The sequence below is a fragment of the Hordeum vulgare genome, chromosome 3H (genome assembly GCF_904849725.1).
Source record: "Hordeum vulgare subsp. vulgare chromosome 3H, MorexV3_pseudomolecules_assembly, whole genome shotgun sequence".
In the NCBI taxonomy this organism is placed as follows: Eukaryota; Viridiplantae; Streptophyta; class Magnoliopsida; order Poales; family Poaceae; genus Hordeum; species Hordeum vulgare.
In genome coordinates, this window is record NC_058520.1 from 551,845,767 (window position 1) to 551,917,855 (window position 72,089).

Below are 72,089 nucleotides of genomic sequence, written 5' to 3' on the forward strand. Positions count from 1 at the left end.
GATGACCTAAGGTTTATCGAACTCAGGGAAGTAGAGGTTGAAGATGGTCTCTCTCAAGCAACCCTGCAATTAAGAAACAAGAAGTCTCTTGTGTCCCCAACACACCTAATACAATGGTAAATTGTATAGGTGCACTAGTTCAGCGAAGAGATGGTAAAATATGGGTGATAGGTGTGGCAAAGCAAGGTAATATAAATCTATAATAAAAATTACAACAAGGTAGCAAGTGACAAAAGTGAGCATAAATGGTGTAACAATGGTGAGAAACAAGGCATAGGCTTCATACTTTCACTAGTGGCAACTCCCAACAACATTAACATAGTCTAATCACATGATATTTCCACTAAAACATGCAATGGAGACGTACTGGCAGGTCATTCGTTTGTGATCAAGAGAGGACGAGAATTGTGTAGGGCTACAAAAGCACACCTCGGAGTTCGTAGTTCTCATCTATGGATTTCCCAATGTCACCGCGGCCATCCAAATAGAGTACCACAATCACCAGAACGTATCTCAAGTATAGTCAAAGACAAGCACCAAGAGACTCTCAATATTCAATCAATTCACAAAAGAGGAAATCACTCATGAAAATATTCTTCTAATCCATGTCCAATAGACTGCTGTCACCATGGTCTCGGGGATTATACTAGATAAGATCAAGTGAGTACATCAATCCAATACATAGAAGAAGGGGAAACATCATGGGATCACCCTAGGTTAACATAGCCTATGATCACAATCAAGATCACATCATGGGAGAGGGAATTAACCACATAGCTACTGTCGAAGACCTCGGCCCCGAGGAGGAACTACTCCCGCTTCATGAAGGGAGGAAGCAACGTCGATGGAGATGAATCCGGGGGCACTTCCCTGTCCCGGCAGGGTGCCGACACAAGAATTCTTGTCCCCCAAAACTTGTTGGCGATGGCGGCGGAGATCGGAATTGCTGCTGGAGAAAAGGGTTCCCGAATAAGGGTTTCCTCCACGGGGGTAAAAATAGGAGCCAAGGTAGGGCACCAAAGGGGGTGGGGCCCACCCAGACAGCCTCCCTGCGCGGCCAGGGGGCAGGCCGCGCCACCAGGGCGCCTGGGGTCCTGGTGACCCCCCTCTAGCCCTCCTTCGGTCGTATGGAGTCTTCTGGAACGCTGATTTTTTATATATTTTTGTGGAATTTTTCGGGCACTGTAAGTATGGGTATAAACCAGCAATTCACAAACATCAGCACACAGTAACTGGCACTGGGTGCACTGAGTTAGTAGGTTAGTCCGAATATGTTGAAAAAGGTATTAAAGTATACAAAACACATAGCAATTGTTGGAAATATGCCCAAGAGGCAATAATAAATTAGTTATTATTATATTTCCTTGTTCATAATAATCGTTTATTATCCATGCTAAAATTGTATTGATTGGAAACTCAAATACATGTGTGGATACATAGACAACACACTGTCCCTAGTGAGCCTCTAGTTGACTAGTTCGTTGATAAAAAATGGTCAAGGTTTCCTGACCATAGGCAAGTGTTGTCACTTGATAACGGAATCACATCATTAGGAGAATCATGTCATGGACAAGATCCAAACTATGAATGTAGCATATTGATCATGTCCTTTTATTGCTGTTGTTTTCTGCGTGTCAAGTATTTGTTCCTATGACCATGAGATCATATAACTCACTGGCACCGGAGGAATACCTTGTGTGCATCAAACGTCGCAATGTAATTGGGTGACTATAAAGGTGCTCTACAAGTATCTCCGAAGGTGTCCGTTGAGTTAGTATGGATCAAGACTGGGATTTGTCACTCAGTGTGACGGAGAGGTATCTCGGGGCCCACTCGGTAATACAACAACACACACAAAGCCTTGCAAGCAATGTGACTAAGTGTAAGTCACGACATCTTGTATTACAGAACGAGTAAAGAGACTTGCCGGTAACGAGATTGAAATAGGTATGCGGATACCGACGATCAAATCTCGGGCAAGTAACATACCGAAGGACAAAGGGAATGACATACAGGATTATATGAATCCTTGATACTGAGGTTCAACCGATAAGATCTTCAGAGAATATGTAGGATCCAATATGGGCATCCAGGTCCCGCTATTGGATATTGACCGAGGAGTACCTCGGGGTATGTCTACATAGTTCTTGAACCCGCAGGGTCTGCACACTTAAGGTTCGGCGATGTTTTAGTATAGTTGAGTTATATATGGTTGGTAACTGAAAGTTGTTCGGGGTCCTGGATGAGATCCAGGACGTCACGAGGAGCTCCGGAATGGTCCGTAGGTAAAGATTAATATATAGGAAGTCCTCTTTTGGTCACCTGAAAAGTTTCGGGCTCATCGGTAGTGTACCGGGAGTGCCGGGAGGGGTGTCGGGGACCATCGGGAGGGGTCTCATGGGCTATGAGAAGAGATAAACCAGCCCCTATTGGATTGGAATAAGTTCCCACTAAGGCCCATAAGGTTTGAGAAGGAAAAAACACAAGGTGGAAAGAGTTTCCAAGTGGGAAGGTGGAATCCTACTCCAAGTAGGATTGGAGTAGGACTCCTCCACCCTCCAATTTCGGCCAAACCTTGAGGTTTTGAGGCTGCCTCCTCCCCTCCCTCCCTCCTATATATAGTGGTGATTTAGGGCTGATTTGAGACAACTTTTTGCCATGTGCAACTCAGATCTAGACACCATAGTTCTTCCTCTAGATCGTATTTCTACGGAGCTCGGGCGGAGCCCTACAGGAGTAGATCCTCACCACCATCGGAGCACCGTCACGCTGCCGGAGAACTCATCTACTTCCCCGTCTTTCTTGCTGGATCAAGAAGGCCGAGATCATCGTCGAGCTGTACGTGTGCTGAACGCGGAGGTGTCGTCCGTTCGGCACTAGATCGGAACGGATCGTGAGACGGATCGCAAGACAGTTTGTGCAACAGATCGCAAGACGGTTTGTGGGACGGATCGCGGGACGGTTCATGGGACGGATCGTGGGATGGTTCGTGGGGTTGATCGAGGGACATGAAGACGTTCCACTACATCAACCGCGTTTCTTAACGCTTCCTTCTGTGCGATCTACAAGGGTACGTAGATCCAAATCTCCTCTCATAGATGGACATCACCATGATAGGTCTTCGTGTGCGTAGGAAATTTTTTGTTTCCCATGCAACGTTCCCCAACAGCAATACCACCCAAAACTTGCATGGAGCAAGCAGAAATTATAGATACGTTTGGGACGTATCAAAGAGCCACCGTCGGAGATGGACTTGTGCATGTGCGAGAAGTTTCTGCTCCAGGATTCATCCTCTTCGGATGACTTGGATGTTGAGAGGATGCTTCTCACATTTCCCCAGTAGAGCTTGTTGGGGAACGTTGCATGGGAAACAAAAAAAATTCCTACGCACACGCAAGACCTATCCATGGTTATGATCATCTATGAGAGGGGAGATCGGATCCACATACCCTTGTAGATCGCTAAGCGGGAAGCATTAAGAAATGCGGTTGATGTAGTCGAACGTCTTTGCGATCCAAATCGCAAGCCGTCCCATGAACTCCGCCCGATCTAGCGCCGACCGGACGACACCTACGCATTCAGCACACGTGCAACTCGATGACGATCTCCGCCTTCTTGATCCAGCAAGAGAGACGAAGAGGTAGCTGAATTCTCCTACAACATGAGGCGTGGCGGTGATAGTGATGGAGCTACTCCGGCAGGGCTTCTTCGTACCATACCGAACTAGCTACGAGGTGTCACGAAGTGGTGGAGGGAGAGAGGGCTGCACCTTGGCTTGAGGTGCCAAAAGCCTATCTCACCTCCACCATATATAGGTGGGAGGGAGGGGTGGCACCCTAGGGACAAAGCCCTAGGGTTCGGTCGGCGCAAGAAAGGAGGAGGAGTCGTCCTCCAATATGATTTGGAAGGAAGACTCCCTTCCCCAATTTGGTTTGCCCCTCCTCTCCTTTCCTTTCTTCTCTTGGTCAAATAGGCCTCCTTGGGTTGTCCACTAGCCCACTAGGGGATGGTGCACCACCCTTGGGCCTCTTTGGTTCCCTCCCGGGTGGGTGGCCCCTCCCGGTGGAACTCCGGAATCCATTCGTCACTTCCGGTACTTTACTCGTAATGCCCGAAAATCTTCCGGAAGCCAAATGGATACTTCCTATATATCAATATTTGTCCCTGGACCATTCCGAAAACCCTCGTGACGTCCCGGATCTTATCCGGGACTCCGAACAACATTCGGTTACCAACATCAATAATTCAACTATACCGAAACGTCATTGAACCTTAAGTGTGCAGACCCTGCGGGTTCAAGAACTATGTAGACATGACCGAGACACTCTCCGTTCAATATCCAATAGCGGGACCTTGACGTCCATATTGGATCCTACATATCCTACGAAGATCTTATAGGTTGAACCTCTATGTCAAGGATTCAGTTAATCCCGTATGACATTCCCTTTGTCCTTCAATATGTTACTTGCCCGAGATTTGATCGTAGGCATCTCTATACCTATTTCAATCTCGTTACCGGCAAGTCTCTTTACTCATTCCGTAATATAAAATCTCATGGCTAACTCTTTAGTCACATTGCTTGCAAGGCATTGTTTGTGATGTTGTATTACCGAGTGGGCCTCGAGATACCTCTCTGTCATACGGAGTGACAAATCCCAGTCTTGATCCATGCTAACTCAATGGACACCTTTGGAGATACGTGCAGAGCACCTTTATAGTCACCCAGTTATGCTGCGACATTTGATACACACATGGCATTCCTCCGATGTCAGTGAGTTACATGATCTCATGGTCATAGGAATGTATACTTGAGATGCAAAAAACAATAGCAATAAAATAACACGATCAGATGCTACGTTCATAGTTTGGGTCTTGTCCATCACATCATTCTCCTAATGATGTGATCCTATTATCAAGTGAAAACACTTGTCTATGGCTAGGAAACCTTAACCATCTTTGATCAACGAGCTAGTCAACTAGAGGCTTACTAGGGACAATGTTTTGTCTATGTATACACACATGGATTTGTGTTTCCATTCAATACAATTATAGCATGGATAATAAACGATTATCTTGAAACAGGAAATATAAGAATAACTATTTTATTATTGCCTCTAGGGCATGTTTCGAGCAGTCTCCCACTTGCATTAGAGTCAATAATCTAGCTTCACATCACTATGTGATTTACAACGTAACGAATCTAATACCCATTGGGTTGTTGTGTTGATCATGTTTTGCTCGTGGAAGAGGCTTAGTCAATGGGTGTGCAACATTCAGATCCGTGTGTACTTTGCAAATATTTATGTCCTCCTCCTTGATGTAATCGCGGATGGCATTGAAGCATCGCTTTATGTGTATGGTCCTCTTGTGAAACCTTGGTTCCTTGGCTAGAGCAATGGCACCACTGTTGTCACAGAACAGATTTATTGGATCCAGTGCACTCGGCATAACCCCAAGATCTGTCATGAACTGCTTCATCTAGATACCCTCTTTAGCCACCTCCGAGGCAGTTATGTACTCCGCTTTGCATGTAGAATCAGCTACGACGCTTTTCTTGGAACTGCACCAGCTTCCGCACCTCCATTAAGAATAAATACGTATCCGGTTTGTGACTTAGTGTCATCCAGTTCAGTGTCGAAGATTGCATCAATGTAACCCTTTACAATGAGCTCTTCGTCACCTCCATAAACGAGAAACATTTCCTTAGTCCTTTTCAAGTACTTCAGAATATTCTTGACCGCTCTCGAGTGCTCCATTCCTGGATTATTTTGAAACCTTTCCACCATACTGATGGCAAGGCTGACATTAGGTCTTGTGCATAGCATTGCATACATGATAGACCCTATGGCTGAAGCATAGGGGACGACACTCATCTTTTCTCTATCTTCTGCACTCACTGGGCATTGAGTCTTACTCAACTTTATATCTTGTAACACAGGCAAGAACCCTTTCTTGGATTTTTCCATTTTGAACTTCTTCAAAATCTTATCAAGGTATGTACTCTGTGAAAGTCCTATCAAGCGTCTTGATCTATCTCTGTAGATCTTGACGCCTAATATGTAAGCAGCTTCTCCCAGGTCCTTCATTGAAAAACTTTTATTCAAGTCATCCTTCACGCTTCCCAAAAGTTCTATATTGTTTCCAATCAGCAATATGTCATCCACATATAATATTGGAAACACAATAGAGCTCCCACTCACTTTCTTGTAAATACAAGCTTCTCCAAAAACTTGTATAAACCCAAACGCCTTGATCACCTCATCAAAGTGTTGATTCCAACTCCGAGATGCTTGCACCAGTACATAAATGGATCGCTGGACTTTGCATACTTTGTCAGCATTTTCTGGATCGACAAAACCTTGTGGTTGCATCATATACAAATCTTCCTTAAGAAACCCGTTAAGGAACGCTTTTTTGACATCCATCTCCCAAATTTCATGATCGAAAAATGCATCTATTGCTAACATGATTCTGACAGACTTAAGAATCCCTACGGGTGAGGAAGTCTCATCATAGTCAACTCCTTGAACTTGTGAAAAACCCTTTGCCACAACTTGAGCTTTATAGATGGTCACATTATCGTCCGCGTCCATCTTCTTATTAAAGATCCATTTGTTCTAGATGGCCTTTCGCCCTTCCCGTAATACTTCCAAAGTCCATACTTTGTTTTCATACATAGATCCTATCTCAGATTTCATGGTGTCTAACCATTTGTTGGAATCTGGGACCACCATTGCTTCTCCATAGCTCTTAGATTCATTGTTGTCTAACAACATGATTGATAAGACAGGATTCCTGTACCACTCAGGAGCAGTACGTGCCCTTGTGAACCTACGAGGTTCGATAACAACTTGATTTTAAGTTTCATGATCATCATCATTAGCTTCCTCTTCAACTGGTGTAGCTTTGACATAAACTTCTTTTTGTCCTGCGCCACCATCTAGTTGAAGCAAAGGTTCTACAACCTCATCAAGTTCTATCTTCCTCCCACTCAATTATTTCGAGATCAACTCTTTCTCAAGAAATGCTCCGCTTTTAGCGACAAACACTTTGCCTTCGGATCTGAGATAGAAGGTGTACCCAACTGTATCTTTTGGGTATCCTATGAAGACGCACTTTTTTGCTACGGGTTCCAACTTTTCACGCAGAAGCTTTTTGACATAAGTATCACATCCCCAAACTTTAAGAAACAACACTTTGGCTTCTTGCCATACCACAGTTCATATGATGTCGTCTCAACAGATTTTGATGGTGCCCTATTTAAAGTGAATGCAGTTGTCTCCAATGCATAGCCCCAAAACGATAACGACAAATCGGTAAGAGACATCATAGAACGCACCATATCTAATAAAGTACGATTACGACGTTCGTACACACCATTACGCTGTGGTGTTCCAGGCGGTGTCAACTGTGAAAAAATTCCACATTGTCTTAAGTGAGCACCAAACTCGTAACTCAAATACTCACCTCCTCGATCAGATCGTAGGAATTTGATCTTCTTGTTACGATGATTTTCAACTTCACTCTGAAATTGCTTGAACTTTTCAAACATTTCAGACTTGTGCTTCATCAAGTAAATACAACCATATCTACTCAAATCATCAGTGAATGTGAGAAAATAACAATATCCACCGCGCGCCTCTATGCTCATTTGTCCGCACACATTGATACGTCACAAACGTATCTATAATTTCTACTTGTTCCATGATCTTTTGGGTGACATTGTTATATGTTTTGCTACACTTTTATATCATTTTACACCTATTTGGACTAACCTACTAACTCAGTGCACCAAGTGTTAGTTTCTGTCTGCTAATGTCTATTTTGCAAGGGCTTTTACCCAATTTTCTGAAGCCCGAAAAATTCCAGGAAAAATATATAAAAAATTAGTGAAACAGAATCTTTCGGATCACCGAAGATGGGCCAGAGGGGGCCAGGGGCTGCCTAGGCGACCTGCTGGCGCGACAAGGCCCTAGGCCGCGCTAGGAGGCCGCCTGGGTGGGCCCCACCTCCGGTGCCCTCCTTTGGCCTATATTTAGAGTCCCAAGAGGAAACCCTTGGAAAACTTCCAAAATCGCGAATTTCTCCATTGTTCCGCCGCTGCAGCGCTTCTGAGATCGGGAGCGTCACAAGACCTTTTCCCGGCACCCTGCCGGAGGGAGGGTTGACCTCCGGGAGCTTCTCCACCGCCATGGACGCTTCTCGGACGTGTCGTGAGTAGTCCTTCTTGGACCATGGGTCCATGACCAGTAGCTATGTGATGTCTTCTCTTCAATCTTGGGCTTCAATGGTTAGTCTTTGTGAGCTGCCATACATGATCAATGCATCTATGTAATTCTCTTGCTATTGCTATGCTCGGTTTGTTGGGATCCGATGGATTATGATATTATGTTCAAATTTTTATGAGTTATATATTTTATTATCCTTTTATATTATGTTCCTTAGTGATTCATGCATGTTCTTCGTTGCTAGTTATTGCTTTGGTCGAGTAGTAGATTGTAACTCCAAGTGGGAGCATTATGCATGATTGTGGGTTCATGCCCCTCGATGTCTAGCTTGAGTGACAGAAACATGAGACTAGGGGATGTGTTGTTGCCACCAGGGAGAAAACAACGGTGCTTGTGACCATGGTTGCAAGGATTGTTTACCTTACGTATAGTTCGTTAATGCAGTTGTCTGTTGCTTTGAGTTTACACTTTGGATGGGGCTCGCAACTTTAATACCGGAGATATGTTCTTGATAGATATATCAAGGTGGATGATTAGTAAGTAGATGCTGATAAATAAACGGTCTACTTGTCTTGGCGTACTGCCCATTACTATTGAACCTCTAACTATCAAGTAGCATAATTAGCATTGCGGTGCGTTCATAATTCTGTCAATTGCCCAACTGTGATTTGTTTACCCACGCATAGTTGTTTATCGTCTTTTTGGAGAGAGACGTCACTAGTGAACATCATGTGACTCCAGTCCATATCATCATCATTGTTTACACCTCCATCATTTACCACTTTCACTTACTTTTTCGTTGCAATCACTATTACCTTCCCGCTTGTGTTTTGATCCTTTGCAAACTACAAGGATGGAGAGATTGACAACCTCTCTGTACTCATTTGGAGCAAAGTTATTTGTTGTGTGTGCAGGTCCACGTTTTCTGCTAGCGCCAGGGTGGGATACACCTACTTGTTGATCCTAGGAGTCCTCCTGGTTCGATAAACCTTACAGTTCCCGTATGAGGGAAAACTTGCTGCTGACTACATCTCAACCTTCCACTTGGGGTAACCAACGGGGTGCGAGAAGTATATACATCATCTCATCATCACACATCAGTATGTATGATCTCCAACAAGTCACTTGCATGCTCCATTGTTCCGGAGAACGTAGTCTTAGTCATCTTGCCCATGAGGCATGGTTCACATGTGTCAAGTGATTCAAAATCAAGTGACTCCAAAAGTCCATCAACATGGAGTTTCTTCATGCGTTTTATACCAATATGACCTAAGCGGCAGTGCCACAAAAAGTGGCGCTATCATTATTAACTCTACATCTTTTGGCCTCAATGTTATGTATATGAATGTCAACACTATCGAGATTCAACATGAACAAACCCCTCACATTGGGTGCACGACGATAAAAGATATTACTCATATAAATAGAACAACCATTATTCTTTGACTTAAATGAGTAACTGTCTCGCAATAAACAAGATCCAGATATAATGTTCATGCTTAACGACACTTATTTAGGTTCATCACTAATATCGACGGTAATTGAAGTGAGAGCATGCCGACGGCGATCGCATCAACCTTGGAAACATTTTCCATGCACATTGTCACTTCGTCCTTCGCCAGCCTTCGTTTATTCCGCAGTTCCTGTTTCAAGTTGCAAATGTGAGCAACAGAACCGGTATCAAATACCGAGGCATTGCTATGAGAGCTGGTGAGGTACACATCAATAACATGTATATCAAATATACCTTATTTTGCGTTGGTCGCATTCTTACCGGACAGATACTTGGGGCAGTTCCGCTTCCAGTGACCAGTCCCCTTGCAATGATAACACTCAGTCTCCGGCTTGGGTCCAGCCTTGGGTTTCTTCATCGGAGGGGCAACAGCTTTGCCACTCTCATTGGAGTTACCCTTCTTTCCCTTGCCTTTTTTCTTCAAACTAGTGGTCTTATGACCATCAACACTTGATGTTCTTTCTGGATTTCTGAGTGAGCGACTTTCAACATCGCAAACAGCTCGACGAGTGACATATTCATCCCTTTCATGTTATAGTTCAACACAAAGCTCTTATAGCTAGGTGGCAGTGAGTGAAGAACTCTGTCAGTGATAGCCTCTTGTGGGATATCAATCCCCAGCTCAGCTAGACGGTTGGAGTACCCAGACATTCTGAGCACATGTTCAGTGACAGACCCGTTCTCGTCCATTTTGTAAGCATAGAATTTATCGGAGGTCTCATACCTCTCGATCCGGGCATTCTTATCAAAGATAAACTTCAACTCCTGGAACATCTCATATGGTCCATGGCGTTCAAAACATTTTGAAGTCCCGGTTCTAAGCCATACAAAACTGCACATTGAACTAATGAGTAATCATCCTTGCGCGTCTGCCACACGTTCATAACTTCTCGCAACGCCGGTTGGGGTAGTTCATCACCTAGCGGTGCATCAAGGACATATTGCTTTTGGGCAGCCGTGGGGATAAGCCGCAGATTAAGGGCCCAATCAACAAAGTTGCTTCCATCATCTTTCAACTTAGCTTTCTCTAGGAACGCATTAAAATTTAGGGTTGCTACTACGCGAGCCAATGATCTACAACATAAAATTTTGCAAAGATTACTTGGACTATGTTCAAGATAATTGAGTTTAGTTAAACATATTACCAGTAAACTCCCTCTCAAATTGATATCCCTCTAGTCATTCGACTGACACATGATCCAAATTCACTAACTCAAGTCCGATCATCACGTTAGTTGAGTTAGCTTCAATGGTGAACATCTCCATGTTGATCATATCCACTATATGATTCATGTTTGACCTTTCGGTCTCTTGTGTTCTGAGGTCATATCTTTACATGCTAGGCTCGTCAAGTTTAACCCGATTTCTCTGCGTGTGCCACTATTTTTCACCTGTTGTATGTGAATGTAGAGTCTATCACACCCGATAATCACGTGGTGTCTCAAAACGACAAACTGCCGCAACGTTGCACACTCGGGGAGAACACAACTTTATCTTGAAATTTTAGTGAGGGATCACCTTATAATGCTACCGTCGTCCTAAGCAAAACAAGGTGCATAAAAAGGATTAACATCACATGCAAATCATAAGTGACATGATATGGCCATGAACTTGTGCTTCTTGATCTCCATCACCAAAGCACCGACATGATCTCCATTGTCACTGGCGCCACACCATGATCTCCATCATCATGATCTCCATCATTGTGCTGCCATAGAGGTTGCCGCACCATGTATGTTGTTACTACTAAAGATACTAACTAGCAATAAAACAAAGCATCACCAAGCACAAAATAATTAAAGACAACCCTATGGCTCCTACCGGTTGTCGTAGCATCGGCGTGCAAGTCGATATTTAACTATTACAACATGATCATCTCATACATCAAATATATCATATCATGTCTTTGGCCATATCACATCACATGCATACCCCGCAAAAAAAAGTTAGACGTCCTCTATTTTTTTTGCATGTTTTACATTGAACGTCTTTGCGATCCAAATCGCAAGCCGTCCCACGAACTCCGTCCCGATCTAGCACCGAACGGACGACACCTCCACGTTCAGCACACGTGCAGCTCGATGACGATCTTTGCCTTCTTTATCCAGCAAGAGAGACGAAGAGGTACCTGAATTCTCCGACAACACGATGACGTGGCGGTGATGCTGGTGGAGCTACTTCAGCAGAGCTTCGCCATACCATACAAAACTAGCTTCGGGGTGTCACGAAGTGGTGGAGGGAGAGAGCGGTGCGCCTTGGCTTGAGGTGCCAAAAGTGTCTCTCACCTCCACTATATATAGGTGGGAGGGAGGGTGGCACCCTAGGGACAAAGCCCTAGGGTTCGGTCGGTGCAAGAGAGGAGGAGGAGTCCTCCAATACGATTTGGAAGAAGGACTCCCTTCCCTAATTCGGTTTGGCCCACCTCTCCTTTCCTTTCTCCTCTTTTCCGAATAGGCCTCCTTTGGCTGGCCACCAGCCCACCACGGGATGGTGCGCCACCCTTGGGCCTCTTTGATTCCCTCTCGGGTGGGTGGCCCCTCCCGGTTGAACTCTGGAACTCATTCGTCACTCCCGGTACTTTACCGATAATGCCCAAAAATCTCCTGGAAGCCAAATGGATACTTCCTATAAACCTGTAATAGCCCAAGTGCTTTTCTTTCCCCTTCTCTAATCCTTTCCTTGTTGGGCAACTATGTTGAGGCAATGTTATGGGTGTGGGGTGATAACCCACAAGTATAGGGTATCAATTGTAGCCTTTCTCGATAAGTAAGAGTGTCGAACCCAACGAAGAGCTAAAGGTAGGACAAATATTCCCTCAAGTTCTATCGACCACCGATACAACTCTACACACACTTTACGTTCGCTTTACCTAGAACAAGTATGAAACTAGAAATACTTTGTAGGAGTGATAGGATAGGCTTGCAAGAAAGTAAAGAACACGTAAATAAAACTAGGGGCTGGTTAGATAAAGAAACAACTACGAGTGTCTAACGAGTGTGGAAAAGTGGTGGTAGGAGTTGCGGAATTGTCCCTAAGCAATTTACTACGTTACTAGATCGATAGCAAGTATCATGTGGGAGAGGCTCTGCTAGCATGTCATCCCTTACTTGGAATTCTATGCACTTATGATTGGAACTATTAGCAAGCGTCCGCAACTACTAACGTTCATTAAGGTAATTAAAACCCAACCATAGCAATAAGATATATTGGTCCCCCTTCAATCCCATATGCATCAATTTCTATGCTAGGTTTGAAGCTTCTGTCACTCTAGCCTGCCAATACATAGTCCTAGCAACATACAACTAACCCTATGGTGTGATCAGCGCGCGCGATCATATGATGGGCACCAAAGGACAGCAACATAACCACAAGCAAATTAAACCAATCATAGCAATTCATCAATCACCGATAGGACAACGATAATCTACTCAGACATCATAGGATAGCAACACATCATTGGATAATAATATGTAGCATAAAGCACCATGTTCAAGTAGGGGGTACAACGGGTTGCCGGAGAGTGAACCACTGAATATAGATGAGGGAAGATGATGGAGATGTTGGTGAAGATGACGGAGGTGTTGGTATAGATCGCCGTCACACGATGATGTCCTGGGTGGCGTTCCGGCGCCGCCGGGAGAGAGGGGGAGAGAGCCCCCCTCCTTCTTCTTCTTCCTTGACCTCTTCCCTAGATGGGAGAAGGGTTTCCCCTCTGGTCCATGTTCTCCATGGCGGCGGAGGGGCGAGAGCCCCTTCGAGATTGGATCTCTCTCTTTGTGTCCTTCTGTTTCTGCGCTCCCAGAATCTGCATTTCACCGTTTCTTAATTTCTCGGAGATTCGTAACTCCGATTGGGCTGAAATTTTAACACGATTTTCTTCCGGATATTATCTTTCTTGCGGCGAAAGAATGGCTCCAACCGCCTTAATGAGTGGCCAAAAGCCTGCCTGCCGCGGGCCCACCCCCTGGCCGCGGCGACAGGGCTTGTGGGAACTCTGTGCATCGCCTCACATTGATTCTTCTTCCCAAAAATCATAAATATTCCTAAAAAAATTCCCGTAAGTTTTTATTACGTTTGGACTTCGTTTGGTATGGATATTCTGCGAAACAAAAAACATGCAACAAACAGGAACTGACAGTGGGCACTGGATCAATATGTTAGTCCCAAAAACAGTATAAAAAGTTGCCAAAATTATATGAAAGTTGTAGAATATTGGCATGAAACAATCAAGAACTATAGATACGACGGAGACGTATCAACATCCCCAAGGTTAATTCCTGCTCGTCCTCGAGTAGGTAAATGATAAAAAAGATAATTTTTGATGTGGAATGCTACCTAGCATAATCTTGATCATATAATCTAATCTTGGCATGAATACTAAAACACGAGTGATTCAAAACAATAGTCTATCATTTGACATAAAGACAATAATATTTCAAGCATACTAACAAAGCAAACATGTCTTCTCAAAATATCATGGCCAAAGTGTGACATCCTCGACTTTTGCTACAGTAGTGATTGTAATTAAGCTACTGTGATCAACCGCTAATGATGCCACGTCATCGAATTCCCATCTCTGACCCGCGTGGATTCGCGTCTGTCCGGATCGATGATTTGAAAGCAAAGGAAAGCACTTTATCGGTTCATTACAAGTATTAAAAGGATATATATATAAGGGGGGGGAAGTATTAAAGAAATAATAATGATAAAAGAAAGAAAAGAAAACTGAAAGAAAGGATTAATAAAAAGAAAAGGGAAAAGAGAAAACAAAATAAAACAAATCAAAAAAAAAGAAGGGAAACAACCCCCCCGTGGCCCAACTGGGCTCAAGGCCCAGCCGGCCACCTCCCGCGCCCCCTCCCGCCAAACCCTAATCGCCCTCCTGGGCGCCACCCCCCCCCACTCGCTACTCCCTCCCTTTCCCACGCCGCCGCCGCCAGCCCCCCCCCCCTCGTGGGGGGCCCCACCCCACGCGCCATCTCCTCCCCCTCTCTCGGCCCCCCACCTCACGAGAGCCCCCCCACCCCCGAGATCCCGTCGCCCCCCTCTGCCCCTCTCGCCTCTCCCTCCCACGTCACCTCCACCTCGCCCCTCTCGCCTCTCCCTCTCACGTCGCCTCCACCTAGCCCCTCTCCCTCCCGCAGATCCCCGGCGGCCACCTCCTCCCGCCGGCGGCCTCCCCCCCGGCGGCCACTCCTCCTCCCACCGGCGGCCCCCCTCGGTCCCCCTCATCACGCCGGCGGCCTCCTCTCCCCACGGCCGCCTCCCTCCACCGACCATCCTCTCCCGGCGCCCCCCCACCTCTCGGCCTCCACCCCGCCGGCAGGGGCGCCGGCCACCTCGGCCCCCCCATCTCGGCGGCCGGCCCCTTCCGGGAGGTCCATCTCCGGCGGCCCTCTCTACGGTGGCCGCCCCTCACCGTCGGCGGCTCCATCTCCGGGGGGCCCTCCTCACCGGCTCCCCCTCGTCGGCACATCACCACCATCGGCACCGTCACCGCCTCCACGTCCGTCTCCACCGTCAACTACGTGCGAACTCCGGCTTCACCGGGCCGTCACGTCACCGTCGGTGAGCCCCTCCTCGGGCTCCTCCCACCGTGTCGATCTCCTCGCCGCCCCGGTTCCGTTCCGGCAAACGGGGATGAAAAAGAATAAATGGTGTATTAGATGCGTATGTATGTATGTATGTATGTATGAGATGTGATGTATGTATTTGTGTATTTGGATATTTAGAGGAATAAGGTATTTGCACGGATAGGTATCTAATAAAAATAAATGAGAAAATAACCTTAGGCCACTTACCGGTGGGGCCAATGCACCGCTGTCAATGACAGGGAGGCCCCACGCGATGATTAAAAATAATGTTTTTCTTAAATAAATAAATAAATAGATATATTAGTTAAAATAATTAATTAACATAATTAGAGTATGACACGTGGGTCCCTCGTTGAATTAATCTGATTAATAAATAATTAATCTTAATAAAAACTTGTGCCTATAACGTTCGGGACCCGCTGGTCAGTTGACCGGTCAAATGTGATGTCAGCCTGACATCGCGATGATGTCATAATAGGATTTTACTAAATCTTTTAAATCTGTTTTTAATTCTTAAATAATTAATAAAACTTTAAAAATTAATATTAAATAATCCGTAAGTCAGATCGAAATAATTTCAACATGAAAGTTGATCAGCAAAGCGAGACGAACCCGGATACACGGTCCGTTCGTCTGTCACGCGTCCCTAGCATAGCAAACATGGGACTTTTCCATCGTATCCATGTAACCGGTAGTAGCCCGAGACCCGGAAAATATCGTCAGATATTCTTCCGACCCGTCTATGACGGATGTTCCTGCGTTAGCTCATGTCTAGCCTGCATATTTCCATGTCATGCTTTGTGTTGCATCGGTGCTATTATTTATTGTTTCTTCCCCCTCTTCTTACCGGTAGACCCCGAGACTGACGCTGCTGCCGGGTACATCTACGACCCTGCCGATCAGTCCTTTGCCGCAGAGCAGCAAGGCAAGCAAACCCCCTCTTGATCATTCCTATATCGCCTATGTCTTTCTTCCTACTGCTTGCATTAGTATTTTGCTACTGTTGTAGTTAGCTCCTATATCTGATGCATATCCTGTTTTTGATGAACTGCTACTTTCAGTCCTGTACCTTTAACCTGCTTAGTATAGGTGGAGCAGTCATCCCCTCTGACCCCGTAGATCAGTTGCCCCGCTTGTTTCCAAATCTCGATCTCTGATCGACGAGCCAGACCCGACACAGCACGTTCACCCTCCTTCGTTGTACGACGCTACAGGGATACTATCGGGTACCGAGGGTGACACCTCGCTAAGTACTCCTGATGATATCTCTGTAGTATAGCTAGTCGGTCGTGGTTATCGAGGGTGATTCCTCTTTCACCATTCCCGATGACGTCTCTGTCGTGCCACCCCGCGAGTGTGGGACCCCCGAGGGTGATTCCTCTAAGCCCACCTTGACGGGTACATCGTTCGGAATCCAACGAGGGTGATTCCTCGGATTCCCCTGATGTTACAACCACACAGTTACTCGACCATGTTACTGGGATCTTCGGCGATTAGTTGTAAGACGGGTGGATTCCCGCGAGACTGTGTTGCTGGCCTAATTAAGATGCTAATGGATTTGGGTATTTGATCTGGGTTGGTCGGAGACCTTTTCGCACTAACCGGCTACGCGGAAAGAATTATGGGTACTCGGCGTCGCGGTATCAGCCGAAGCTTTTCAGATGCCAGCAGTGTAGCGGCGCGCGCCCGAGTGGTCCCGAGATGCATCGCGCTTGTGATTAAGGGATGCTAGGACTGACGTCGGCCGCCCACGCCACGTGCAGGAGCGTGAAGGGGAACTGGGCCCATGAACCCTTTGTGCTTAGGATTTAGACCGGCGGGCTGGCCTCTCTGATTAGTCTTAGGTGGGGCTGCGACGTGTCGATATTCCGAGGCCGGGCAGGACCCAGAAAAGTATGTCCGGCCAGAGTGTTATCGAGCGTGACGGGACATGTGGTGCACCCCTGCAGGGATGAAAATTAACTATTCGGATAGCCGTGTCCACGGTTACAGGACGACTTGGAGTTGTGCCCCGATCTTATACAACTACAATTGTTACTTAACTGGAATTAGTTTGCCTCGGGATTGCTGCCTCGCAGGGAGTCGAGGGAGGATCCTTAGGCGTGACCTCACTTTAATATTGCTGCAACAATATGACTATTAATGTGTTACCCCCCTGTTCTACTCTCGTCTATTGCTGCAAGACCCTGAAGATGCTAGTCTTCGATAGGACTAGGCATTCTCTCTCTTTTCTCGCATTGCTGCAGTCAGTCCACATATAACCCCCTTCTTTGATACTGATGCATTATTAGAATAGTTCTGATGTAAGACTTGCGAGTACTTTGGATGAGTACTCACCGCTGCTTTGCTCCCCCCTTGTTCCCTTGGTCCGTTTGCTGCGACCAGATGATGAAGCCCAGGAGATGGAGGTCCCCGTCGCCGACGACTGCTACCCCGACGGTGCCTACTACTACGTGGAGGCCGCTGATGATCAGGAGTAGTTAGGAGGTTCCCAGGCAGGAGGCCTCGCCTCGTTCGATCGTTGTATCTTTTGTGCTAGCCTTCTCTAAGGCACCCCATGTTTTATGTCTGTACTCAGATATTTGTTGCTTCCGCTGACTCGTGTGTTTATCGAGCTTTCGTATTCTAGCCCTCGAGGCCCCTGGCTTGTAATATGAAGCTGATGTTATTTTATTTGTGTCTAGAGTTGTGTTGTGATATCTCCCCGTGAGTCCTTGGGTTTGATCGTACGCATTTGCGTGTATGATTAGCGTACGATTAAGCCGAGGGCGTCACAAGTTGGTATCAGAGCCAACTGCCTGTAGGTAGCCCCCCTTTCCAACTCCTTGGCCGAAGTTGAGTCTAGTGTTTGAAAAAACTTACTAACGCTGATGTTGTGGCTTACGGGCCCACATCTCAATTGGGTGGTATTAGTATCTTTTACTCCTTTCCTATACTCTGGGCTCTACTGTCTCTTCTCTTTCGGGTCAAAGATTTTACTAACTCTAACTTTAGGTTCTCGAATCACATCAATCCGGAGCGCTGGACTATCTACTCTTTTTCTCCTGAATATGTATTACACACACTGTCATTGACATCCGTCAATCTTATTTTCAGATGCGTCCCGCAAGACAGCACGTGCGCCTGACACAGGCCACCGAGACGACTGGGTTCCCGGCCATTTTGGTCGATCTCCTGACCAGGCTGGGATATCGCTGGTACCCTGAGTACACTGTGTTCGAGGATTTCCGCGAGTACAACCAGTACCAGTACCAGGCTGAGGTTCGCATCTTCGACCAGAGGGGCGGCGAGACCCTCGAGCGCCACGTGTTCTGTGGTATTGGGGTGTCGGTCGAGATGGCCGTCCACGATGCGGCCTACATCGCCATCACCCGACTCCGTGGAGCGTACCCTCATCTGGAGGAGAGCCCTTTCAGATACATCCCGCATGCTCCTGCTGGGGATGAGACTGGGTCTGATCTCACTGCCTACGCTTCTGACGTTCGGGAGCGCAACGACCGTTCCTACGTCGCTGTCTGCGCCCCCTACGTGACGCGTCGCTACGACGCGCGGATTCTGGTGCAGTACACTGAGGCAATGGATCGTGCTTTCCGAGCTCTGACTGTGGAGTTGTATGCTACGCGTGCTCGTCTTTACGACGCGTTGACAGAGCTGCAGCCATCACACTGTCCGAGGGTTCCACCTATGCGCATCCGCGAGCCGAGCAGGACAGAGCTACCATCAGCTCTCGAGTGGACTGATGTTGGGGGTAGAACCCCTGCACTTGGACCTCAGCTCCTCGACTGGATGCGGTACCCTCACCAGAGTCACAACGGGACACAGGGTCCTGCCCCTACCTTCTATCACCGCCAGCTACCAGGATTCGATCGTCCTCTCCGACGTTGATGTAGCCTTATCGCTACATCTCGTTGTGGTACTCTTCCACCGCGTGCCTGCGCGCCGCCTAGTGAGTCCAGGGTATCGTCAAATGCGTCCGGGCTATCGCCAAATTTCGAGTTTTTAATCGTTAGTCTGTAATCGAACTTATATATGGGTCTGTATGTCGAACTCAACTACTATGGAGTATCTATCGCATTTCCCTTTCATTATGCTTGATTACTTCATGAATGCGTGCGATGCCTTTCGATTACTTTAAGCTAAAATACCCCTGCTAAATATTTAACAGGATGGTTAGACCAGTTGGCCGTCCGCGTGGCCCTGCCAACGATGCACCACCCCCCGCCTCCTGAGTATATGGCGGGGATGATCCAACAGTTTGAGCTGAACCGCCAGTTTATGCAAGGGCTCATGGATCAGTTCCAAAGGCCGAACATGAACCAACCACAAGGCGTGACACTGCAAGACTTCTGCCGTCTCAACCCTGCGATCTACCGCAGCTCAACTCAGCCTCTTGATGCTGATGACTGGCTCCGTGACATTTCTTATGAGCTAGAGTCTGCCAATGTGCCCCTGGCGAGCTATGTCAACTTTGCCGCCTACTTTCTGAAGGGTCCCGCTGCTCAATGGTGGGACAGCCACAGGCGCTCTCAGCCCGATGGAACTATCATCACTTGGGCAGAGTTCAAGGCTGCTTTCCGTGCTCGATACATTCCCCAGGGAATCATGGACCGGAAGAAGCGTGAGTTCCGCAACTTAGTCCAGGGCAACAAGACTGTGGATGCTTATCAGCGGGAATTTCTGGAATTATCTCGCTATGCTGAAGAAGACATTGCGACTGATGCACGCAGGCAGGAGAAGTTCCGTGAAGGCCTCCACCCTGATATCAAGCTGACACTCCTCGTTCAGGACTATGCTGATTTCGCCACCCTCGTGAACAAGGCTATTCAGGTTGAGACTGGTCTGCAGGAATACAAAGATAGCAGCAAGCGCAACCGTGACATGGGCTCATCTTCGGGCTCATCTGCACAGAAGCGGAAGATCTGGATTCCCAACAACATGTACCATGCACCTGCTCCTACTCCGAGGCCGTCCTATGCTGCACCTCGCCTGCCTCCTCCACCGCCTAGGCAGCCGAGGCTCCCAGCTCCACCGCCTCGAGTTCCTCCTTCCCGTCCTGAGGACGGGCTGTGCTTCAAGTGTGGCCGTCCAGGTCACCGTGCTAGAGACTGCAGGCAGAATCAGAATCAGCTGGCACTTCCCGCAACTGGCCGTGGCAACAACCAGAACCGCAACTTCAACACTAAGCCTGCTTATGTTCGTGGTCAGGCCAACAACATTGATATGGGTCAAGCTCAAGACCAGCCTGCTACCGTGATGGGTACACTTCTCGTTAACTCAGTACCTGCTTCTGTATTGTTTGATACAGGAGCATCGCATTCCTTTATGTCGGAAAATTTTGCATACATGCATGACATTAGGAGCGAAGAGATGAACCTCCCGATAGTGGTAAACACCCCTGGGGGCGAATGTCGAACCTCTGTGGTTTGCCCCCATGTTCCAGTTGAAATTGAAGGATTAGAATTCCTTGCCAACCCCATCCTACTAAAGTCATCCAACATTGATCTCATATTGGGGATGGACTGGTTGAAAGCTCATACGGCATCGATCGTTTGTGCCACCAAAACCGTCCACCTCCTACACCCTTCAGATGAACTAGTAAGCTACCAGGCTCATCTCGTCCGTAATGCTGAGGCACGGCTGTATGCCTTGAATGCATTAAATGCGTCGCCTCTTGAAGGGATTGAAAACATTCCAGTGGTCCGAGAGTTCCAAGATGTCTTTCCAGAAGAACTTCCGAGGATTCCCCCTGCTCGAGCTGTCGAGTTTGTCATTGACTTGGTACCCGGTACCACTCCTATTGCCAAGCGTCCTTATAAAATGCCACCACATGAACTCCTTGAACTTAAGCAAGAAATTGACAACTCGCTCCGTCTGGGTTTCATCCGTCCGAGTTCCTCTGCTTGGGGAGCACCTTCTCTCTTTGTTAAGAAGAAGGATGGGACAAATCGATTGGTTCAAGACTATCGTCCTATCAACCAGGCCACTATTCAAAACAAATATCCTCTCCCGCGGATAAGTGATTTGTATGATCAACTTGCTGGTTCCACCGTTTTCTCTAAGCTCGACTTGAGATTGGGATACCACCAGATTCGTGTTCGCAAGGAGGATATTCCAAAGACCGCCTTTGTTACTCGATATGGATCATACGAGTACACCGTCATGTCCTTCGGCTTAACCAATGCACCGACAACTTTCTCTCGATTGATGAATTATATATTCATGGACTACCTCGACAAATTTGTCGTGGTATATCTGGATGATATTCTGGTGTTTTCGAAGAACAAAGAAGAGCATGCTGAACATCTTCGTCTTGTACTGGATAAGCTTCGGGAGCATAAACTCTATGCGAAGTATTCCAAATGTGAGTTCTGGCTAGACGAAGTGACTTACCTTGGTCATGTGATTTCCAAGGATGGTATTGCGGTCAACCCCGAACGAATTCAAGCTATTCTTGACTGGACTCCCCCGAAGAATGTCAAGCAAGTCAGAAGTTTTCTCGGACTCGCCAGCTATTGCCGTCGATTCGTCGAGAACTTCTCCAAGATTGCGAAGCCCTTAACCAACCTGCTTCACAAAGGTGTTAAGTATGAATGGACTGATAAATGTCAGGAAAGTTTCCAGGCACTCAAGGACAAACTGACATCCGCTCCAGTACTTGCTCCTCCAGATACGAAAAGGGATTTCGTCATATACTGTGATGCTTCTCGTCAAGGAATAGGTTGTGTCCTAATGCAGGATCGCAAGGTGATCGCTTATGCTTCGCGTCAACTGCGTGCTCATGAAGAGAACTACCCAGTTCATGATCTCGAGCTTGCCGCAGTCATTCATGCATTGAAGGAATGGCGACAATACCTTGTCGGTAATCGCTGTGAAATCTACACCGACCATCAAAGTCTGAAGTACTTGTTCACTCAACCGGAGCTGAACCTGCGTCAACAAAGATGGATGGAGCGTATAGCAGATTTTGACTGTAGTATATCATATACCCCTGGCAAGGCTAATGTAATGGCTGATGCCTTAAGTCGCAAGTCATATGCAACCACCTCCAGGTTCATCAGGTTCACGATCGTCTGCAAGAGGAATTCCGTAAGCTGAACCTCCACATTGTTCCTCAGGGTTACCTTGTTCCTCCCCCTGAAGAGTATCAAAAGATGAACCTTCGTGTTGTTAATCAGGGTTCCCTCAGTAACCTAGTGGTTGAACCAGATCTTGTGAGCTCCATAAAGAATATACAAAACTTTGACGATGATGTCGACAGGATTAAGAGTTATATTGCGAAGGGTAAACCCTCCTTTTTCACTGTTGATGAAGGTGGTGCCTTGTATTTCAAGGGTCGCCTATTCGTCCCAAATAAGAAGGAAAATCTCATGATGACTGGGAAGGTGATGGAAGAAGCTCATGACACACCATTGTCTATTCACCCGGGTAGTACCAAGATGTACCAAGACATCCGGCAAAGATTCTGGTGGCCCAATATGAAACAAGACATTGCACGCTATGTGGCAGAATGTGATATATGCCGGCGTATCAAAGCAGAACACCAAAAGCCTGCTGGAACTCTGCAACCTATCTCTATTCCCGAGTGGAAATGGGATCACGTTGAAATGGACTTCGTCACTGGTTTTCCCAGGTCTCAGAAAGGTAATGATGCTATTCTTGTCGTCATTGATCGACTGTCCAAAGTTGCACATTTCCTGGCCGTCAAAGAAACGATTAATGCTAGTCAGCTGGCAGATCTTTATATGTCAAGAGTTGTTTCACTTCACGGTATTCCGTTGGTAATCAGTTCGGACCGTGGCAGCTTGTTTACTTCAAAATTCTGGGAAAGTTTTCAAAAGGCTATGGGGACTCATCTGTCCTTCAGCACTGCATTTCATCCTCAATCCCAGGGACAAGTTGAACGAGTCAACCAAATTCTCGAGGACATGCTTCGAGCTTGTGTCATTTCTTTCGGTAAGAAGTGGGAGGAATCTCTCCCGTATGCCGAGTTCTCGTACAACAATAGCTATCAAGCTAGTCTGAAGATGGCCCCTTTCGAAGTATTGTATGGGCGAAGGTGTCGAACTCCTCTGAATTGGTCAGAAACTGGGGAACGATCACTCTTCGGTCCGGATATAATTCAACATGCCGAAGATCAAGTCCGCATTATTCATGAGAATCTGAAGGCTGCTCAGTCTCGTCAGAAGAGTCAGTATGACCGTCATCATCAAGATATGGTCTATCAACCTGGCGAAAAGGCTTATCTTCGTGTCACACCAATGAGAGGTGCACACCGTTTCGGAATCAAGGGCAAGTTAGCTCCTCGTTATATTGGTCCTTTCACTGTTCTTGAAAGGCGTGGAAGAGTGGCTTATCAATTGGAACTGCCGGCGAACCTTTCTCAGGTTCACGATGTCTTCCATGTTTCTCAACTCCGTCGCTGCTTCAAGGATCCTATTCGAGCAGTGGATCACGATATGCTTGAGCTACAACAAGACCTCTCTTATAAAGAGCACCCGGTCCGCATTCTCGACCAAGCTGAACGTAAGACTCGTCGCAAGGTCACCAAGTTCCTTAAGGTGCAGTGGTCAAATCACTCCGAAGATGAAGCCACTTGGGAACGCGAGGATCATCTTCGTGATGAATACCCCGGGCTCTTTCCCTCTACCTCTTAATTCTCGGGACGAGAATTCTTGTTAGTAGGGGAGAATTGTGACATCCTCGACTTTTGCTACAGTAGTGATTGTAATTAAGCTACAGTGATCAACCGCTAATGATGCCACGTCATCGAATTCCCATCTCTGACCCGCGTGGATTCGCGTCTGTCCGGATCGATGATTTGAAAGCAAAGGAAAGCACTTTATCGGTTCATTACAAGTATTAAAAGGATATATATATAAGGGGGGGGGGAAGTATTAAAGAAATAATAATGATAAAAGAAAGAAAAGAAAACTGAAAGAAAGGATTAATAAAAAGAAAAGGGAAAAGAGAAAACAAAATAAAACAAATCAAAAAAAAAGAAGGGAAACAACCCCCCCGTGGCCCAACTGGGCTCAAGGCCCAGCCGGCCACCTCCCGCGCCCCCTCCCGCCAAACCCTAATCGCCCTCCTGGGCGCCACCCCCCCCCCACTCGCTACTCCCTCCCTTTCCCACGCCGCCGCCGCCAGCCCCCCCCTCGTGGGGGGCCCCACCCCACGCGCCATCTCCTCCCCCTCTCTCGGCCCCCACCTCACGAGAGCCCCCCCACCCCCGAGATCCCGTCGCCCCCCTCTGCCCCTCTCGCCTCTCCCTCCCACGTCACCTCCACCTCGCCCCTCTCGCCTCTCCCTCTCACGTCGCCTCCACCTAGCCCCTCTCCCTCCCGCAGATCCCCGGCGGCCTCCCCCCCGGCGGCCACTCCTCCTCCCACCGGCGGCCCCCCTCGGTCCCCCTCATCACGCCGGCGGCCTCCTCTCCCCACGGCCGCCTCCCTCCACCGACCATCCTCTCCCGGCGGCCCCCCCACCTCTCGGCCTCCACCCCGCCGGCAGGGGCGCCGGCCACCTCGGCCCCCCCATCTCGGCGGCCGGCCCCTTCCGGGAGGTCCATCTCCGGCGGCCCTCTCTACGGTGGCCGCCCCTCACCGTCGGCGGCTCCATCTCCGGGGGGCCCTCCTCACCGGCTCCCCCTCGTCGGCACATCACCACCATCGGCACCGTCACCGCCTCCACGTCCGTCTCCACCGTCAACTACGTGCGAACTCCGGCTTCACCGGGCCGTCACGTCACCGTCGGTGAGCCCCTCCTCGGGCTCCTCCCACCGTGTCGATCTCCTCGCCGCCCCGGTTCCGTTCCGGCAAACGGGGATGAAAAAGAATAAATGGTGTATTAGATGCGTATGTATGTATGTATGTATGTATGAGATGTGATGTATGTATTTGTGTATTTGGATATTTAGAGGAATACGGTATTTGCACGGATAGGTATCTAATAAAAATAAATGAGAAAATAACCTTAGGCCACTTACCGGTGGGGCCAATGCACCGCTGTCAATGACAGGGAGGCCCCACGCGATGATTAAAAATAATGTTTTTCTTAAATAAATAAATAAATAGATATATTAGTTAAAATAATTAATTAACATAATTAGAGTATGACACGTGGGTCCCTCGTTGAATTAATCTGATTAATAAATAATTAATCTTAATAAAAACTTGTGCCTATAACGTTCGGGACCCGCTGGTCAGTTGACCGGTCAAATGTGATGTCAGCCTGACATCGCGATGATGTCATAATAGGATTTTACTAAATCTTTTAAATCTGTTTTTAATTCTTAAATAATTAATAAAACTTTAAAAATTAATATTAAATAATCCGTAAGTCAGATCGAAATAATTTCAACATGAAAGTTGATCAGCAAAGCGAGACGAACCCGGATACACGGTCCGTTCGTCTGTCACGCGTCCCTAGCATAGCAAACATGGGACTTTTCCATCGTATCCATGTAACCGGTAGTAGCCCGAGACCCGGAAAATATCGTCAGATATTCTTCCGACCCGTCTATGACGGATGTTCCTGCGTTAGCTCATGTCTAGCCTGCATATTTCCATGTCATGCTTTGTGTTGCATCGGTGCTATTATTTATTGTTTCTTCCCCCTCTTCTTACCGGTAGACCCCGAGACTGACGCTGCTGCCGGGTACATCTACGACCCTGCCGATCAGTCCTTTGCCGCAGAGCAGCAAGGCAAGCAAACCCCCTCTTGATCATTCCTATATCGCCTATGTCTTTCTTCCTACTGCTTGCATTAGTATTTTGCTACTGTTGTAGTTAGCTCCTATATCTGATGCATATCCTGTTTTTGATGAACTGCTACTTTCAGTCCTGTACCTTTAACCTGCTTAGTATAGGTGGAGCAGTCATCCCCTCTGACCCCGTAGATCAGTTGCCCCGCTTGTTTCCAAATCTCGATCTCTGATCGACGAGCCAGACCCGACACAGCACGTTCACCCTCCTTCGTTGTACGACGCTACAGGGATACTATCGGGTACCGAGGGTGACACCTCGCTAAGTACTCCTGATGATATCTCTGTAGTATAGCTAGTCGGTCATGGTTATCGAGGGTGATTCCTCTTTCACCATTCCCGATGACGTCTCTGTCGTGCCACCCCGCGAGTGTGGGACCCCCGAGGGTGATTCCTCTAAGCCCACCTTGACGGGTACATCGTTCGGAATCCAACGAGGGTGATTCCTCGGATTCCCCTGATGTTACAACCACACAGTTACTCGACCATGTTACTGGGATCTTCGGCGATTAGTTGTAAGACGGGTGGATTCCCGCGAGACTGTGTTGCTGGCCTAATTAAGATGCTAATGGATTTGGGTATTTGATCTGGGTTGGTCGGAGACCTTTTCGCACTAACCGGCTACGCGGAAAGAATTATGGGTACTCGGCGTCGCGGTATCAGCCGAAGCTTTTCAGATGCCAGCAGTGTAGCGGCGCGCGCCCGAGTGGTCCCGAGATGCATCGCGCTTGTGATTAAGGGATGCTAGGACTGACGTCGGCCGCCCACGCCACGTGCAGGAGCGTGAAGGGGAACTGGGCCCATGAACCCTTTGTGCTTAGGATTTAGACCGGCGGGCTGGCCTCTCTGATTAGTCTTAGGTGGGGCTGCGACGTGTCGATATTCCGAGGCCGGGCAGGACCCAGAAAAGTATGTCCGGCCAGAGTGTTATCGAGCGTGACGGGACATGTGGTGCACCCCTGCAGGGATGAAAATTAACTATTCGGATAGCCGTGTCCACGGTTACAGGACGACTTGGAGTTGTGCCCCGATCTTATACAACTACAATTGTTACTTAACTGGAATTAGTTTGCCTCGGGATTGCTGCCTCGCAGGGAGTCGAGGGAGGATCCTTAGGCGTGACCTCACTTTAATATTGCTGCAACAATATGACTATTAATGTGTTACCCCCTGTTCTACTCTCGTCTATTGCTGCAAGACCCTGAAGATGCTAGTCTTCGATAGGACTAGGCATTCTCTCTCTTTTCTCGCATTGCTGCAGTCAGTCCACATATAACCCCCTTCTTTGATACTGATGCATTATTAGAATAGTTCTGATGTAAGACTTGCGAGTACTTTGGATGAGTACTCACCGCTGCTTTGCTCCCCCCTTGTTCCCTTGGTCCGTTTGCTGCGACCAGATGATGAAGCCCAGGAGATGGAGGTCCCCGTCGCCGACGACTGCTACCCCGACGGTGCCTACTACTACGTGGAGGCCGCTGATGATCAGGAGTAGTTAGGAGGTTCCCAGGCAGGAGGCCTCGCCTCGTTCGATCGTTGTATCTTTTGTGCTAGCCTTCTCTAAGGCACCCCATGTTTTATGTCTGTACTCAGATATTTGTTGCTTCCGCTGACTCGTGTGTTTATCGAGCTTTCGTATTCTAGCCCTCGAGGCCCCTGGCTTGTAATATGAAGCTGATGTTATTTTATTTGTGTCTAGAGTTGTGTTGTGATATCTCCCCGTGAGTCCTTGGGTTTGATCGTACGCATTTGCGTGTATGATTAGCGTACGATTAAGCCGAGGGCGTCACACAAAGAAAGTTATCCCTACAAAATCATATAGTCTGGCTATGCTCCATATTCCCCGCACAACGTATTTAAATCATGCACAACCCCGGTTTTAGCCAAGCAATTGTTTCATACTTTAGTGTTCTCGAACTTTTTCAACTTTCACGCAATACATGAGCGTGAGCCATGGACATAGCACTATAGGTGGAATAGAATATGGTGGTTGTGGAGAAGATAAAAAGGAGGAGATAGTCTCACATCAACTAAGTGTATCAACGGGCTATGGAGATGCCCATCAATAGATATCAATGTGAGTGAGTAGGGATTGCCATGCAACGGATGCACTAGAGCTTATAAGTGTATGAAAGCTCACAAAAGAAACTAGTGTGTGTGCACCCAACTTGCTTGCTCACGAAGACCTAGGGCAATATTGAGGAAGCCCATCATTGGAATATACAAGCCAAGTTATATAATGAAAATTTCCAACTAGTATATGGAAGTGACAACATAGGAGACTCTCTGTCATGAAGATCATAGTGCTATTTGAAGCACAAGTGTGGAAAGAGGATAGTAGCAATTGTCCCTTCTCTCTTTTCTCTCATTTTTTTGTGGGCTCTTTGGCCTCTCTTTTTTTGGTGGGCATCTTTGGCCTCTTTTTTGTAAATGGGCTTCGATGGCCTCTTTTATTTCCTCACATGGGCCAATGCTCTATTAATAATGATCATCACACTTACAACTCAATACTTAGAGCAATGATGACTCTATATGAAATGCCTTCGGTAGTGTACCGTGACAATGATCTAGCATAGCAATGACATCAAAAAACGGACAAGCCATGGAAACATCATTCTAGCTATCTTACGATCATGCAATGGCAATATGGAAGTGGTGGCACATGTCATGAGACGGAACGGTGGTAGTTGCATGGCAATATATCTCGGAATGGCTATGAAAATGCCATAATAGGTAGGTATGGTGGCTGTTTTGAGGGAGGCTATATGGTGGGTGTAATGCACCGGCGAAAGTCGCGCAGTACTAGAGAGGCTAGCAATGGTGGAAGGGTGAGAGTGTGTATAATCCATGGACTCAACATTAGTCATAAAGAACTCACATACTTATTGCAAAAGTCTATTAGTCATCGAAACAAGGTACTACACGCATGCTCCTAGGGGAAAGGTTGGTAGGAGTTAACCATCGCGCGATCCCGACCTCCACACAAAGGATGAAAATCAATAAATAAATCATGCTCCGACTTCATCACATAACGGTTCACCATACGTGCATGCTACGGGAATCACAAACCTTAACACAAGTATTTCTAAAAAAACACAATTACTCACTAGCATGACTCCAATATCACATATTCATGTCGCAAAACTGTTGCAAGGAATCAAACATATCATATTCAGTGATCTGCAAGTTTTATGTAGGATTTTATGACTAACCATGTCAATGGAAAACTCCTGTTAACTCTCTAAATAGGTATAAGTGAAGCATGAGAGTTTAATTCTTTCTACAAAAGATATGCCCCGCTCTAACAAATATTAGTGAAGCAAAAGAGCATTCTACAAATGGCGGTTTTCTATGTGTAGGGAAACAGGCAATCCAAACTTCAAAAGATATAAGTGAAGCACAATAAGCATTCTATAAAGACAACCAAGGACTATCTCATACCAGCATGGTGCATAAAAGAAAAAGGAAAAATAAACACAAAAGACGCTCCAAGCACTTGCACATATCATGTGACGAATTAAAATATAGCTCCGAGTAAGATTACCGATAGATTGTAGACGAAAGAGTGGATGCCTTCCGGGGCATCCCCAAGCTTAGACGCTTGAGTCTTCCTTGAATATTACCTTGGGGTGCCTCGGGCATCCCCAAGCTTAGGCTATTGTCTCTCCTTATTCCTTCATCCATCGTGCTCTCATCCAAAACTTGAAAACTTCAATCACACAAAACTCAACAAAACTTCGTGAGATCCGTTAGTATAATAAACTAAATCACCACTTCAAGTACTGTTGTGAACCCATTCTAAATTCATATAAGCATTATATCTACTGTAATCCAACTTCACCATGGTTATACCCCCCGGTACTACCCATAGATTCATCAGAATAAGAGAACAATGCATAGAAAACAAAATCTGTCAAAACAGAACAGTCTGTAGCAATCTGTATATTCCGTATACCTCTGATATCTCAAAACATCTGAAAAATTACGAACGTCTGGAAAATTTGCATATCAATCAGCAGAAAAAAGAATCAACTCAAAAGATCTTCCAGAGTAAAAATGAAAATTAATTTCGTTAGCAGAAAGTTTCTGTCTTTTCTCAGCGTGATCAAACAACCATCACCCAAACTAATCGTAAAGGCTTTGCTTGGCACATTATTTTTAAAAACACAAAGGAATTGTACAAGGGGATAATTGTTTTTGTGAGAAACTTCCATGAAAAATTCTACATTGTTTCCATGAGCATGAACACAAGTGTTCAAGGTTGACGCTCACTTCCACAATGCATCACCTTTCAATCGCTTCTCTTTTTGAAAAAGTTTTAAGTTCCCCTCTATATTATTATTTTAAACTAAATAAAAGCACTCAAGAGAAATAAATGACTCTCTAAATCTTCTGGGTTGTCTCCCAGGCAGCGCTTTCTTTAAAGCCATTAATTTAGGCATAAAGTGCTCAAGTAATGGATCCTCCCGGATCCCAAGGTATATCAAAGCCAATTTTGATTAGCAATGATTTGAAATTTAGTAGTGCGCACAAGGTAACATATATCATGCAATGACGAAGTCTAACTCTCTTCCTATGCATTGGCATGTCATAAAAGAACAATTCATGCACATCAAGTGAAGGCCAATACATAGCATAAGCAGTTTCTTGCAATTTTATCGTATTGGAAACATAGAGAGGTGCAGATGTAGTTCCTCTCTCATAATAACTGCAAGTAGGAGCAGCAAGCACATGCATATTATATTCATCAAAATCATCATGTGTAACATAAGGAACTATAGCTAGCTCATCTTCATAAGCATCATTCATAATGGCATCATGGCCACAAGCATAGCAAGCATCAAGTTCATCAAAAAGGGATATTTCAAATGAATCCAAGGGATCATAGCATTCATCCTTCGGTAAGAATGAAGGGAAATTAAATAATGTATGAGTAGAAGAGTTACTCTCATTAGAAGGTGGACACAGGTAGCTAGTCCGCTCTTCCTCCTTTTGTTCTTTGCTCTCCTCTTCATCTTTTTCATCTAATGAGCTCACAATTTCAGCATTTTCTTCTTCCATAGTTTCCTGCAAAATAATAGTCTCTTCTTGGGAAGCATAGGATTTCTACTTAAACCGTTCAATATGGGCATTATATTCATAATTAGTATAACAATAACGAAGCATAGCCAAATTTTCAGATCGGTAAGGAGCATCATCATTATCATCACACCTTTTAAACAGAGCCTCAATTTCATAAGCACCCATAAAAGTAACAAACTCTTCTTTTTGATCCACATCATAGTAATCATATATACCATTAGCATAAGAAGCCAAGGTTCTATGATCATTAAATTCACAAGAAAAGGGAAGGTGTGGAGCCTTCATCCTAGAGCAACAAGTAACACCATATCTCTCGCATAGTTCCCAAGCATACCATTTCAACAAATGGATTTGATCCCATAAAAGTTTCCCTTTTTGAGTCAAGCGATAATCCCTAAAGTATTCGCGTTGATCCAACGTGTATCCCATTATATAATTGAATGGGGCTTTCTCAGGATTATTAAAGAAGTGCATAATATTTTCCACATAACGAGCCTCGAGGGTTTTAGGAGGTTCCCCATCTCCATGAGTAGCAAGTACACCTATTTTTTTGGTATTTCGTGTTCCATATCCATAACTAAAGATAGAGAACAACTTAGAACAGCAAATAAATCTACTTAGTGATAAAGCAAACAAGCACACACGAGGATATTCACCCCACGCTATCTCTCCCCGGCAATGGTGCCAGAAAAAGGTCTTGATAACCCACAAGTATAGGGGATCAATTGTAACCTTTCTTGATAAGTAAGAGTGTCGAACCCAACGAGGAGCTAAAGGTAGGACAAATATTCCCTCAAGTTCTATCGACCACCGATACAACTCTACGCACACTTTACGTTCGCTTTACCTAGAACAAGTATGAAACTAGAAGTACTTTGTAGGAGTGATAGGATAGGCTTGCAAGCAAGTAAAGAACACATAAATAAAACTAGTGGCTGGTTAGATAAAGAAACAATTATGAGTGTCTAACGAGTGTGGAAAAGTGGTGGTAGGAGTTGCGGAATTGTCCCTAAGCAATTGACTACGTTACTAGATCGATAGCATGTATCATGTGGGAGAGGCCTGTGCTAGCATGTCATCCCTTACTTGGAATTCTATGCACTTATGATTGGAACTATTAGCAAGCGTCCGCAACTACTAACATTCATTAAGGTAAAACCCAACCATAGCAATAAGATATATTGGTCCCCTTCAATCCCATATGCATCAATTTCTATGTCAGGTTTGAAGCTTCTCTCACTCTAGCCTGCCAATACATAGTCCTATCAACATACAACTAACCCTATGGTGTGATCCACGCGCGCGATCATATGATGGGCACCAAAGGACAACAACATAACCACAAGCAAATTAAACCAATCATAGCAATTCATCAATCACCGATAGGACAACGATAATCTACTCAAACATCATAGGATAGCAACACATAATTGGATAATAATATGTAGCATAAAGCACCATGTTCAAGTAGGGGGTACAGCGGGTTGCGGGAGAGTGAACCGCTGAATATAGATGGGGGAAGATGATGGAGATGTTGGTGAAGATGACAGAAGTGTTGGTGTAGATCGCCGTCACACGATGATGTCCCGGGCAGCGTTCCGGCACCGCCGGGAGAGAGGGGGAGAGAGCCCCCCTCCTATATTTAGAGTAAGTACAAGCTTCTCCAAAAACTTGTATAAACCCGAACGCCTTGATCACCTCATCAAAACGTTGATTCCAACTCCGAGATGCTTGCACCAGTCCATAAATGGATCGCTGGACTTTGCATACTTTGTCAGCATTTTCTGGATCAACAAAACCTTGTGGTTGAATCATATACAGATCTTCCTTAGTTTCCTGCAAAATAATAGTCTCTTCTTGGGCAGCATAGGATTTCTCCTTAAATCGTTCAATATGGGCATTATATTCATAATTAGTATAACAATAACGAAGCATAGCCAAATTTTCAGATTGGTAAGGAGCATCATCATTATCATGACACCTTTTAAACAGAGCCTCAATTTCATAAGCACCCATAAAAGCAACAAACTCTTCTATTTGATCCACATCATAGTAATCATATATACCATTAGCATAAGAAGCCAAGGTTCTATGATCATTAAATTCACAAGAAAAGGGAAGGTATGGAGCCTTCATCCTAGAGAAACAAGTAACACCATATCCCTCGCATAGTTCCCAAGCATACCATTTCAACAAATGGATTTGATCCCATAAAAGTTTCCCTTTTTGAGTCAAGCGATAATCCCTAAAGTATTCACGTTGATCCAACGTGTATCCCATTATATAATTGAATGGGGCTTTCTCAGGATTATTAAAGAAGTGCATAATATCCACATAACGAGCCTCGAGGGTTTTAGGAGGTTCCCCATCTCCATGAGTAGCAAGTACACCTAATTTTTTTGGTATTTCGTGTTCCATATCCATAACTAAAGATAGAGAACAACTTAGAACAGCAAATAAATCTACTTAGTGATAAAGCAAACAAGCACACACGAGGATATTCACCCCACGCTATCTCTGCCCGGCAACGGCGCCAGAAAAAGGTCTTGATAACCCACAAGTTCAGGGGATCAATTGTAGCCTTTCTCGATAAGTAAGAGTGCCAAACCCAACGAGGAGCTAAAGGTAGGACAAATATTCCCTCAAGTTCTATCGACCACCGATATAACTCTACGCACACTTTACGTTCGCTTTACCTAGAACAAGTATGAAACTAGAAGTACTTTGTAGGAGTGATAGGATAGGCTTGCAATAAAGTAAAGAACACGTAAATAAAACTAGGGGCTGGTTAGATAAAGAAACAACTACGAGTGTCTAACGAGTGTGGAAAAGTGGTGGTAGGAGTTGTGGAATTGTCCCTAAGCAATTGACTATGTTACTAGATCGATAGCAAGTATCATGTGGGAGAGGCCTGTGCTAGCATGTCATCCCTTACTTGGAATTCTATGCACTTATGATTGGAGCTATTAGCAAGCGTCCGCAACTACTAACGTTCATTAAGGTAAAAGCCAACCATAGCAATAAGATATATTGGTCCCCCTTCAATCCCATATGCATCAATTTCTATGCTAGGTTTGAAGCTTCTGTCACTCTAGCCTGCCAATACATAGTCCTATCAACATACAACTAACCCTATGGTGTGATCCACGCGCGCGATCATATGATGGGCACCAAAGGACAGCAACATAACCACAAGCAAATTAAACCAATCATAGCAATTCATCAATCACTGATAGGACAACGATAATCTACTCAGACATCATAGGATAACAACACATCATTGGATAATAATATGTAGCATAAAGCACCATGTTCAAGTAGGGGGTACAGCGGGTTGCGGGAGAGTGAACCGCTGAATATAGATGGGGGAAGATGATGGAGATGTTGGTGAAGATGACGGAAATGTTGGTGTAGATCGCCATCACACGATGATGTCCCGGGCGGCGTTCCGGCGCTGCAGGGAGAGAGGGGGAGAGAGCCCCCTCCTTCTTCTTCTTCCTTGACCTTCTCCCTAGATGGGAGAAGGGTTTCCCCTATGGTCCATGGTCTCCATGGCGGCGGAGGGGCGAGAGCCCCTCCGAGATTGGATCTCTCTCTCTGTGTCCTTTTGTTTCTGCGCTCCGAGATTCTGCGTTTCACCGTTTCTTAAATTCCCGGAGATCCGTAACTCTGATTGGGCTGAAATTTTAACACGATTTTCTTCCGAATATTATCTTTTGTGTGGCGGAAGAAGGGCTGCAACCGACTTAAGGAGTGGCCACAAGCCTGCCTGCCGTGAGCCCACCCCCTGGCCGCGGCGACAGGGTTGTGGGCACTCCATGCATCGCCTCGCGTTGATTCTTCTTCTGAAAAATCACAAATATTCCAAAAAAATCCCGTAAGTTTGTATTACGTTTGGACTTCGTTTGGTATGGATATTCTGCAAAACAAAAAACATGCAACAAACAGGAACTGGCACTGGCACTGGATCAATATGTTAGTCCCAAAAATAGTATAAAAAGTTGCCAAAAGTATATGAAAGTTGTAGAATATTGGCATGAAACAATCAAAAATTACAGATACGACGGAGACGTATCATGGGGCTGATGGTGTTGTCATTTAATGTGCATCTCATGCATCATGCATATCTTAATTTATTTTCTTTTGTCTTGCTTGTTTAATATTGTGTTGGATGCCACCTTGATGATCATGTGAGTGATTGTGGTTTGTCTGATCTTGGTAGTGTGGTGTGGGTGTAACAAGAGCTATTTAAAAACCCCTTGTTGCAGCATAGTTTCCAAAAACTCCCTCCCTTCCAATTAATTGTGGCAGATTTAAAAGTTTTTTGTTTTGCCCCAATAAAATGTTCCTCCTCTTCTAAAATTATCCTGTTATTGTGGAGTGAAACCCTTTGGTTTACTTTTTATATTTTCCTTGGGGTTTTAATTAAAACAGAGCTCCGTTTAAAAAAAATAAAGGCATTTACTTTGGTCTCCTAAAATGCCCGAGTTATTTTTATAATTAGTGGCAACATTTTAGAAGATCAAATGTATTTTTAATTTGGTTAAATTCTTTTTCTTTCTCCTGTGGCATTTATTCTAAGTCAGTTGTTATTTGTTTTTCTTTTCCAAAGATTTCAAGCCGAAAGAGAGAGAGATAGAGGGAGAGAGAGAAAGAGAGAGAGCAGCCCAAGAACTCTTGGTCTCGGCCCATCCCACCATTGCGTGTGTATTCTTCCTCGCATGCGTGAGCACTACGACACCATAGCCACCACCAAATCAAGTTTCCCCTTGATCAGACGGCTGGCTCGCCTTCCGAGGGCCTTAAGAGCAACCCCGGCCTCCTCTCAACCCTATCCCTCCATTTCTCTCCCTCCTCTCTTACCTAGCGCCGCCGGGGGCGAAACTCGAGCTCCTCCCACCATGGCCAGCTCGAGTAGGAGCTTGGGACCGAGGTGATCGGCCCGTCTTCTTCCTCTCCGTCAGCACCAGGAGCAAGAGGACCCAGTTGGGGTTACATTTTCGCATAGATCGACAGTGGAGTCTTCTTCCACGACGACCCCGACGTCCGGCGTCCTCTTCTACCTCTCCGGCAGCTCTCCTGCACCGTCTCGACGTCGGGCTCCTCTTCCATCACGCTGATCTCCCCTCTGCGTCACTCGGTGAGCAGCGCCTCACCTCCCCCGTCTTTTTCCCTCTCTAGCCGAGGCTCGTGATGAGTAGAGGCTTCGGTCGTCGGTGTTCTTCTGTTCTCCAGCAGAGCGCAGCAGTAGCAGTAGCTGCAGTAGATAGCAGCGGCTGCAGTAGTTAGCAACACAATAGTAGGTAGCAGCTCTGCGTCACGCTGTTGTAGCAGCAGCAACCGTTTAGCGTCAGGCGGCTTCGCAGCACGGGGCTTCTCTGTTGTCGCCAGCGTGCTTGTTGGGTGAGCAACAACAGCTTCAGTAGAAGGAGGTGCAGATCCGTTGCACCGCCGTCGTGGTTCACCTCCCGGTGCGTTTGCCACGGGAATGGAACCCCGAGGGGCTCTGCAACATTCGTCGATATTCTTCCCCGCCGATGGTAGCCTGTGTGTTTGCCGACGTCACCTCCTGTCGGGGCGATAACACCAGGGTAGGCTCATCAGGCCTACTCCTTTGCCTTCGACCAAGAAGGAATAGCAAGAATCATTCTACAAATCCCAAGTCCCCTTGGCCTGCTAGGAAGCACCTACTAGCTAGGGGCGAAACGGCATACTCTCTGGCCTTCCAGGAAGCACCTGTCGGCTAGAGGCGAGATGGCTACCTCCCTCTGGCTGCCTAGGCCAAGCCGGCCGGCTAGAGGCGAGGCGGTCGTGCCCAGGCCGGCTAGTCAAGCGACTAGCCGGCTAGGGAGCTCAAGTCACATGAGACCTTAGGTCATGACGAAACCCTACGGTTAAAGGTGGTTACGCGTCACCAAAGGTACTGGATCAGGGTGCACGGCAGGTACAGCGTTGGCGGCCACGCTGCTGACCTCCTCCGGCTCCGATCCATCACCCTGCACAGTGTCGGCCCGTCAAACTCTCACTCCATTACTGCACTTGGCGTGGGAACAGTGGAGACGGCCGTACTGTCTGCCCATGACGATTCTCGCTGGACGACGCCGGACGTACCACACGTGTCCTCCATCAACCTTACGCGAGATCCTTATTGGCTAGCCGGCGGGTCCCACAGCCAGACGGGACCTCGCAGCCGGCGGGCCTCTCCAACGATAAGACAAGACCCCCATGGGCCCCGTGGCTAGCTGGCGAGGCTGCCAGCCGGGTCCCACTCTTGTACTTTTATCCATATTGTAGGTCAATGGGTTCGTCTATAAAACCCCCCGGCCCCCCTCCATGTAGAGGGTCAGTCAACTAAGCATACACACACACCACATAGGAGAGGCAGACGCGAGCCGACAACTCCTTCTTCCTCCTCCGCAATACAGCTCGAGGAGCACTTTGTAGTCCCATTCATACATCATACACTCTGGTAGGATTAAAGGTATTATCTCTACAGAGAGCCGTGAGCCTGGGTACATCGTGCGTTCCATGCTTGTACCATCCTCGTTCCCAGCGCCCTCCGTTGCCACTTCGATTCCCACCATCTTTAGCCTACCCATGGCTTATGTTGTGAGTAAACACCGACACCTCCGCTTCGGTCGCCGGAGTAGAGTGCAGTGCCGAGGGGCCTGCTCAAGAGGAGCAAGAACCCCTCACTGTCGAATTCGTGAGCGTAGCGCAGTGGCATGTGTCTGTCTCTGAAATCGTGTCAACCTAGGTTCGAGTCCCGCATAGCGCAACCCCCCCTTTTTATTGATTTTTTTCTTCTCCTGTTGCACATTAGTAACTAGAATAGGTAGATTAGTCCTCCTCTCTGATCAGTAGCGGTGCAGTAGCGCAGTGGGAGAGGTGTGGTGATGTAAGGTTGAGGTTCAGGGTTTGAAACCCCCCTCTGGCTATTTTCTTTTTCTGGTGTAGATGTGTGTGTGTGTGTGTGGCTGTGTGTGTAGTGTGGTGTGTGGGTATGACAGTGGGCCCTCTGGACCCACATGTCATCTAGTGAGGGGCCACTGCCAGGTGGGACCCCCACCTAATATTTTCCCTGTCATTTTTATTTTTGTTTGTGATTTGTACTTGTGCTAAATTGGCATATTTCCATTTCTGGAAATGTCCAGATATGGACTTGCCAATTTGGGCTGGCTCAAGAACAGTTTCTGTTCTTGACTATATGATGAAGTATGATCATGTGCTATTTTTATTTTGCTGTTTGTGGAGCTTTTCTGTATGCAAAGGTGGGAGTATGATATATGGATTTGGGGTAGAAAATCCCAATGATTCCAATGGTGTTGTTGGTTTCTGATTTTGAGCATCTCTGTAGAAAATCCCCTTGTGGTGAGGTGGCAATAGTTTTACCGATGTAGGGTTATTTTATGTGCTTGTTTGGAGCAGTGCATGCATGCATTATATTGTCTGTTGCATCATTTGTTGCTGGTGTTTATTAGATGTTGTTTATTTTGGGTAGTTACCGGGGACGGAAACGAGTTTGAGGAGTCCGGAGAGTTCGTGCAGGAAGAACAAGAGTAGTGTCGGTCTGAAGAAATCACACGGAAGATGATCGTGACCATGACATTGTTTCTAGCTTTGTTATGCTTAGTGTTACGTTTCCTTCGTTACATCTCCGCTGCCTACCACATGCTATATAGGCCATCAAACATTGCCATGAAACCTCAACCACATCCCCCTCCTAGCAAATATTGTTTGGCTAAGTTAGGCTTGCTCAATTACTAATTGATAGCGTTGCTAGTTGCAGGTGCCAGCTCATCCATGTGATAACATGGGCAATTGGATATCATTATATTAATTGTTATTTAATTAACGCACCTGTATACTTGGTAAATAATGGAAGGCCTAGCCTTTTGCCGGGTGATTTGTTCCGTTGTTGCCGCCTTAGTTTCGACTACCGGTGTTCCATTCCATAACTGAGCGCTCCTAACACGTTCAGGATTGGTATGGGGACCGCCTTGATAATTCATTTTCGATTAAAGCTTTTCCAGCCAGGACCAACTTTGGTGTTAACTTGCTAACAACTTAATAAAAAGCATAGGGAATAGCTACCCCGAGGAATAAATCAACAACCCATGCCAGTGCTCCTCATGAGTGTTGGTCCAAACCCGGCGATGTCCGGCGCCCCCTGGTCACCCAGGATTTAGCCAACCCGACATCCTGCCCATCCGTCGTGTCCTGAGAACGAGATACACGGCTCCTATCGGGTTCGTCGACACGACGGGCGGCCTTGCTAGATTAGTCTTACCTTTTACGAAATATCTTGCGCATTGGGATTCCGGTGAGACTTTGGGTCTTCTCGGAGTGGAGGTTTTCCTTTAAGGAATCCGACGAGATCACGAGTTTCGTGGTAGAGAATTGCTATGCGACCTGTGGTAATTTGTGATGGACTAGTTGGAGCACCCCTGCAGGGTTTAATCTTTTGGAAAGCCGTGCCCGCGGTTATGTGGCAAACATGGATACTTTGTTAACATACGGTTCTAGACAACTTAAAGTAATTCAAATAAAACTCGCCAACTAAGTGCATAACCGTGACTGTAACACGGTGGGGTTATGAATGACGTAAGTAGGTGTTCAGGATCACTTAGTGATCAACCTAGTCTTCGACCGTCTTGCGTAGACTACCATATCTAATTGTTGTTCATCGTAATATAGCCACCATATGTGCTTAGAATGCTGTAAACCCAAACACTTAACCTACCTCACTCATTTAACTTAGTTGGATTAGATGCCAAGGTCATGAGATTGCCGAGTCCTCGTGGCTCACGGTTTACTACAAACACCCACAGGTATAGGCACCCCTGATGCAGGAGTTCCCGATGACAATCAGCTAAAGTGGGAGTTTGATGAGGACAACGGCGGTTTGTATGTGACTTATTCGGAGGACTAGAGGCTGTGGTCGTGATCGTGGGCCTAATATGCGGGATATCATAGCTTTTGTCGTTTATCTTGTCCGTAGTCGGACCATCTCATGTTTTGAATAATGTATGATTGTACGACTATGTACCTTATCAGATGGCAAGTGTATGCCCTACTTGTCACTCTTTCAGTTATTTATATTGCTATGATTATCTTGTTTGCGAAACGCATAGATGCGCCTCTTTCCCCTTTTGAGGCCTCGCCCCCAAATAAGGAAAGGGCCACATCTTAGTCGTTACAATACCAATCTTCGTCTCCGGACCATTCCGGAAACCCTCGTGACGTCCGAGATCTCATCCGGGACTCCGAACAACATTCGGTTACCAACATCAATAATTCAACTATACTGAAACGTCACAGAACCTTAAGTGTGAAGAACCTGCGGGTTCGAGAACTATGTAGACATGACTGAGACACTCTCCGGTCAATGTCCAATAGCGGGACCTGGATGTCCATATTGGATCCTGCATATTCTACGAAGATCTTATCGGTTGAACCTCTATGTCAAGGATTCAGTTAATCCCGTATCACATTCCCTTTGTCCTTCGGTACGTTACTTGTCCGAGATTCGATCGTCGGCATCTCTATACCTATTTTAATCTCGTTACCCGCAAGTCTCTTTACTCGTTTCGTAATACAAAATCCCATGGCTAACTCTTTAATCACATTGCTTGCAAGGCTTTGTTTGTGATGTTTTATTACCGAGTGGGACCCGAGATACCTCTCCGTCATACGGAGTGACAAACCCAGTTACATTGTGACGTTTGATACACACAAGGTATTCCTCCGGTGTCCGGGAGTTGTATGATCTCATGGTCATAGGAACAGATACATTGACATGCAGGAAATAGTATCAATAAAATGACACGATCACATGCTATGTTCATAGTTTGGGTCTTGTCCATCACATCATTCTCCTAGTGATGTGATCCCGTTATCAAGTGACGACACTTGTCTATGGCTAGAAAACCTGAACCATCTTTGATCAATGAGCTAGTCAACTAGAGGCTTACTAGGGACAGTGTTTTGTCTATGTATCCACACAGGCATTTGTGTTTCCATTCAATACAATTATAACATGGATAATAACGATTATCTTGAAATAGGAAATATAATAATAACTATTTTATTATTTCCTCTAGGGCATATTTTCAAGAGTCTCCCACTTGCACTAGAGTCAATAATCTAGGTTTGCCAAAATGGTTGTCCGTGTGTTTGGTCCTAAATATCTTTGGGCACCGAACGAGGAAGACACAAAAAATTGATGGCATTTAGCGAAAGAAGAGGTTGGCCTGGCATGCTAGGAAGCATAGATTTCATGCATTGGACTTGGAAAATTGCCCAAAAGCATGGCAGTGAATGTATTATGGCAAGTCTGGTGATGCAACAATTGTGCTAGAGGCCATAACTTCACACGATTTATGGATTTGGCATTGCTTTTTTGGTATGTCAGGTACTCTAAATGATATCAATGTGTTGCAACGGTCTCATTTGCTTGCTAGACTTGCTAGTGGTGATGCTCTAGCTTGCAACTATAGTATCGGTGGGCATGCATACACAAAAGGATACTATCTTGCAGATGGTATATACCCTTCTTCGTGCACATTTGTGAAGAGCATCAAAGACCCCCAAAGTAGGAAAGAGTCTGAATTCGCAAGGGCACAAGAGGCAACCCGAAAAGACAATGAAAGAGCATTTGTGGTTTTGCAATCTAGGTTTGCCATTGTTCGTGGTCCTGCTCGGTTTTGGGACAAGCGATCCTTAAAAAACATCATGCCATGCTGTGTTATTCTTCACAATATGATTCTCGAAGATGAGAGAGGCATGAACTTAGAGTTTTTATATGATAATGTGGGCAGCCGTGTCAAACCAGCTAGAAACCCTAACCGAATCAGAGCTTTTCTTCAGACCTAGATGAAGATTGAAAATGCAAACACCCACTATCAACTTCAGAAGGATCTCACCGAGCACCATTGGCAAAGGGCTGGGCAATAGTAACATTTCATTTTTCCATTCATTTTCATTTCATTCATGTGTGATTTGTTTATGGGACAAGTTTTATATGCATGTGTGACATTCATTTAGTTTGCTATGATGATTTGAATAATTATTGTATTTCGGATGATTACTGTATTTGTAATATTGACATTCTACTTATTTTGCACATGATGAGTAATTCTGATTTACTGGTTATTCGGTTTGCGGGTCAACAGGGTGACGCCCGAACAGACCCCGCATAGCAGCATCTTCTGCGAATATGCTTTTATAGGGGCCCGTTTTGGGTGGTCTGCCTCTGTCCGCACCCGCGTCAGCCCGTAAAATCCGTTTTTCGCGAACTGTAAACAACTTCTGTGGAGGGGTCTGCTAGAGATGCTACAATGTTTGGGGCACGAAATAACCCCGTAAAATCGCTCCGCGACGTCCTGCAAAACCATTTTACAAGTCATCCTTTTACGGGGTATGTTACACATGCTCTTACGTATAGCCACGCCTAACTCTTGTTTTAATACACCAACAGCTAGGAGGGCACATAGGTGGATCCAATTGATTGCCGGGGCTCAACGGAAATGATTCCACAATTTCACAACATTTTAGCCAAAACATATTCTCAGTTACACACACGATATATCCATTTGCTGGATGGCGACAGCATATTTTATTTTGTGCGTGCAGACACAACGAGAATGCGTCTGGCACAAGGCACATTCTTGGTAGATGGACAGAATCACACAATACATTTTCTAATCGCTGGTTCAAGCTAGGTCGCAAGTCTTCCAAGAAACGTTTTTAAATCCGTCTTCTCCCGTGCGTGCACAGCTGAGACGACGACTCGACAGTCCAACGTTACAGTCACCTCCCTTCCCCAGCAGGTACGATAGGATTCCGACAAGGACGTGTCATTACCGACGGGTCACACGATTCCCCGGGGGACGACGACGTCCAGCTGCGGTCAGTCTGGCCGTGCAGGAGAGTTCACTGTTGGCCTCCAGATGGAGATAGCGGACACGCATCGCCAAGAACCTCACCGTCATGAACAGCCGGTCGTGGTAAGTAGAATGCAGGAGAAGTGTTTTGAAGAGACTACTCCTACTTGTGTTCTGAAGCGAGCTCCCGACTCGGCGGAGCTGATTTCATGGGGATGACCGGATGCTTTCGTCGATCGGCCGACGGTATCCTTTTTCCTGCGGTTCTCGTTGAACACGTAGGCAGTCCGTTGGACCAGAGCCCGTATATAATTCTCAGAACGAGCATGGTTTTCAACGGATGCATACGCGTTGCTGATCCGAAATGTTGGCTCCACCAACCCGATCATCTTCAAAGTTACCCTCTGTTTCTGTTCTACCTTGTACGCACTATACAACAAAGCTTGTTTGATTTTTCTGTCACCGGCTTCCAGGCTTCAACGACCCCATCCACCCGTGGAATATCCTCGATTCCTCGCGATCCACGTTGTTTGGCGTCCTCGTCGAGTGGTCCGGCTCCGGCACAGCCACCATCCATCACTCCGGGACGCAGCGGTCACCGCCTGTTCCCGGTAGCGACGGAAACAAGCGGGACCTTCCTTTCGGTCGACAAGGTAGGCCCTGTTTTCTTTAAAAAGTTTTAGGCTTTTTTTTAGTCTCAACTAAAAAATTCTTAGTCTTTATCGTTTTTTAGGGATTAACCAGGGACTATAGGTCATTAAATGACAGACAAAAAGGCCATGTTACCTCTAGTACTACTAGAAGTTATTAAATGATATGCTAAAAGTAAGGACACTGTTGGACAAAGTGTAAAAAAAGTCTCAAAAAAAACCCTCTCAAAAGGACTTCTTCCTTTAGGTTGGTTGTATTGAAAGTATCATATACTAGTATCATGCATATGATACTAGTGTATGATATTAATCCGTAAGAGCAAGTACAATAGAGCTGAGTCAGCTGGCTATAAGGAATAAAATAGTATATTTTTGCTTAGTTGAAGGAGAGAGAATGTAAGCGCGCTCTTAGTTAAGAGTAAGCTCTAGCACGTGCTTCTAGACACTTTATGAGAATGAAGGTGGGTCATATAATAAATAAGTAGTACACGCTTCTAACCGACTATTGTAGTACATGTTAGTTATAAGATGGGCTATAGGTGACATGGCATGAGCTTATAACCGGCAGCCGGCTCTACTATTATACTTGCTCTAATGCATAGTATCATGCGCTAGTATCATAGAACGGTTCATTTATTATCATGCATGATACATAGTAGCACAACATTTAATATGATACGTATCATAATATGATACTCAGCTCTCTCTTTCTTCATTTAATTCCATGTCACCTCATCAAATATGCCTAGTTGACATGCATGATACTACTTATGATACTCCCATTACAACCAGACTTAGTATCAAATACCTCCTTTTAGTTTCTAAAAGTCCCTCCTGTTTGTTTCACATGAAATTAAAATGGACTTTTTTTAGTCCCTACATCAATAAATCCCCGGAAACAAACACCCCATATATTTAAGAGTAGTAGGAGTATATATGTTACATGATAATAAATAAACTAACATATAATATTATGTATTACGGTTGTTGTATCATACACTAGTATCATATGTATGATACTAATATATTATACATCCACTACAACCAGCCTAAGAACAGACCGTCGCTCGATTGCAGCACTGTCAGTAACACTCCTTCGACGAGAAAGATCGCCGCGATTCTGCGGTAGCATGCGCGAATCTCCGGCGATCTTCGGCCACACGTTTCAATCAGAACCGGTGGCGTCGACGAAGTACGCCGCCGTGTGGCCGAGACTCGAGAGAAACGGACCTGAAGAAAAATGCGAGACGGTGGTGGTCCACTCGTTCGGCCCTTGGAAAGCAACATTTTCCGCAAGCGAGTTTGCTTGACGGCTCCAACTAACTGCACCCGCCCTCGTGCAATCAAATGCTCTTCTTCTTGACTCCGCCACTCGAATATTTGACCGCTTTTGGTAGATGGTTAGTAGTACCAGTTTGATATACTAAAATGGTTCCCGGAGGCATTCTTACGGATATTCAGATTGTTTGTTTCCTCCCTTGCCCTTCTTGACTTCTTGCTACAAAATTCTATGTTGCACACGAACTCTCTTGGAGTCATGGGATCGAGACAAGAGAGAGTCCCGTGGTCATGCTCATCTTGTTCGTTTCTTCTGCCTCAAAGAGGAGAAGCAGGCGGTAGTACAACACACGGACCGTATCACCATATGGGCAACATGCAGCAGCAGAGACAAGAGTACTGTTCAATTATTAGCACCTAAACAAAAAATGATCAAGGATAAATTCATTGACCATGCACTTGGCAGATACTCCTATATTATTATTATTATTATTATTATCACATTAATAAACGGCCAGTGATTCGTATCCTCAACATGTCGCAGACGGACCATTGATTCGCATCCTCTCAAATCACGCCCCTGCCTGCCACGGCGCCACCTTTCCCCCCGGGTAGCCGGCCCACCGAAAGCGGTCCGTAGACCGGATGCACTAGACCGGTGAACCGCTGTTCCCTGCCGGGTCCACCCGCCAGGACGCGGGCGTAGAGACCCGGTGCGCCCAGAAGAAAGACACCGAGCCTCCCGCAGTCTTCAATCACAATCACATCGAGACGCGCGCACTACTCCATTTAGTAGCCGCTTAATTCGCTCTGCTCGACGGCGCAAACTCCCAACCTCTTCCATTCCTCCCCGGCCTCCGTTGCGAAAGTCGACAGAAACGGCGGCGGCGGCGGCTAGGGTTCGGAAATGGCGGCCGGCGGGGAGGGCGAGGAGCTGCGGCTGCTCGCCGCCGTCGAGGCGGGCGCGGCGCCCGCGGAGGAGAAGTCCTGGCGCCTCAACTTCGACGGCCTCCGCCCGCCTGAGGCGCGCCAGGAGAGGCCCGCCCGACGGCTCCACCACCACTGCCTCGGCGTCATAGGTAGGACACCTCTTCCTTTTCCCTGACACTGGTGCTGGCGTACTGGCGTGCTCGTGCTACCCTCTTTATACGCCGATGCGCGTCCATGGTGCTTGGTCCATGGCGTCTCGTGATTTGGCAAGCTTGGTTTCCTCGATGGGGCGGCTGCTTTTATGCAACTCGTGATGATTATGTAAAAGTTTAACCCTTTTCTGTTTTGTTTTGGTTCCTGGTAAGAGGATATAACCAGTCCTTTTCGGATATGGAGATTGGGTTCTGGATACTGACGGTGGTGGTTCGCCAGATTCGACTTCCTATGCTAGCTTATCAGAAATGTGTAGTTTCCCGTTGATGTTTTTCTTCTTGAGCTTCTCTGATATTGCATATTGTCCATATGTGGGAAGGGCAATCTGTGCTTTTTTAAGTTCAGTTCTTTCAGTCTTGCACTGCTCATGCATATCCCTGAAAAGAAGGTGCTATGTGAGGTCAGCAGAATTATCGTAGTTGGGGACTGGATGACAAGGATAAAAGGACTGTAGGATCTAACTAGGATAGCACGTGAGCTGTTTGAGACTTTCCCTTTTTAAGAGCAAGTATAATAGTAGAGCCGGCTGCGGGCTGTAAGCTCATGCCATGTCACCTATAGCCCATCTTATAGCTAACATGTCCAATAGTTGGTTAGAAGAGTGTACTACTTATTTATTATATGACCCACCATCCATTCTCACAAAGTGCCTAGGAGCACGTGCTAGAGCTGGCTCTTAACTAAGAGCCCGCTTACCTTCTCTCTTCTCTCTCCTCCAACTAAGCAAAAATATACTACTTTATTCCTTATAGCCAGCTGACTCAGCTCTATTGTACTTGCTCTAACGCACATGGAATGGAATGGGAGCATCTCCAACGCGGATCATCAAAACGCCCGCAAATGTCCGGACCAATCAGTTCATACAATTTTAAAGCTCCTGCGGGGTCACCAAATCGGGTTTGACTGGTTCGAATGTCCAAAATCCAGCTACCTGGCCTCAAATCAGGGGTACTTTGGGGGAGTCTGGACGTCTACCACTTCGGAATCTGACAGCCCTGACCCACCACAAACCCTCTCCGACTGTCTGGCTCTAGAACCTCGGTGTAATCATACCGACTGACAGGCCTGCCCCATACCCACAATCTTGGCGGCACGGTGACTGAGAAGCCTACTCCGGCTATAAACTCGGCTCACCCCCTCTACCCTATCTGCACACTCCTCCCCTCCCACACCTCCGGCCGTTGCGATGGGCAAGAACGGACATTGAGAAGATCGGGGCATGGCGGCCGCTCGGCAGCTACCGCTCCAACCAGTCACCAGGGGCAGCTCCAGGTCCAGCTCAGGACGTCGCCCACGGTTACCAGGCCCGTAGTCGTCCATTGCTCTGTCCACCATGAAGGTGGTGCCGATCTCCTCGGGACAAGAGGAGCAGTAGCCGCCCTTGCTCGTGCGGTGGCGTCTATGGATGACGAGTTCACCACACATATGGACGAGGCATTGTTCCGGTCGTTGACCGATCGTGGTCCGCCATTGCCGCCCACTTCGTGCAACCATGACATCCAAATCGTACATCGCCGTGTGAAGGAGGCCCCACCGTCCCCAACACTTCGCCAACCGGGCGTCTGGTCCTTCCGCCGTCAAGGATAAGCCGTCCTCCCCACTACCGTCCAAGCTACCCACGCCTCCACTGTTACCTCAAAGGTAGCGACGCTGGCGCCAAGTTGTCGTCCAAGTGAAAAGTCATGGGGGAGGAGTGCCGTCGGGAGCGGTACAACACAAGGCGACGTTCACCAAGACTCGGGTGGCGTCGCCTGGGTGCATGTGGACCCCATGCTTGCCGACGCTTGGTCCCTTTACCGGTCCAAGACCACCATCGAGTCATATGCCTGTCGTCAAAGCCAGCTCAACACCCAGCTCCTCCATGCGGGGCTGACGGCCTCCAAGCCGCCGCCGACAAGCCATGCCAGGCGGTGGAGGTTGTGGTCGAGCGTTTGCGCCGCCGCGGCTGGGCGGGGATGCTGCAACGCCCAACGGTCCTTTCGCCATTGGTGTGACGACGACGACAACTCAAACGGCCACGCCTATGAGGTCACTTCCCACTACTATGCATAGTTTAGTTTACTCTAGGTTTGTTTCGATTTTCGAACTTGTTAGATTTCATCCGTTTTGCATGTAATATATTGAACTTGCTAAATTTCGTCCGAATTTCATGTGGACATTTGGTGATCATGGTTGGATGGCCTCCACTTGGCCGGATGTGTCCGTGGGCATTTACGGGCGGAAATTTGGTGATCCGCGTTGGAGATGACCTAAGGTTCCATATAAGATCTTTATTTCTATCTGCAGGTCAAGCTCCCGAGGATGTTGTCGCTGAATACTACCAACAGCAAGTGGAAATGCTAGAGGGTTTCAATGAAATGGATGCGCTGACCGATCGTGGTTTTCTTCCTGGAATGTCCAAGGTCTGTTCTATAAATAAGCTTCAGGTTGTGACATTAGGGAGGACACCTAACTTAAAAATTAAATGAAACTTATCTACCTGCAGGAAGAGCGTGAACAGGTTGCTAGGAGTGAAACCTTAGCCATCCGGCTATCAAACATTGCAAACATGGTTCTTTTTGCTGCAAAAGTGTATGCTTCAGTACGGAGTGGCTCGCTTGCTATTATAGCTTCCACTTTGGATTCTCTTCTTGACTTGTTGTCAGGGTTCATCTTATGGTTTACTGCATTTTCTATGCAAACACCAAATCCCTACAGATACCCAATTGGTAAAAAGCGTATGCAGCCGCTGGTGAGTTCTGTTTCAACATGTACTTCCTGTAGTTCCTTTTGTAGGGAACTATTCTTATAATCCATTTGACCAGTCTCAATGGTGTTATTAGTTAGTTCTATTCAGTATAGGTGTTACATACTTCAGTTACTACTTTTACTCTCAACAGTGATTTTGTGTAGCACTCTGAAAAGAAATGCAAACGGATATTAGATCAGGAAAGAAAATAAGTTAATGCAAAAGATTGAATGAAGTGGTGAAATTATACCGTATGATGCAGCTTTGTGATTTAAGAAGACTTAATACTGTGCTCTAACTTCTAAGGCACTCTGCGCGTTCCAGTGTAACCCTGTCTATTTTTATTTATTTTTGTTTTCGTTAGCTGCCAGTTAGGTGTGGTATACTCCCTCCATCCCATAATATAAGAGCGGTTTTTACACTAGTGTAGTGTAAAAAATGCTCTTATATTATGGGACAGAGGGAGTATGAAATTGTAAGCCTAAAAACTATAGAATATACTTTCTTTCGACCCTTCCGGTTTAGATTCACAATTGTTCTGGCACATCTTGTACTGTAAGGAATTGCACATTTTTTGCTTACTTTTCAGTATGTTCACAGCTTCATGATAACCTTTCTCCAGGGAATACTTGTCTTTGCCTCAGTTATGGCAACGCTTGGCCTTCAGATCATCTTAGAATCAACTCGATCACTGTTGTCTGATGTAAGTCCACTGTTTTTGTCAGCTTCGAAATACTTTTTTTTTATCTTCACTGTCTTTTTTAGCAGAAATTTCTCCAAGGACATTTCTTTAAAAAAAATCACGAGTTGCACTTGCATCTCCCCCAACTCACCAGGGCATCAGAACACTGTTCGCTTATTAACTTTCCTGTACTGCTTTTCAACATTAGCTGTGTGGAAGCCTTGCTATTTCAGTATCACTATTCACTAACACATAGTCCCTCCTGTTCACTAAATGCTGCTATTTTGGACACGATTACAGTCAAACTTCAACTACTTACACATATATTCGAAAGTATTTAGAGGCGCCTTAAAATGGTGTAGATAAATTTATCTCAAAAAGTACTTTCATTATTTCATATCTTATAACTTCTTTGGATTTAGATCATGTCAAATGTTTGTCCTTTTGGTTTATGACATATTAAAATCATTCTGCCCATTGTACTAGTGTTTCGTATTTTTGATACTTTGATACATTTCATATGTTGCCACTTTAAGTTCGCTAAATCACTTCTACGACAACACTGTGAATTGACTAAATAATTGCTTGTTTGGTTTCGTTAAGACAAGGCTTGCCCAGGAATTGCTTTGTTAATATGTGTATTTTATGACATGAAATTGGTGTCACTAGATTCGTTTTCAACAGTACTTCCAGCTATTCGTGGTTTTGTATCATAGATACCATTTATTAATAGAGTAATTCTTCGTCAAAGCCTTGATCTGTATCCTTATTGTGAAGACAGAAGCCTTGTGTTGATTTTGGCTAGTTAAGTTTCCCAGTTGCCATGACCAGTGTGCTTTTGCCAACTCTGCTCCTTAAAAGAAAATAAAGATTTTGCTATAAGCACTATACTTTTCCTACTAAACCTTTTCTTGTTACGTTGTACCCGGACTTATCACATTCTCTTTTTTTTTTTGGTCTGGCAAATAATTAGCTAAATGTAGGCCATGGCAGCTGTAATGTGAGCTTCTGAAATTCTCCCTTTTGAACCACTGTTGTTGCTGCACAGTTCCCTCTGAAAAATGTAGGTCTGGGAGTACCTTTTTTATCAATATAGTTTGCAAAACCTTTGTTCCTGCGCAGTTCCCTTTTGAACCACATCTATGTATCCCTTACTCTGGAACTATGACTCTTAGATACAAACTTTAGTTCTTCCATTATAAATTTTGTTTGCTCATATTATCCTATCATTTTCTAGGGAGGTGAATTCAGTTTGACAAATGAGCAGGAAAAGTGGGTTGTGGACATCATGCTCTCAGTGACGCTGGTGAAACTTGCCCTGGCTTTATATTGCCGCACATTCACCAATGAAATTGTCAAGGCTTATGCACAGGATCACATTTTCGATGTGATCACTAATATAATTGGTCTTGTGGCTGCACTACTAGCAAATTATTTTGAAGGATGGATCGACCCAGTCGGTGCAATTATTGTAAGTGGTTCCCCTTCCCTCTCTTCTGTCTTATTTTCATGGCAATTGATCTCTTCTTCCTTCTGTATCCGAAGCTGCATCCCAATATTGATCACTTCCTTCAGTTGCCTGGCTCCAAAAATGACGACAACCGAATAACACGAGTGAAAGAGCGGACAGTGTGCTATTTTGAAATTAACAGTTGATTTTCAGAGAAAAATATTAATCATGAGTTGGTTCTTCATTTGCAGCTAGCAATCTACACCATCAGGACATGGTCGATGACGGTGCTGGAAAACGTTCACTCGCTTGTCGGGCAGTCGGCTTCGCCAGAGTACCTTCAGAAGCTGACCTACCTATGCTGGAACCACCACAAGGCCGTGAGGCACATCGACACGGTGCGCGCCTACACGTTCGGCTCGCACTACTTTGTGGAGGTGGACATTGTGCTGCCGGCGGGCATGCCGCTGAAGGAGGCGCACGACATCGGTGAGGCCCTGCAGGAGAAGCTGGAGTGCCTGCCCGAGATCGAGCGCGCCTTCGTCCACCTCGACTATGAGTTCACACATCGGCCCGAGCACGCTCTGTCCCATGACAAGTAGCTTCAGGTTCAGGCAGTGGGTGCAGCTCTGTACAGATTAAAGGCTGAAGCTGTTTATTTTTAGCGTCAATGGTTTCAGAAATCAGCTGTTCGTCAGCCTCGCGGAAAAACCTGCGGGTGCAGCACTCAATTGAAAGGGAAACGTTACCTTCCAGCCGGCTGATTCTGCTATCGCGTCCACTGCCACCTTTGTTTGCCACGTGGCCGGACGGACGAGCCGTGACCGTTTTCCTAAAACAATTTGTTCATGCAGCTTAGAAGTAGTTGACCGCAAAAGGAGGGAACCCAGGCGTGGAGACGATCGACTTCCACTGGATCAAGCCAAGAGCTCGCTGGCCGCCTCCTCTCCAGTCTGGCAAGCAACGGGACCAGCCTCCTCTCCAGTCCGGCAAGCAACGGGACCAGCCTCCTCTCCAGTCCGGCAAGCAACGGGACCAGCCTCCTCTCCAGTCCGGCAAGCAACGGGACCACGCCGCCTTCCCTGGTCAGATCCCGTCGCCGGGGAGCTTCCCTGCTCGTTCCTGCAGCATCCCAAGGCGAGCTCGCGTGCCTGACTCTCCGTCAAGCATGGATCCCGACTGGGTAGTGCTTCTGCAACGTGACTTTCGTTGCAAAAATTCCTGAAGACGAAGAAAAAAAAATCTGTAACAAGCAAATTGTTTTTGAAACTCGACCGTTGTTTCAGGAATTAACGGATCCAAAGTTTATTTCTTGCGGCAAAGCGAAAGTTTCCGTAATTTGAGCGTCGTTTCAGGAAATAACTACTGACCATGCGGCGGAGATGCGGGACGTTAGATCGGCATCTCGCCTTCCCTGGTCAGATCCCGTCGTCGGGGAGCTTCCCTGCTTGTTCCTGCAGCATCCCAAGGCGAGCTCGCGTGCCTGACTCTCCGTCGAGCATGGATCCCGACTGGGTAGTGCTTCTGCAACGTGACTTTCGTTGCAAAAATTCCTGAAGACGAAGAAAAAAAAATCTGTAACAAGCAAATTGTTTTTGAAACTTGACCGTTGTTTCAGGAATTAACGGATCCAAAGTTTATTTCTTGCGACAAAGCGAAAGTTTCCGTAACTTGAGCGTCGTTTCAGGAAATAACTACTGACCATGCAGCGGAGATGCGGGACGTTAGATCGGCATCTGACGGCTAACTAGGTGACGGATAATTTTTAAAAATCACCCGGTGAACGCCCCTAATTGAAATGCGCATACTGGAGTGACAGATATGGCGATGCCCATGTTGATTGTGCCTTTCTAAGTTGTCATGCCACCTACGTTGCATATGTATTTCAGTATCGGCCAAAAGATATCATCGCTGATTTACCTGGGACTGTGCCAGATATGGCGATGCCCATGTTGATTGTGCCTTTCTAAGTTGTCATCTCACCGACGTTGCATATGTATTTCAGTATCGGCCAAAAGATATCATCGCTGATATACCTCGGACTGTGAAACGGACAGAGATCACGTTTGCATGTCACCGTGTGTCTTGCGGTCTAAATTTAAATTTAAACATTGTAAAAAACTTTAAAAAAAATCATGCATGTTCACAACACATATTAAGATAACTCTTAATATGTTCAGATCAAAATTCGAAACATACATCGAGAAACAAAAAAGAGAAACTCAGATGTGAATAGCCTACAGAGAACCATTCGCGAACTATTCATGAGAGATTTCTCTTTTTTGTTTCTCGATGTATATTTCGAATTTTGATCTGAATTTTTTAGGGGTTATCTTAATATGTGCTGTGAACATGCATGTTTTTTTTCAGATTTTTTAGTAGTGTTTAAATTTGAATTTAGGCAGTAAGGCACACGATGACATGCAAAACGATGACATGCAAAACGTACATGTCACCTGATCTCTGTCCCTGTGAGACATGCTGTTTGGCTGATCACTGATGATTTCCCATCACTGGCCGCTGGCCAGCCAGTGAAGTTTTCACAGTGGGCGTCGAGGATACAATGAACATTTTTTTTTTGAAAGAGGGGTTTCCCAGCCTTATTTTATTGATGAAGCAGCAACGAGAAACAAAGACGATCAGTTCATAGCCTACTACCAGCTACTAAATATAATTCTTTTTAGAGGTTCCATTATTGGACTACATATGGATGTATGTAGATATATTTTAGAGTATAGATTCATTCCTTTTGCTCCGTATGTAGTCCTCTAGTGAAATCTCTAAAATGACTTATATTTAGAAACAGAGGGAGTAGAAAGCAAATCAAAAGATCCAGGCAAAACCACATAGATGTCTGGATCAATCTAAAACAACCGCCAAAGGGCACAGTAGGAGGTATCGAAGACCTGATCAAAGATCTAGTACAGATTTATTACATTTTCCTATGTCAAGCCAGTACATGAATCCAATCACCGATCAGGCCCAGCCTATCTTCATGAGCTCTTCCCGATGTTTGTCCAGCAGGAGGACGAAGCATCGAAGGAGATCTGCCTAGACAGCGTCGCACGGAGCCATCCAGCATTACAAGATTCCTTTTAGTTTGATAAGGCCGTAGCCCAACCCTCTTCATGTGCGTCCCTAGAAACAAAACTCATTTCTCAATCTCCAAACACTCCACAAGGAGGCAACAATCACCATATAAGCACATGTTTACTCTTGTTTAGTTTCCACAACATGCATACATCAGCAAAGCATGAAATCTTATGTATATGAAAGAACTCATACACCATCACCCATATAGTGTTAATGCAATCAAAAAACAAGTATTGTATGGTTTGAGTTTTACTAGAGAACAAGCATGACATATCCTTCACATGTCTTCTCTTGGCTAAATTATCTCTGGTCAAAGTCTTGTTATTTAGGCATAGCCACAAGAAGACATGTATATTTTGTGGACATAAATTTTTCCATAAAGCATCCCCAGAGGGAGAAACCACGCCTCCGAAATTGATGATGCTACAAAAAGACTTTACTGAGTATTTGCCATTGGATTTTAGTCCCACACGAGTATCCTATGTGTGAGCCAGAGGGAACTTTGTCAAATGTTCAATAAGTTGCAGTCAGCTGGACATGCCCCTCTGTTCAACACATCCTCTAAACAATAGTCTAAGTGTTGCCCCATCCCATACCTGGGTACCGAGCAATCAGTCTGATTACATATGTCAAATAGGTCCCAGAATTTAACTTTCAGGGAATAATCCCCCGCCCAAGTGTCATGCCAAAAGCTAATATCATTTCCCTCCTAAATTTTTAGGGATAAAAGGTTTTGGCAGCATTCAAAGCCCAAGTCACACTGAAGGGAGAGCCAACTTGTTGCCTAGACCACAATATATTTGGGGATTACACATTATATTTAAAAGCAATCGGTTTATTCCAATCACTATTATTGTTCTCAAAGAAGCATTCCCCCACGACGCCAAAAGGGCCATGTTAAAGTCTCTCACGTTGGGTACAGTCACCAAGGACTTTCTTCCTTGAGACAAGTCCCCAATGGGCTAGATGGTATTTATGTTGGTCTTCTATATTTCTCCAGAAAAAATGAGTCATCTGAGAATTGATGGCACTAATTGCCCATTTAGGAAATTTCAAAACAATCATCAGGTAGGTAGGTATACTTACAATGCAAGCACACAACAGAAACCTCTATAAGTGAGGTATCTACCTAGCCAGCCGGAGATATTTTTCACAATTCTATCAATGATGGGTTGATACGATCAACAACAGTGACAAAACCTTGGTCGATGATGACTTTATATTGGCTTTTGCACATTGGGGCTGCACTACTACTCCAATAATAATACAAGTATTGCTATCAATGTAGCCTCGACAGCACAACAACACACATCATTGCACATGCGCAATACACAAATACATATAATCATTGAATTTTCATATGTCATCCAATATACAATAGACATGCTTTTCATGTAATGTCGTTTGCCAATGCAATTTGATTGTCACATAACACACACACATATAATATATCAATTCCGCCTACATTTTTAAGTCAGACAAAACAGGTCAATATTTCATACATGAAAGAACAACTCTCCATGACGCTTCTGTTGTAACGTCCGGGGAAGGTGCAGAGTTGCAGCTGGCTGAAGGGCGTGCGGAGCCACACAATGCTGGGCGGCGGCCCATGGGCAGATAGGAGGTGCGGGGCATGCTGGAGCAGGGTGTGATTGTGCCGGATCTATTCCGGTCTACGATGGGCACTGGTGGCGCGCATGGTGCACGTTGGCGCGTGTGGTTCATCGCTGTGGCTGGGAAACGTGGTGGTTTTCGGTCTCGGGCAGTTCTTCATTGTTCCTTTGCCGTGATGGTGCTTGGCAAGGCACAGCTGGTCAAACAGCGTCCGATATCTCTGTTTTTGGTTGGCGGTGGATAGATCTACACAGGGTGTTGGTCGTTGGTCTCCGCGAGGTGCGGTTGGCTACGATGGGTGTGGTTCAGTGCTTCTTCCTTGGCAGGCTGGTTCATTGGTGGTGGGCTTGTCAGCGCCGATGCGAGATGATGTGCGATCGAGGTGGTGTGGGAGCTGGGGTGAAGACCCTATCTCGACCTTGTGTTTTGACCAGTGATGGCAGCGACTGTGGCTGTCGTTGGCCTTTCTGGAGGCATTGTTGTGTTGCTGCCACACCCCTCCTGCGCAGATACGGTCATCTCCGCCTCTCCAAGGGAAACCCTTGATCTTCTAATCGAACGATGACGACACTTTGATGTCGTTTTCCCTCTTGGGGGCTTCGTCTCGGAGCTCGATATCGGCAAGCAGGATCGATGGTAGGCGGCGGTTGTGGCGTCGAGGCTTTTGTGGCAATGATGATGAAAGAGTGTGATGTGGGAGACATGACAATGTTTGTGGTAGTCGGCTCTTTGATGCATTTGCGGGATTACCTCGGATTGTTTTGTCATGGTGAAGTCGGAGCTGCGGGGGCGGGGCTCCTGTGGCGACGATGATGGGTAGAAGATGGTCTGTTCGGTGGTCATTCACGACGCCTACCTTGCATAGTTCTTCTTCAAACCTATCCTCCAGTGTCAGAGTTGCGCTGCTCTCCGTGCGGGTGGCTGAGTGTGGATGAGTGTGAGTCATTATGCACAACCTCTATGGCAAGGGTTGGGTCGACGTTCATCTTCCACGAAGTCCGAATCGCTTGCTCGGAGTTAAGGGACGGTGATGACGTCTGTTGGGGAGAGGTGATGACGATGATGTCGTGTGTGACCTTGACGAACTCTGTGTGAGGTGTGCGTGGGGTATTGTGTGAGTGTCACTCAACAGTTTGTGACGGTTTTCGTCCGGTTTTACGTTAATTAATTGGACAACTCTCTTCGGCTTGGCTAATGGACGAGAAAAATCTTTTGTCTATGTTCTGAAAAATAAAATAAATAAACATGTCACTTTTTGCGATGTTGTTACCCTCAACAGCTATCTTTAGAACATGAAACCTTTGGCACAAGGACCTCTCTTTGAAGCCAAGTTATGAATAACACATCCCTTGGCTTCGCCTCTCGGCTGACGAGGAAGGGCATGTGGAAGGACATCGCTTGAATAGTTTCAAAGGTGTGTGAAAGACATGTATCGAGCTTAAAATCAAAATCTTCCTTTGACAGGAAATTAGGCAATGCTGTGGTGACCTGTTCTCTTTGTCGAGAGAACAGAAACATACTGTATAACACATCTTGTTCAGGTGTGTCTTAGCTACTGTAGATTTGCATGGAGATGCGTTTGTTCTTGGCTTAGTGTTAATTGGAACCTGGACAACTTCTCTGACCTCATGCCTTCACTCGCTACTCATTATGGCCTACCTATGTTTTTTGTAGTGCTTTGTTGGGTCCTTTGGACGACTCATGATAAGTTTACCGCTGAGCATGTCTTTCCTAACAAACCTTGAGGGCCTGGTCAATTGATTTCCTTTATACAATAGTTTTTCTTAGAAAAGGAGGATAAATCCTCGGCCTTTGCATGTGGATGATGCATGCAACCATTTTATTAATTATTCATAAAGATCATACAAAGTAATACATCACTCATCCTGAAGCCACCCGCTACCTCTCGAGCTTGCGTTGTTTTTTTCCCTTGAACAGGAAAGGGTGATGCACCAGAGTAGCATTAAGTATTTCCCCCAGTTTGAGAACCAAGGTATCAATCCAGTAGGAGTATCAAGATGAGGCACCAATGTACCTGTGCAAAAAAAACAAACTTGCACCCAACGCTACAAAGGGGTTGTCAATCCCTTCACGATTGATTGCAAGGTGAGATCTGAAGGCGGAAAGTGCAACAAAGTAAAAGTGTAGGGCTGAAAATATGATGTGAAGTAGACCCGGGGGCCATAGTGTTCACTAGAGACTTCTCTCAAGATAGCAAATATTACGGTGGGTGAACGAATTACTGTCGAGCAATTGATAGAACCGCGCAAAGTCATGACGATATCTAAGGCAATGATCATACATATAGGCATCACGTTCGAGACAAATAGACCGATACTTTCTGCATCTACTACTATTAATCCACACATCGACCGCTATCCAGCATGCATCTAGTGTATTGAGTTCAACAGAGTAACGTCTCAAGCAAGATGACATGATGTAGAGGGATAAATTCATGCAATAGATATAAACCTCATCTTTTTACCCTTGATGGCAACAACACGATGCGTGCCTCGCTACCCCTTCTGTCATTGGGTGAGGTCACCGCACGGTATGAACCCAAAACCAAGCACTTCTCCCATTGCAAGAATCATAGATCAAGTTGGCCAAACAAAACCCACATCTCGAAGAGAATTACAAGGATATAAAATCATGCATATAAGAGATCAGAAGAAACTCAAATAAGATTCATAGATAATATGATCATAAATCCACAATTCATCGGATCTCGACAAACACGCCGCAAAAGAAGATTACATCGGATAGATCTCCATGAAGATCATGGAGAACTTTGTATTGAAGATCCAAGAGAGAGAAGAAGCCATCTAGCTACTAGCTATGGACCCGAAGGTCTATGGTGAACTACTCACGCATCATCGGAGAGGCAATGGTGTTGATGAAGAAGCCCTCCGTATCCGAATCCCCCCTCCGGCAGGGCACCAGAACATGCCCCAGATGGGATCTTGCGGAGACAGAAGCTTGCAGCGGTGGAAAAGTATTTTCGTGGATCTCTCCCGTGGTTTTGGATTTTTCGGGGATTTATAGGCGGAAGAAGTAGGGCAGAGGAGCCACAGGGGGCCCACAAGCCTGCTAGGCGTGCCCCCAGGCCGCGTCTAGGTGGCTTGTGGCCTCCCTTGGCGCCCTCTGCCTTGGTTCTCAATCTCCTTGCGTATCTTCTGTTCCAAAAAAAATCATTTCGGAGGTTTTATTCCGTTTGGACTCCATTTAATATTCTCCTCTGAAAAGGGTCAAAAACACCGAAAAAACAGGAGCTAGCACTTGGCACCGAGTTAATAAGTTAGTCCCGAAAAAGATATAAAAGGCATACAAAACATCCAAAGTTTGATAAGATAATAGCATGGAACCATAAAAAATTATAGATACGTTGGAGACGTATCAAGCATCCCCAAGCTTAACTCCTGCTCGTCCTCGAGTAGGGAAGTGATAAAGAATGAATTTTTGATGTGGAATTTTACCTAGCATATTTGTCCTTTGTAACTTCTTTCATGTGACATGAATGTTCAGATCCGTAAGATTCAAAACAATAGTTTGCTATTGACATGAAAACAATAATACTTCAAGCAAACTAGCAAGGTAATCATGAACTTTTGAAATAACAAAGCCAAAGAAATTTATCCCTACAAAATCATATAGTCTGGCTATGCTCCACCATCCCCACACAACGAATTTAAATCATGCACAACCCCAGAATTGGCCAAGTAATTGTTTTCGCACTCTTACTTTCTCAAACCTTTTTCAATTCTCACGCAATACATGAGCGTGAGCCATGGATATAGCACTATAGGTGAAAAAGAGTGTGGTGGAGGTTGTGAGACAAAAAGGAGGATATGATTACATTGACTCAGCGTATCAAAGGTCTATGGAGATGCTCATTATTAGATATCAATGTGAAAGAGTAGGGATTGGCATGCAATGGATGCACTTAGAGCTATAAATATGTGAAAGCTCAAAAGGAGAACTAATGGGTGTGCATCCAACTTGCTTGCTGACGAAGACCTAGGGCAATTTTGAGGAAGCCCATCATTGGAATATACAAGCCAAGTTATATAATTAAGATTCCCACTAGCATATGGTGGTGACAAAACAAGAGACTCTCAATCATGAAGAACATGGTGCTATTATGAAGCACAAGTGTGGAAAAGATAGTAGCATTGTCCCTTCTCTCTTTTTCTCTCTTTTTTATTTTATTTTGTTTGGGCTCTTTGGCCTCTTTCCATCTCTCTCTCTCTCTCTCTCTCTTTGTGTGGGCAACTTTGGCCTCTTATTTATTTATTTATTTATTTCCTCACATGGGACAATTCTCTAATAATGATGACCATCACACTTTAATTTACTCACAGCTCAATGCTTAGAACGATGAGGACTCTATAGGAAATGCCTCCGACAGTGTGTCGGGATGTGCAACGATCTAGCTTGGCTTATGACGTTGAAACATCTCGCTAGCTATCTTACGATCATGCAATGGCAATATGAAAGTGACGGCACATGCCATGAGACGGAACGGTGGGAGTTGCATGGCAATATATCTCGGAATGGCTATGAAAATGCCATAATAGGTAGGTATGGTGGCTGTTTTGAGGAAGGTATATGGTGGGTTTGTGCACCGGCGAAAGTTGCGCGGCACTAGAGAGGCTAGCAATGGTGGAAAGTGAAAGTGCATTTATACCATGGACTCACATTAGTCATGAAGAACTCACATACTTATTGCAAAAGTTTTTATTAGTAATCGAAACAAAGTGCTAAACGCATACTCCTAGGGAAAGGGTTGGTAGGTGTTAACCATCGCGCGATCCCGACCGCAACAGAAAGGATGACAATCAATAAATCAATTATGCTCCGACTTCCTAACATGGCGGTTCATCATATGTGCATGTTACGGGAATCACTAACTTAAACACAAGTATTACTAGATTCACAACACCCTACAAACATAACTCTTAATATTACCAAATCCATGTCTCAAAACTAATTGAGAGGAATCAAACTTCTCTTTCTAATCAATGCACATGAATATGGAAGTTTTATTGTATCCTCTTTAGACGCCTATCATCTTTAGGACTACTTTCATAGCACAAGCCAACTACCAAGTTACTCAGAGAGAGCACTCTCAAAAAGATATAAGTGAAGATCGAGAGTTCTTATTTCTCCAAAATGTGACACTGCCGTGCTCTAAAAGATCCAAGTGAAGCACTTAGAGCAAAGTTATCTAGCTCAAAAGATATAAGTGAAGCACATGTGAGCTAAATTGCCTAACTTAAAAGATATAAGCGAAGCTCAATGAGTACTCTAGCAAATTCACGATGAGTGCATGTCTCTCTCAAAAGTTGTGCAGCAAGGATGATTGTGACACAACAAAAAGAAAATACTCCTATAATACACGACGCTCCAAGCAAAACACATATCATGTGGTGAATCAAAATATAGCTCTAAGTAATGTTACCGATGGATTGAAGACGAAAGAGGGGATGCCTTCCCGGGGCATCCCCAAGCTTAGGATCTTTGGTGTCCTTGAATTTGGCTTGGGATGCCTTGGGAATCCCCAAGCTTGAGCTCTTTCCTCTCTTTATCTCCTTGTCCATGAGAACATCACCCAAAACTTGAAAACTTCACAACACAAAACTTAAACAGAAACTCGAGATATCATTAGCACAAGAAAACAAACTACCACCTCTTGAAGTACTGTAGCAAACTTGATTTCTATTTATATTGGTGTTAGATTACTGTATTCTCACTTTTTCATGGCTAGTACCTACTGTATTCTCACTTTTCCATGGCTAGTACCCCCGATACTATCCATAGTTTCATCAAAATAAGCAATCAACACAACAAAAACAGAATCTATCAAAAACAGACCAGTCTGTAGCAATTTGTATACTTCGTATACTACTGTTATCTAAAAAATACTGAAAATTACGACAGTTTGGGCAATTGGCATATCAACCATAAGCAAAAAGAATCAACTCAAAAGCTCTTTCTGGATAAAAATTAAAAATAATTTCGTGAGCGAAAAGTTTCTGTCTTTTTCCAGCATGATCAAACAACCATCACCAAGACTAGTCATAAAGGTTTTACTTGGCTCAAACACAAAAAGAAACACAAAAAGCACAATCATAACAGAATTATGATGGTGTGGACACAACAAAAGAGAAAGCAAAAAGAAAAGATAAATTTATTGGGTTGCCTCCCAACAAGCGCTATTGTTTAACGCCCTTAGCTAGACATTGATAATTCAATGATGCTCACACAAAAGACAAGAATTGAAGCACAACGAGAGCATCATAAAGCATGTGAAAATCACATCTAAGTCTAACATACTTCCTATGCATAGGCATTTTATAGGAAAACAGATTGTCAAGACAACCAATAGTTACCATATGCAAGGAAGAAGAAAGAGACAACATCAATCTCAACATAACGAGAGGTAATTTAGTGATATGAAAGTTTCTACCACAATATTTTCCTCTCTCATAACAATTGCATGTGGGATCATAATCAAATTCAACAATATAGCTATCACATAGGATATTCTTTTCATGATCCACATGCATGCAAAGTTGACGCTCTTCAAAAATAGTGGGATTATCATCAACTAAAGTCATGACTTCTCCAAACCCACTTTCAATATCATTGGAAGTATCATATTCATCATGAGGCTTAAACAAATTTTCAAGATCATAAGAAAAATGATTACCCCAATCATGATCATTGCAACAAGTAGTGGGCATAGCAAAACTAGCATCCCCAAGCTTAGGGTTTTGCATATTTTTAGCATGATTGTCATTAATAGAATCTATAATGAAATCATTGCAATCATGCTTTTCATTCAAGGAGCCCTCGTGAATCACTTCATAAATTTCTTCATCATGATTTTCAGATTCATGCATCTCAAGCAAAACTCCATAGAGAAAGTCAAGTGCACTCAACTCACTAGCAAATGGTTCAACATAATTGGATCTCTTAAAGAGATTAGCAAGTGGGTGAGGATCCATATCACTAGATTTTTAGCAAGCGAAGATGCAAGCATATTGAAGGCACATAGCACACAGGCAAAGGAAAGGCAAACGAAAAAGGTAAATATTTTTGTAATTTTTTGTTTTTCAGAAGTGGGGGAGAGCAAAACGATAGGCAAAAAAAGTAAATGCAAGAGATGAGTTCGCGACGGTTACTTGGATAAGCTTCACTTGATGCTCCCCGACAACGGCGCCAGAAATTGGCACGTTGATGGGAAACTATTCTTGACTTGATCCTCCTCGCCGGCGACGGCGCCAGAAATTCTTCTTGCTACCTCTTGAGCTTGCGGTGGTTTTTTCCCTTGAAGAGGAAAGGGTGATGCAGCACACTAGCAGTAAGTATTTCCCTCAGTTTGAGAACCAAGGTATCAATCCAGTAGGAGTATCAAGATGAGGCACCAATGTACCTGCGCAAAAACAACAAACTGGCACCCAACACTACAAAGGGGTTGTCAATCCCTTCACGATTGATTGCAAGGTGAGATCTGAAGGCGGAAAGTGCAACAAAGTAAAAGTGTAGGGCTGAAAATATGATGTGAAGTAGACCCGGGGGCCATAGTGTTCACTAGAGGCTTCTCTCAAGATAGAAATATTATGGTGGGTGAGCGAATTACTGTTGAGCAATTGATAGAACCGTGCAAAGTCATGATGACATCTAAGGCAATGATCATACATAGAGGCATCACGTCCGAGACAAGTAGACCGATACTTTCTGCATCTACTACTATTACTCCACACATCGACCGCTATCTAGCATGCATCTAGTGTATTGAGTTCATGACAAACAGAGTAAGGCCTTAAGCAAGATGACATGATGTAGAGGGATAAATTCATGCAATAGATATAAACCCCATCTTTTTACCCTTGATGGCAACAACACGATGCGTGCCTGACTACCCCTTCCATCACTGGGTGAGGTCACCGCACGGTATGAACCCAAAACCAAATACTTCTCCCATTGCAAGAATCATAGATCAAGTTGGCCAAATTTTAACCCACAAGTGTAGGGGATCACAACAGTTTTTGAGGGTAGAGTATTCAACCCAAATTTATTGATTCGACACAAAGGGAAGCGAAAGAATATTCTCAAGTATTAGCAGCTGAGTTTGTCAATTTCAACCACACCTGAAAGATTAGTGTCTGCAAGCAAAGTATCAGTAGCAAAGTAGTATGATAGCAACGGTGTCAGAAAAAGATCTGTTGACGGCAGACTATTCCTAACTGTTGTATCAATGGCGCTAGTAAATAACACGTGGACGGGGAACTATTCTTCCCCGGCAACGGCTCCAGAAAAGTCTTGCAACAAGTAGTAGCAAAGTAACAACAGTAGTGACATCGGTAGCAAGGAACAACAGTAGCAAGGAACAACAATAGTGACAGCAGCAGAAGTAGTAACAGCAGAGTAACAACAGTAGCAACAGTAGTAGCGACAAAGTAACGTAGCAAGTACGAGTAGTAAAATACTCGTAGGCAGTGGATCGGTGATGGATAAGTATGACAGATGTGATTCATCATGTAACAGCTATAACACGGAGAGATAAGTAACTAGCTCCTGTTCGTCAATCTAATGTAGGCATGTATTCCGTATGTAGTCATACATGCTTAGGGAAAAGAACTCGCATGACATCTATTGTCCAACCCTCCCGTGGCAGCGCGGTCCCAATGGAAACTACGAGATATTAAGGTTCTCCTTTTAATAAAGAACTGGACCAACGCATTAACACTTGGTGAATACATGAACTCCTCATACTATGGTCATCTCCGGGAGTGGTTCCGGCTATTGTCACTTCGGGGTTGCCGGGTCATAACACATAGTAGGTGACTACAACTTGCAAGATAGGATCTAAAACACACATATATTGGCGACAACATAATAGGTTCAGATCTGAAATCATGGCACTCGGGCCCTAGTGACAAGCATTAAGCATGGCAAAGTAGTAGCAACATCAATCTCAGAACATAGTGGATACTAGGGATCAATCCTCGTCAAAACTAACTTGATTACATGATAGATCTCATCCAACTCATCACCGTCCAACAAGCCTACGATGAGATTACTCACGAACGGTGAAGAGTATCATGGAATTGTCGATGGAGGAAGGTTGATGATGATGCTGGCAACGATTTCCCCTCTCCGGAGCCCAGAACGGACTCCAGGTCTGCCCTCCAAATGAAGAACAGAAGGTGGCGGCGCCTCCGTATCGTAAAATGCGATGAATCCTTCTCTCTGATTTTTTTCGGGCGAGACGGAATAAATAGAGCTGAGTTTGGAGGCGGTGGTGCCACGTGGGCCCCACAAGCCCTCACGGCGCGGCCAGGGGGTGGCCGCGGCCCAGGGGCTTGTGTCCCACTGGCCCACCTCCTCCGGTGGATCTTTGCGTAGGTATTTTTCATTAATTCCAGAAAAGTTCTCCGTAAATATTCAGGACATTCCGAGAACTTTTATTTCTGCACAAAAACAACACCATGGCAATTCTGCTGAAAATAGCGTTAGTCCGGGTTAGTTCCATTCAAATCATGCAAATTAGAGTCCAAAACAAGGGCAAAAGAGTTCGGAAAGTAGATACGACGGAGGCGTATCAACTCCCCCAAGCTTAAAGCCTTGCTTGTCCTCAAGCAATTCAGTTGACAAACTGAAAGAGACAAAAGAAAAACTTTGACGAACTCTGTTTGATCTTGTTATTGCAACTATGTCTAACTCATAACTAGAATTTCAGCAAGATCACAAGTAAACCACGTAAGCAAATGACATCTAGGTCTCATGGTAAACTCATATCAATGGCATAATCAACTAGCAAGCAAATAATAACAAGCCTCAAATGTCAACACTTCAATCAAAACAACATGAAGCAGTATGAACAGATGGTATCTCGCTAGCTCTTTTTGAGACCACAAAACATAAATGCAGAGCACCTTCAAAGACCAAGGGCTGACTAAACATTGTAATTCAAGGCAACGAAGATCCAGTCAGAGTCATACTCAACACAGTTAAAAGCAAAGCATAAAAATGACAGAGGTGCTCTCTAATTGGTGCTTTTATAAGAGGAGGATGACTCAACAGGAACATAAATAGACAGGCCCTTCGTAGAGGGAAGCATTGATTTGCAGAGGTGCCAGAGCTCTAGCTTTTAAAACAGAGATAATAATTTGGGCGGCATGCTTTCATTGTCAACGCAATGACTAAGACTTCTCAACATCTTCCACGCTACACATGCTATAGGCGGTTCCCAAACAGAAAAGTAAAGTTTTGACTCCCCCACCACCAGTCAATCACACTCCACGGCTAGCCGAATCCTCGGGTACCCTCCATACCAACATCAATCCTGGGGGAGTTTTGTTTGCAATTATCTTTTCGATTTGAGCATGGAACTGAGAATTCCAATTACCGGCCCCTTTCTCGTGAATGATAGTGAATAAACACATATCGAGGATAACACGCCTAGCATGGAAGATACCAATAGCCCCCTGTCACCACATGAGCGGTTCGGGCATGCAAAACAGATTATTTCTTGAAGGTTTAGAGAGTGGCACATGCAAATTTACTTGGAACGACAGGTAGATACCACACATAGGTAGGTAAGGTGGAATCATATGGAACAACTTTGGGTTTATGGAAGTGCATGCACAAGCAGTATTCCCACTTAGTACAAGTGAAGGCTAGCAAAAGACTGGGAAGCGACCAACTAGAGAGCGACAACAGTCATCAAAATGCATTGAGATTGACTAGCATTGAGTGCAAGCATGAGCAGGACATAAATCACCATGAACATGAATATAATAGAGGCTATGTTGATTTTGTTTCAACTACATGCGTGAACATGCGCCAAGTCAAGCCACTTGAATCATTCAAAGGAGGATACCATCCTATCATACTACATCATAGTCATCTCAACATTCATGTTGGCAACCAAGACAAACCATTATAAGCTCCTAGCTAAGTAAGCATGGAATAATCAACTATGATCTCTAAGTTGTCATTGCAAACATGTGTTTCTCACAACAAAGCTCAATCAGGCATGATGAGCTAGTCATATTTACAAAAACAAATAGATCGAGTTCATACCAGCTTTTCCAGGCTCAGTCACTTCATCATATATCGCCATTATTGCCTTTCACTTGCACGACCGAACGATGTGAACAATAATAAGTGTGCTCGTGCATTGGACTACGCTGGAATCTGCAGGCAAACACAAAGGAGAATACAAAGTAATATGGCTCTTTGAAAGCTAAATAGGTATGCATGCAAGAGCCACTAAACATTGTAACCAATATCTTCTACCTTGACCCAAAGAAAAAGAAAACTATCTACACGGGAAAGCTCCCAACAAGCAAAAGAAGAAAAGAAAATCTTTTTGGTTTTTCTCAAACTAGACAGACACACGAAAAGAAAACGAGAAAAAGAAAATAAACTAGCATGGATGATACAGTGGCAAAGTGTGAACACCGACAAACAAAGTAAAAACATAAGCAAGAATGTGAAGTCGGTGAGAAACACGTACTCACCCAAGCTTAGGCTTTTGGCCTAAGTTGGTCTACTCCCAAGGAGGGAAATAACCAGTTCTAGGGTACTCCGGAGTGGACTGAGGATGCCACTACTGTATGAGCTCCTCTGGCTCCCACTGATAAACTGGCGTGTGGTACTCGACTGGCGGCTCGGGCACGGGCACCTGTGGTTGGGCCAAGCCCCAATATGCGTAGATGTCCGAGGGCATAATAATGTACCTACCTGCATGAAGATTGAACAAAGAAGGAGCAGACAAAGTAATAGTCTCACGAGTACCCTGACTAAATACCAGGTTATAAATCATCCTTCTATTTATATCTCTATCAAGAAAGTCATGGCGAACCATGCTATCGTAATATAGATATCTCTCGGGAAGAAGAATCTCTTCTTCCTCCTCCAGTCTAATGGGTATCTCAAAGTGTCTAGCAAGACGAGTAGCATAGATACATCCATAGACAACACCTTTAGAATGGTTCAGGTTCAACCGTTGAGCTACTATAGCGCTGATACGTCTCAAACGTATCTATAATTTTTGATGGTTTCACGCTGTTATCTTGTCAACTTTGGATGTTTTGTATACCTTTTATATCTTTTTTGGGACTAACTTATTAATCCAGTGCCAAGTCCCAGTTCTTGTTTTTTCTGTGTTTTTGACTCTTTTCAGATATGATTTTGGAACGGAGTCCAAACGGAATAAAATCCCCGAAATAAATTTTTCCAGAACGAAAGAAGATCGGGAGGCTTGAGAGCCAAGGCAGGGGGCCCACAGGGAGCCCACAAGCCCTGTTGCCGTGGCTAGGGGGACCCGCGGCAACCAGGCTTGTGGCCTCCCTGGCGCTCCCCTACCCTAGCTCTTTGGCCTATAAATTCCCTAAAAATCCAGAAAAAATCAGGGCATCCACGAAAACACTTTTCCGCCGCCGCAAGCTTCCGCTTCCGCGAGATCTCATCTGGAGACCCTTCCCGGTGCCCTACCGGAGGGGACTTTGGAGTTGGAGGGCTTCTTCATCAACATCACCGCCTCTCCAATGACTCGTTAGTAGTCCACTTCAGACCTACGGGTCCGTAGTTAGTAGCTAGATGACTTGTTCTCTCTCTTGGATCTTCAATACAAAGTTCTCCATAATATTCATGGAGATCTATCCGATGTAATCCTCTTTGGCGGTGTGTTTGTCGAGATCCGATGAATTGTGGATTTGAGATCAGATTATCTATGATATATATTTGAGTCTTTGCTGATTTCTTATATGCATGATTTGATATCCTTGTAAGTCTCTCCGAGTCTTGGGTTTTGTTTGGCCAACTAGATCTATGATTCTTGCAATGGGAGAAGTGCTTGGTTTTGGGTTCATACCGTGTGGTGACCTTTCCTAGTGACAGAAGGGCAGCAAGGCACACATCGTGTTGTTGCCATCAAGGGTAACAAGATGGGTGATACGTCCATTTTGCATCATGCTTTCATGTTGATATTTATTGCTTTTTGGGCTGTTATATTACTTGTGGTACCATATTTATGCCTTTTCTCTCTTATTTTGCAAGGATTATTTGAAGAGGGAGAATTCAGGCAGCTGGAATTCTGGACTGGAAAAGGAGCAAATCCTAGTCCACTATTCTGCACATCTCCAAATGCCATGAAAATTTACGTGGATTTTTTCTGGAATATATTAAAAATACTGGGCGAAAGGACTACCGGAGGTGGGACACCAGGGCTCCACAAGCTTGCCCACCGCCACCACCCCCCTTAGTGGCGCAGGGCAGGCTTGTGGGATGCCTGAAGGCCCACTAGCCCCCTCTTTTGCTATATGAAGCATCCTGGTCTGGAAAAAAAAATCAGAAGGGAGATTTTTCGTGGTTTCGCCGCCGCCACGAGGTGGAACTTGAGCAGATCCAATCTAGACCTCCGGCAGGACGATCCTGCCGAGGAAACTTCCCACCCGGAGGGGGAAATCGCCGCCATCGTCATCACCAACACTCCTCTCATCGGAGGGGAGGCATCTTCACCAACATCTTCATCAGTACCATCTCCTCTCCAATCCCTAGTTTATCTCTTGTAACCAATCTCGGTCTCACGACTCCGATTGGTACTTGTAAGGTTGCTAGTAGTGTTGATTACTCTTTGTAGTTGATGCTAGTTGGATTACTTGGTGGAAGAGCTTATGTTCAGATCCTTGATGCTATTCATTACACCTCTGATCAGGATTATGATTATGCTTTGTGAGTAGTTACTTTTGTTCCTGAGGACATGGGATAAGTCATGCTGATAATAGTCATGTGAATTTGATATTCGTTCGGTGTTTTGATATGTTGTATGTTGTTTTTCCTCTAGTGGTGTTATGTGAACATCGACTACATAACACTTCACCATATTTGGGCCTAGAGGAAGGCATTGAGAAGTAGTAAGTAGATGATGGGTTGTTGGAGTGACAGAAGCTTAAACCCGAGTCTATGCGTTGCTTCGTGAGGGGCTGATTTGGATCCACTAGTTTAATGCTATGGTTAGACTTTGTCTTAATCGTATGTGGGATGCTTGTCCAAGTAAGGGCAGTACCCAAGCGCTGGTCCACCCACATATCAAACTATCAAAGTAACGAATGCGAATCATATGAACATGATGAAACTAGCATGACAGAAATTCTCGTGTGTCCTCGGGAGCGTTTTTCCTCCTATAAGATTTTGTTCAGGCTTGTCCCTTGCTACAAAAGGGATTGGGCCACTTGCTGCACCGTTGCTACTACTTGTTACTTGTTACTCTTTGTTGCTACGTTTCACCTCGCGACACAATCACTTGTTACCGCTACTTTCAGTGCTTGCAGTTATTACCTTGTTGAAATCCGTTTATCACAGCCTTCTGCTCCTCGTTGGGTTCGACACTCTTACTTATCGAAAGGACTACGATTGATCCCCTATACTTGTGGGTCACCAAGACTCTTTTCCGGCGCCGTTGCCGGGGAATGAAGCGCCTTTGGTAAGTGGAAATTGGTAAGGAAACATTTATATACTGTGCTGAAATTTATTGTCACTTGTCACTATGGAAACTGTTCCTTTGAGGAGTTTGTTTGGGGTATCTTCACGACGAACGGAAGCACGAGGAGTTGCTCCTCAACCTGAGGTACCTACTGAAAATATCTTTTATGAAATTCCTTTGGGTATGCTTGAGAAACTACTGGCTAATCCTTTTACAGGAGATGGATCTTCACATCCAGACTTTCATCTAATCTATGTAGATGAAGTTTGTGGTTTATTTAAGCTTGCAGATTTGCCCGAGGATGAGGTAAAGAAGAAAGTATTTCCTTTATCTTTGAAGGATAATGCGTTGACATGGTATAGGCTATGTGATGATGCTGGATCATGGGGCTAAAATCGGTTGAAATTGGAATTTCATCAAAAGTTCTATCATATGCATTTAGTACATCGTGATCGGAACTTTATTTATAACTTTTGGCCTCGTGACAGGGAAAGCATAGCTCAAGCTTGGGGGAGGCTTAAATCAATGCTATATTCATGGCCCAATCATGAGCTCTCGAGATAAATCATCAGTCAAAACTTTTATGCTCGGCTTTCTCATGAAGATCGTACCATGCTTGACACTTCTTGTGCCGGTTCTTTTATGAAGAAGGATATTGATCACAAGTGGAATTTATTGGAGAGAATCAAACGCAACTCTGAAGATTGGGAGCTGGAGGAAGTTAAGGAGTGAGGTATGAATTTCCAGTTTGATTGCGTTAAATCTTTTGTTGAGACAAACACTTCTAGAGATTTTAGCGCTAAGTATGGACTTGACTCTGAGGTAGTAGCTTCTCTATGTGAATCTTTAGCTGCTCATGTTGATCTTCCCAAAGAGAAGTGGTTTAAATATAATCCTCCTATAGAAAGCAACATAGCCAAAACCAATCTAGTTGAGGATAAAATCATAGCTTTTAGTGATCGTGTTGTTCCTTGTGCTTACACTGAGAAACCACCATACCCTGCTAGGATAAAGGATTGTTCTAAAGCTCCAACTGTGATACGTAGGGGATACATTAGACCACTTGCACCCCCTGAGGAGATTAGAGTTGAACGTAGTGTTGCTATTATCAAAGATCTCTTAGCCGAAGACATAGATGGGCATGTTATCAAATTATGTGAGGATTCCGCTAGAATTGCTAAACCTCACGCGAAAGACAAACACATACCTGTAGTTGGCCTGCCCATTGTTTCTGTTAAGATAGGAGATCACTGTTACCATGGTTTATGTGATATGGGAGCTAGTGTTAGTGCAATACCCCGTTCTCTATATGATGAAATCAAAGATGACCTTTCACCTGCTGAGTTAGAACCCATTGATGTCACTATTACGCTAGCTAATAGAGACACTATTTGCCCTCTGGGAATTGTGAGAGACGTAGAAGTCCTGTGTGGTAAGACAAAGTATCCTACTGATTTCCTCGTCCTTGGTACTGCACAAGATAGCTTTTGTCCCATCATATTTGGTAGACCCTTTCTCAACACTATCAATGCTCACATTGATTGCATTAAGCAGACTATCACAGTAAGTTTCGAGGGTGTGTCTCATGAATTTAACTTCTGCAAGTTTGGAAGACAACCCCATGAAAGAGAGTCGTCTATTAGAGATGAAATCATTGCTCTTGCCTCTATTGCCGTACCTCCTACGGATCCTTTAGAGCAATATCTGCTTGAGCATGAAAATGATATGCATATGGAGGAGAGAGATGAGATAGATAAAATTGTCTTAGAACAATATCCTGTTCTCAAGAATAATCTGCCTGTTGAACTGCTTGGGGATCTCCCCCCACCAAAGGGTGATCCTGTGTTCGAGCTTAAACAGTTGCCTGATACTCTTAAGTATGCCTAT

The 72,089-nt window shown here is 45.2% G+C and overlaps 1 protein-coding gene across 1 annotated transcript; it reads left to right on the forward strand.

The window, feature by feature from the left end:
* The first annotated feature begins 45,789 nt into the window (after positions 1–45,789).
* On the forward strand, positions 45,790–51,750 carry LOC123444954 (metal tolerance protein 5). The gene is made up of 6 exons (XM_045121848.1): positions 45,790–46,071; positions 48,422–48,537; positions 48,621–48,866; positions 49,486–49,566; positions 50,783–51,016; positions 51,247–51,750. The coding sequence occupies exons 1-6, from the start codon at positions 45,900–45,902 to the stop codon at positions 51,595–51,597; spliced, it is 1,200 nt and encodes a 399-aa protein (XP_044977783.1). The 5' UTR covers positions 45,790–45,899; the 3' UTR covers positions 51,598–51,750.
* The last annotated feature ends 20,339 nt before the right edge of the window (positions 51,751–72,089 follow it).

What these genes read in the sequence shown, in the direction of transcription:
- LOC123444954 (XM_045121848.1), top strand. Translation starts at nt 45,900, where the DNA reads ATGGCGGCCGGCGGGGAGGGCGAGGAGCTGCGGCTGCTCGCCGCCGTC. An exon ending in AAAAGCGTATGCAGCCGCTG is followed by an intron (nt 48,867 to 49,485) that starts GTGAGTTCTGTT and finishes ACCTTTCTCCAG; the next exon opens with GGAATACTTGTCTTTGCCTC. An exon ending in CTCGATCACTGTTGTCTGAT is followed by an intron (nt 49,567 to 50,782) that starts GTAAGTCCACTG and finishes ATCATTTTCTAG; the next exon opens with GGAGGTGAATTCAGTTTGAC.